At 50.5% G+C, this 69,420-nt stretch overlaps 2 protein-coding genes, 1 long non-coding RNA gene and 2 other non-coding genes across 12 annotated transcripts; 2 read left to right on the top strand and 3 right to left on the bottom strand.

The window, feature by feature from the left end:
- Positions 1-20,078: 20,078 nt before the first annotated feature.
- Positions 20,079-53,955, bottom strand: COA8 (cytochrome c oxidase assembly factor 8). 6 transcript variants are annotated; one of them, XR_012416177.1, is made up of 7 exons: positions 53,818-53,955; positions 43,939-44,136; positions 41,914-41,977; positions 32,435-32,523; positions 24,828-24,885; positions 23,726-23,816; positions 20,464-20,817 (listed from the first exon to the last, which is right to left on the bottom strand). XR_012416177.1 is itself a non-coding variant. In XM_005562293.4 (5 exons), exons 1-4 carry the CDS (start codon positions 53,938-53,940, stop codon positions 23,729-23,731), a joined length of 504 nt encoding a protein of 167 aa, XP_005562350.3. In that variant the 5' UTR covers positions 53,941-53,955; the 3' UTR covers positions 20,079-20,817; positions 23,726-23,728. The 6 variants fall into 6 exon arrangements, 3 of the variants coding, with proteins under 3 accessions (XP_005562350.3, XP_005562349.3, XP_045253012.2); XR_010587860.2 differs by lacking the exon at positions 24,828-24,885 and having other exon boundaries at positions 20,079-20,817; XR_010587859.2 differs by lacking the exon at positions 32,435-32,523 and having other exon boundaries at positions 20,079-20,817.
- Positions 48,161-48,303, bottom strand: LOC123575061 (U4 spliceosomal RNA). The gene has a single exon (XR_006700224.2). It is a non-coding gene; the product is annotated as a U4 spliceosomal RNA (small nuclear RNA).
- A 327-nt stretch (positions 53,956-54,282) lies between the features above and the next one.
- Positions 54,283-60,405, top strand: BAG5 (BAG cochaperone 5). 3 transcript variants are annotated; one of them, XM_005562294.5, is made up of 2 exons: positions 54,283-54,327; positions 55,755-60,405. In XM_005562294.5, the coding sequence occupies exon 2, from the start codon at positions 55,783-55,785 to the stop codon at positions 57,124-57,126; it is 1,344 nt and encodes a 447-aa protein (XP_005562351.2). In that variant the 5' UTR covers positions 54,283-54,327; positions 55,755-55,782; the 3' UTR covers positions 57,127-60,405. The 3 variants fall into 3 exon arrangements, with proteins under 3 accessions (XP_005562351.2, XP_065403601.1, XP_005562352.1); XM_065547529.2 differs by having other exon boundaries at positions 54,283-54,858; XM_005562295.5 differs by having other exon boundaries at positions 54,291-55,045.
- A 3,684-nt stretch (positions 60,406-64,089) lies between these two features.
- Positions 64,090-65,976, top strand: LOC141407337 (uncharacterized). Its single transcript, XR_012416178.1, has 2 exons — positions 64,090-64,805; positions 64,942-65,976. It is a non-coding gene; the product is annotated as an uncharacterized lncRNA (long non-coding RNA).
- On the bottom strand, positions 65,871-65,930 carry LOC123574810 (U7 small nuclear RNA). Its single transcript, XR_006699995.1, has one exon. It is a non-coding gene; the product is annotated as a U7 small nuclear RNA (small nuclear RNA).
- Positions 65,977-69,420: the final 3,444 nt, after the last annotated feature.

The raw sequence follows: 69,420 nt of genomic DNA, 5'->3' as shown, positions 1-69,420 counted from the left end.
GGGAGACACAGCGAGACTCCGTCTCAAAAAAAAAAAAAAAAAAAAAAAAAAAAGAATCACCAGTGGAGCTGTGAGTGAACGTGTCCTTGGAGCACTCCAGACCCCAGCCACTGTGTCACCTCCAGTCTCTGAGACATTGAGGAGCAGAGACAAGCCATCCTTGATGTGCCGTGTCCAAATACTTGACCCACAGAATCTGAGCGTAATGAAATGGTTATTTATTTATTTATTTTGAACAGGGTCTTGCTCTATTGCCCAGGCTGGAATGCAGTGGCACAATCATAGCTCACTGCAGCCTCAACCTCCTGAGCTCAAGCGATCCTCCTGCCTCTGCTGCCTGGGTAACTGGGACTACAGGTGCATGCCACCACGCCAGGCTATTTTTTTTTTTTTTTTTTGAAACAGTCTAACTCTTTCGCCCAGGCTGGAGTGCAATGGCGCGATCTCGGCTCACTGCAACCTCCGACTCCCAGGTTCAAGCGATTCTCCTGCCTCAGCCTCCCGAGTAGCTGGGACTACAGGCACGTGCCACCACGCCCAGCTAATTTTTGTATTTTTAGTAGCGACGGGGTTTCACCATGTTTGCCAGGATGGTCTCGATCTCTTGACCTCGTGATCTCACCAGCTCGGCCTCACAACATGTTGGGATTGAAAATAAAATAGTGTTTTAAATGCCGCTACATCTTGGGGTGGTTCATCACGCTGCAGTGGTGACCTGCGCATCCACTGAGGTCTTCTCAGTTCCCAGCATGATCCTGTTCCTTAGAGCACGTGCACAGCTGGCCACGAGCCCTGCTACCTGGGTGTGGAGAGGTATTGTTCTCTAGAAGCACTAGCACTTCTGCCTCACGTCCCTGCTCGGGTGGGTGTTGCCCCCTCCCACACAGCCGAGGTGAGGCTCATCTCTGTGGCCCCTGTGATGATACACAGGGTGGCTGGCACTAAAGGAAGGAGGGAGGGAAAGGAAGGAACTGAATTCAATCCTGAGTCATGGCCCATGAGGAGCCACACTGGGCTGGGAAACAGGAGCTGAGGATCCCAGTCCGGTTCCCCACTCTGTGGTCTCCGTCTGCTTCAGCCTCCCAAAGTGCTGGGATTACAGGCGTGAGCCACCAGGCCTGGCCGCCTCATAACTTTTAAGAGCTAGAAGGGGCTGACTGGGCACGGTGGCTCACGCCTGTAATCCCAACACTTTGGGAGGCTGAGGTGGGCGGATCACGAGGTCGGGAGATCAAGACCATCCTGGCCAACACGGTGAAACCCTGTCTCTACTAAAAATACAAAAATTAGCCGGGCATGGTGGCGGGCGCCTGTAGTCCCAGCTACTCTGGAGGCTGAGGCAGGAGAATGGCGTGAACCCTGGAGGTGGAGTTTGCAGTGAGCTGAGGTCGCGCCACTGCACTCCAGCCTGGGTGACAGAGCAAGATTCTGTCTCAAAAAAAAAAAAAAAAAAAAAAAAAAGGAGCTAGAAAGGGCCATTATGTTTTGATTGAGCCATTTGGGAATAAGTAGCAAATATAATGACCCTTCACTCCTAAATGCTTCAGCCGACCTCTCCTAAGAACGACAGCGTATCGCCAAACCCAGCAAACACAGCAGTGAGACCACAGTACTGTCTACAGTCAGTCCTTAATTAAATGTCACCAAGTGTTCCAGTAGTGTCTTGGAGAACAATTTTCCTTAAGTCTGGATCCAATGGCATTTAGTTGTCATGTTTTTTTCACTTCTTTTATTCTTGAACAGCAACCCCCGTGTGTCTACCAGGACACTGATGTTCCTGAACAGTAGAGACATGATATATACAGATACAAGATCATGTGTTTTATTAAATGTTTTCCTTTATTTTTTATTTACTTTTTTTTTTTTTTTTTTTCTGAGACAGAGTCTCTGTCGCCCAGGCTGGAGTGCAGTGGCATAATCTCGGCTCTGCAACCTCCACCTCCCATGTTCAAACAATTCTCTTGCCTCAGCCTCCCAAGTACTGGGGACTACAGGCATGTGCCAGCATGCCCAGCTAATGTTTGTATTTTTAGTAGAGACGGGGTTTCACCAGGTTGGTCAGGCAGGTCTTGAACTCCTGACCTCAAGTGCTCTGCTCACCTCAACCTCCCAAAGTGCTGGGATTACAGGCATGAGCCATTGCGCCCAGCCAAGTTTCACTCTTGTCACCCAGGCTGTAGTGCAATGGTGCAGTCTCCACTCACTGCAATCTCTACCTCCCAGGTTCAAGCGATTCTCCTGCCTCAGCCTCCCGAATAGCTGGGATTACAGGCGCCCGGCACCACACCCCACTAATTTTTGTATTTTTTTTTACTTTTTTTTTTTTGAGACGGAGTCTCACTCTGTCGCCCAGGCTGGAGTGCAGTGGCGTGATCTCGGCTCACTGCAAGCTCCACCTCCCGGGTTCACGCCATTCTCCTGCCTCAGCCTCCCGAGTAGCTGGGACTACAGGCGCCCACAACCGCGCCCGGCTAATTTTTTTTTGTATTTTTAGTAGAGACGGGGTTTCACTGTGGTCTCGATCTCCTGACCTTGTGATCCGCCCGCCTCGGCCTCCCAAAGTGCTGGGATTACAGGCGTGAGCCACCGCGCCCGGCAAATTTTTGTATTTTTAATAGAGATGGGGTTTCATCATGTTTGCCAGGCTAGTCTTGAACTCCTGACCTCAAATGATCCACCCGCCTCAGCCTCACATTATAGATGTGAGCCACCGCGCCCAGCTCACATCCCTGCCGCCAACTGTCTTTTTTTTTTTTTTTGAGACAGAGTCTCGCTCTGTCGCCCAGGCTGGAGTGCAGTGGCACATCTCGGCTCACTGCAATCTTTGCTTCCCAGGTTGAAGTAATTCTCCTGTCTTAGCCTCCCGAGTAGCTGGGACTATAGGAGCAAACCACCATGCCCAGCTAATTTTTGTATTTTTTTTTTTTTTTTTTTTTTTTTTTGAGACGGAGTCTCGCTCTGTCGCCCAGGCTGGAGTGCAGTGGCGCTATCTCGGCTCACTGCAAGCTCCGCCTCCCGGGTTTACGCCATTCTCCTGCCTCAGCCTCCCAAGTAGCTGGGACCACAGGCGCCCGCCACCTCGCCCAGCTAATTTTTTTGTATTTTTAGTAGAGATGGGGTTTCTTTTTTTTTTTTCTTTTTTTTTTTTTTTTTGAGACGGAGTCTCGCTCTGTCACCCAGGCTGGAGTGCAGTGGCCGGATCTCAGCTCACTGCAAGCTCCGCCTCCCGGGTTCACGCCATTCTCCTGCCTCAGCCTCCTGAGTAGCTGGGACTATAGGCGCCCGCCACCTCGCCCGGCTAGTTTTTTGTATTTTTTAGTAGAGACGGGGTTTCACCATGTTAGCCAGGATGGTCTCGATCTCCTGACCTCGTGATCCGCCCGTCTCGGCCTCCCAAAGTGCTGGGATTACAGGCGTGAGCCACCGCGCCCGGCGAGACGGGGTTTCATTGTGTTAGCCAGGATGGTCTCGATCTCCTGACCTCGTGATCCGCCCGTCTCGGCCTCCCAAAGTGCTGGGATTACAGGCTTGAGCCACCGCGCCCGGCCAATTTTTGTATTTTTATTAGAGATGGGGTTTCACATATTGGTCACATTGGTCTCGAACTCCTGACCTCAGATGATCCACCCACCTCGGCCTCCCAAAGTGCTGGAATTACAGATGTGAGCCACCGCGCCCGGCCCACATTTCCCCTTTTATAAGGACACCAGTCATGTTGGATTAGGGGCCTGCCCTCCTCTAGTATGACCCCACTTTAATCACATCTGCAAAGACCCTAGTTCCAAATAAGGTCCTCACTGGGGTTAGGACTTCAACATATGAATTTTGGGGGCACACAATTCAATCCCTAACAGGGAAGCCCAGGAGGAAGCCTGGATGGGAGGAGAGAGCAGTCCGCGTATTCAGTCCCTTCCCGTCTCCTCATTTCCAGCCGAAGGGGCATCTGTCCTGACTGCTCTCCTGGTTGCTCCCACCAGGCAGCCCCTGTCAGATGCCATCCCTGCCCCTTGTCCCTTTGGCTTCTCTCTGTTCCTAGTCTCTAGGTGCCCTGACATCCTTGGTTTGTTTCCAAATCCCTATTCACCCATCTTGCCCTTTCATTCAAGTCTCCTTCAGTCCCTCTGGGGGGAATCCTATTTCTTTTTCTTTTCTTTTTTTGACAGAAAGTCTCACTCTGTCACCCAGGCTGGAGTGTAGTGGTACGATCTCGACTCACTGCAACCTCCGCTTCCCAGATTCAAGTGATTCTCCTGCCTCAGCCTCCTGAGTAGCTGGGATTACAGGCACCCATCATTATGCCTGGCTAATTTCTGTATTTTTAGTAGAGATGGGTTTCACCATGTTGGCCAGGCTGGTCTCAAACTCCTGACCTCAGGTGATCCCACCTCCTCAGCCTCCCAAAGTGCTGGGATTATAGGTGTGAGCCACTGCGCCCGGCCTGGGAAGCCTATTTCTTGCTGGAATCCTAGATGATTCAACTGGTTAAACTACATAAGGGCTGTTGGCTCATGTAGGCACCCAGATGAGCAGGCTGTGGTTGCCCTTAAGCTTCCAGACCCTACACTGGGGTCTCCATGTCCCTGCAGGTTTCTTGGCTCTGCCTCCCAGTATCTGCATGGCTGTGTGGCTGGAGGTCAGTCTGGCTCCCTCTGTAGAAGCAGAAATGGCCAGAGCAGTTCCAGATGTTGTATCTGTGGTCCCCACTGTCCAGCAGGGGAAGCTTGTCCCCCCAGACATCAACAATGCCCCAGGCTTCACTTGGATTCCACCTCCCAAGGTTACCAGCCCACCTTGGATCCTTGTCTGTGGCCAGAAGAATGTCGGGCACTGCTTGGCTTAGGCCCACCGCACCCCCCCAGGAACACGCTGCAGCAGGCTGGGGATAGGCGTGCAGGCTGGGGCGCCCCAATCCTCTCTGGTGTTCTTTGAGTCCATAAGCCCTGCTCTTTGGGGTGGCACCTCTACCCCCAGAGGCAGGGGTGGTATATGGGAGATACCTCCATGCTCCCGCCCTCCTCTCCTATTGCTGAACTTCTCCAGGATGAGTTCTCCTCCAGGGACCCCACTTCCCCCACCCCCACCCCGGCCGGCTTCCTTTTTCCCTCCCCCAGCAGCCCTGCCACCTGTCTACTGAGGAAGCACAGCTGTGGGCACTGTTCCCACTGTTTTCTTTCTCTCTCAGCAGATCTCTCTGTCCCTGAGGATTTGCAATGATCTTTGGGAGGAGAGGGTCACTTGCATCCTCCCAACTCAGTTCCATGTTGGCCAACTGGGACCACATGCCTCGGGCAACGTCCAAGGGAAAGGCGATCTGGGGGCAAGAGGCATGGATTCGGGCACCTCCAGCAGAGGCTGACTTCCAGCCACGGCCCCCACCTGTGCAGAGGGAACGTCCAGACCCGTGGAAACAGGAGGAGGGCAGAGCTGGTGGTGGGAGGGTCACATTCAATTGTCCCAACAGAAAGTCCTGATTGTGCTGTTCAGCTCAGCTCTGCAGGGCAGACCCAGACCCTGAGTAAGGAAATGTGCGAATGGAGATATCACTGCAAAGGGCTTAGGTCATATTGAAAAGGAAAAGTGCAGCCTTCAGAGAGAAGGTGGGGTTGGGGGGGGCGGCGAGCTTAACCTGGTGGTCTGGTGGCTCCATCGTTTTCAGCCCCTGTGGTTCCCGTCTTCACAGAACCTCAGCAGTCAGGCCATGCAGCACAGAGCACTGCCCACCATCTCTCGTGAGCAACAGCCAGAGCAGGTGCAACCCATGTCACAGATGGGGAAGCTGAGAGGGGACTTTCACGCGGGGCCTCGGCTCAGATCTCACACTGCCCCACCTCTGTCGCCGCTGCAGTACGTGAGGAGACGAAGGCTTCCACCAGGTTCCAGCTCTGGAGTCTGGCCTCAGGGAGAGGCTGTCAGCAACGTCTGCAGCAGCTTCCATCTATCGATTCCTTCCAGAAGCTGCTGAACACACAGGCTCCTGCCACCAGACATCAATCTCCGTCTCCTTTTCCGGGACTGCACATCAACCCAGTCTCACTTCCAAACGCTGATGAATCCCTGCTGTTCTTGCGGACGCCAGCTGTCATTCTGGAAAGTACGTGTTTCCTGTGGCTGCTGCACCACAGCACCACACACTGGGGGCTCAGGATGAAAGGGATTTATTCTCTCTCTCAGTTCTGCAATGAAGCCCGGAATCAAGGTGTCAGCAGGGCTGGCTCCCTCGCTCCGGTTTCTGTGGTTCCACGGGCCCTGGGTGCTCCTGGACTTGCAGCTACATCCCTCCAGCCTCTGCCTCCACCTCATCTGCTCTTCCCTGCTGTGCGTCTGTGTCTTTGAGGGCCCCAACCCAAATCCAGGAGGCGCTCATCCCGAGACCAGCCTGGGCAACAGAGTGAGACTTTGACTCTAAAACAAATGAAAATTTTAAAATTAGCAAGGTGTGGTGGTACACACCTGTAGTCCCAGCTACTTGGGGAGCCTGAGGCTGTGGTGGTGAGCCAAGATAGTGCCACTGCACTCCAGCTTGGGTGACAGAATGAGGCCCTATCTAAAAAAAAGAAAAAAAGAAAGAAAGAAAAAGAAAGGAAAAGAAGGAAGGAAAGAAAGAAAGAGAAAGAGAAAGAAAAAGAAAGACAGAGAGAGAGAGAAAGAAAGGAAGAAAGAAAGGAAGAAAGAAAGAAAAGAAAGAAAGAAAGAAAGAAAGAAAGAAAGAAAGAAAGAAAGAAAGAAAGAAAGAAAGAAAGAAAGAAAGAGAAAGAAAGAAAGGAAGGTAGGTAAGTGAATAAGTGAATGGTGGGTAGGGGTGGGGAGAGCCTGCCTAATGGGTACAGGGCTTGTCTGGGGAGATGAGAAAGTTCTGGAGATGGACGGTGGTGAGGCTGCCATGAATGTAGTTGGTGCCACTGAACCGCACACTTTATTTATTTTTATTTATTTATTTTGAGACGGAGTTGCATTCTGTTGCCCAGGCTGGAGTACAGTGGTGCGGCTTCGGCTTACTGCAATCTCTGCCTCCTGTCACCCAGGTTGGAGCGCAGCGGTGCGATCAGGGTTCACTGCAGCCTCGACCCCTTAGGTTCAAGTGATCCTCCCACCTCAGCCTCCTGAGTAGCTGGGACCACAGGCACGAGCCACCCTGCCCAGCTAGTTTTTTTATTTTTTGTAGAGATGGGGTCTCCCTGTGTTGCCCAGGCTGGTTTGTTTGTTGTTGTTTTGTTTTGTTTTGTTTTGAGATGGAGTCTTGCTCTGTCGCCCAGGCTGAAGTGCAGTGGCACGATCTCGGCTCACTGCAAACTCCATCTCCCGGGTTCATACCATTCTCCTGCCTCAGCCTCCCAAGTAGCTGGGATTACAGGTGCCTGCCACCATGCCCAGCTAATTTTTTTGTATTTTTAGTAGAGATGGGGTTTCACTGTGTTATCCAGGATGGTCTCCATCTCCAGACCTTGTGATCCGCCTGCCTCGGCCTCCCAAAGTGCTGGGATTAGAGGCGTGAGCCACCACACCCGGCCAATTTTCTAATTTTTGTAGAGATGGGGTCTCCCTGTGTTGCCCACGCTGGGTTTTTGTTTTGTTTTTCCTTTTTTTTTTTTTTTTTTTTTTTTTGAGACGGAGTCTCGCTCTGTTGCCCAGGCTGGAGTGCAGTGGCCGGATCTCAGGTCACTGCAAGCTCCGCCTCCCGGGTTTATGCCATTCTCCTGCCTCAGCCTCCCGAGTAGCTGGGACTACAGGTGCCTGCCACCTCGCCCAGCTAGTTTTTTTGTATTTTTAGTAGAGACGGGGTTTCACCATGTTAGCCAGGATGGTCTCGATCTCCTGACCTTGTGATCCGCCCGTCTCGGCCTCCCAAAGTGCTGGGATTACAGGCTTGAGCCACCGCGCCCGGCCTGTTTTTGCTTTTTTTTTTTTGAGATGGAGTCTCGCTCTATCACCCAGGCGGGAGTGCAATGGTGCGATCTCGGCTCACTGCAACCTCTGCCTCTCGGGTTCAAGCGATTATCCTGTCTCAGCCTCCCAAGTAGCTAGGACTACAGGCATGTGCCATCCCGCCCTGATAGGCATCCTGCCGTGACCCTATCAGAGAGGTTGTGGGGCCAGACCAGGGCTGCACTGGATACCCAGACCACCAGGGACAGGGGAGGAGGCAGTGAAGATACACTGAGACTCTTTTCAGCATCAGATCCTCTGCCCGGAACTGTGCTCCCAGCACACTGACCAGCCGGTTACATGCCAGTCCGTGGCTGCTGGTGCTCCTCAACCCGGGTGTGGCTGGTGGGGAGGGGTCGGGGGAATGAAACAGACAGACAGACGGATCTTCTCTAGGCCTCTCTGCCTACCACTCCAGCTTCTTTCATGTGAATCTTTCCACTCCGAACCAAACCCTGGATTGGCTTTGCTGGCAAACTCAAGTCTTTGGGTCAAATGTGTGCTTGGGTGGAGGTGTGATGTTGTCAGCTGGGGTGGGCCCAGAAGAGCTCATAACTCCTAAATACCTGGACAGAAGGCCCCCTGACCACCTCCTCCTATAGCCTTTCCTGCATTTCTCCACCAAAGGGCCGACTCAGGATAAAGTGAAGACAATTATTCTTCCCAATCAATAGCTGAGGAGCTCAAAATGCAACTTGAAGCACCCTGAACACTTCTGGGATATTGACCAACCCATTTTCAACAGCATCAAAGGAAAGAGATGACCTTCCTGGCAGACCAGTGAGGTGAGCAGAGTGTCTGAGCAGGGGCGCTGCTGGGTGGAAGGAAAGCAGCTGGAGAGGGAGGATGGCAGCCCTCCTCTTCGTGGCTCTATTCCCAGGGGTACAGCAGGGCCTGGCACACAGGAGGTACTTAGGACTATCCACTGAATAAGTCACCAAGGACCCTGCTGTCCTCCCAGGAACCTAAGTGGACCCCTCATGTACCTTTTGTGGTGAAGGGTCACTATTCCCAGTCTACAGCAGCGTCTGAGGCTCAGAGGGCTCAAGTGGCATAGCCAAGACTGGGACTTGGCTTACCTGCCTGCAACAGGTCTCCACCTGCTACACCACGGATGGACCTGGAGGACCTGTGCTGAAACAAGCCAGTCACAAAAAGACAAACACGGCCGGGCGCGGTGGCTCAAGCCTGTAATCCCAGCACTTTGGGAGGCCGAGACGGGTGGATCACAAGGTCAGGAGATCGAGACCATCCTGGCTAACACGGTGAAACCCCGTCTCTACTAAAAAATACAAAAAACTAGCCGGGCGAGGTGGCGGGCGCCTGTGGTCCCAGCTACTCCGGAGGCTGAGGCAGGAGAATGGCGTAAACCCGGGAGGCGGAGCTTGCAGTGAGCTGAGATCCGGCCACTGCACTCCAGCCTGGGCGACAGAGCCAGACTCAGTCTCAAAAAAAAAAAAAAAAAAAAAAAAAGACAAACACTAGACTTGAGGTCCCCAGAGCCGGCAAATTCATAGACACAGGAAGTGGAATGGTGGCTGCCAGGGACTGGGAGTGGGAGATGGGGAGTTGTTTAATGGGGACAGAGTTTCAGTCTGGGCGGATGAAAAAGTTCTGTAGGTGGATGGTGCCTGTACAACAGTGTGACTGTGCTCAATGACACTGGCCTGTGCACTTGAAAGTGGTTAGAATGGGCCGGGCGCGGTGGCTCAAGCCTGTAATCCCAGCACTTTGGGAGGCCGAGACGGGCGGATCACGAGGTCAGCAGATCGAGACCATCCTGGCTAACACGGTGAAACCCCGTCTCTACTAAAAATACAAAAAACTAGCCGGGCGTGGCCATGGGCGCCTGTAGTCCCAGCTACTCGGGAGGCTGAGGCAGGAGAATGGCGTAAACCCGGGAGGCGAGGCCGGGCGCGGTGGCTCAAGCCTGTAATCCCAGCACTTTGGGAGGCCGAGGCGGGCGGATCACAAGGTCAGGAGATCGAGACCACGGTGAAACCCCGTCTCTACTAAAAATACAAAAAACTAGCCGGGCGAGGTGGCGGGCACCTGTAGTCCCAGCTACTCGGGAGGCTGAGGCAGGAGAATGGCGTAAACCCGGGAGGCGGAGCTTGCAGTGAGCTGAGATCCGGCCACTGTACTCCAGCCTGGGCGACAGAGCGAGACTCCGTCTCAAAAAACAAAACAAAACAAAAACAAACAAACAAACAAAAAAAAACCCGGGAGGCGGAGCTTGCAGTGAGCTGAGATCCGGCCACTGCACTCCAGCCTGGGTGACAGAGCGAGACTCCGCCTCAGAAAAAAAAAAAAAAAAAGAAAGTGGTTAGAATGGGCCGGGCGCGGTGGCTCATGCCTGTAATCCCAGCACTTTGGGAGGCCAAGGTGGGCAGATCATGAGGTCAGGAGATCAAGACCATCCTGGCTAACACACTGAAACCCCGTCTCTACTAAAAATACAAAAAATTAGCCAGGCGTGGTGGCGGGCGCCTGTAGTCCCAGCTACTCCAGAGACTGAGGCAGGAGAATGGCATGAACCCGGGAGGCGGAACTTGCAGTGAGCTGAGATCGCGCCACTGCACTCCAGCCTGGGCAACAGGGCAAGGCTCTGTCTCAAAAAAAAAAGAAAAAAAAAAGTGGTTAGAATGGAAAACTATACACACGTACTGTCATGTTTATTTATTTATTTATTATTTTCTGAGACAAACTCTCGCTGTGTCCCCCAGGCTGGATGCAGTGGCTCGATCTCGGCTCACTGCAACCTCCACCTCCTGGACCCAAGCAATTCTTCCACCTCAGCCTCCCAAGTAGCTGGGACGACAGGAGTGTGCCACCATGCCCGGCTGATTTTTCTATTTTTAGTAGAGATGGAGTTTTGCCATGCTGGTCAGGCTGGTCTCGAACTCCTGGCCTCAGGTGATCCACCTGCCTCGGCCTTCCAAAGTGCTGGGATTACAGGCGTGAGTCACCGCGCCCAGCCATTTTTGGGTCATTTTAGTAGAGACAGGGTTTCGCCATGTTTGCCAGGATTGTCTGGAACTCCTGATCTCAAGTGATCCGCTTGCCTGGCCTCCCAAAATGCTGGGATTACAGGCATGAGCCACCGCCCCAGCCTGAGTTCTTTACAATGACACATTCATTGTCAAGTGACAAGGCTCATTCACTAAGAATCCCCGAGGGACAGGCCTCCTGCACAGTGCCAGCATCCCAAGCCCCCAGGCGCTTACCTGGGATGGCCTTTCTTTCTCGCTGTGTGGTGATTATCTCAGTACAGACTCCTGGCACCCGCACTCCCCTCCCAGAGGGTGTCTCAGGCTGTTTGAAATCAACTGGAGATGCCTCTGATGGTCAAGCCCAGAAATGGACTCATGGCCTCTGCCAGCCTGGCTTGGTTTCAGGTGGACCCTGGGACTCAGAGCCTACTGGATGTTGATCGAAATGTACCCAGATCACACCACCCCCTTTATTACCCCTACCCCAAGAACTGAAGCCTCAGAGGCCGCTCTGGGCGTGTGCTGTTTGAGGTAATATGGGTCAGTCAGGCTTCTGGGGTGCAGGTAAAGAAATGTGAATCATTTCAAGCAAATACCTCAAAGTTGGAGGGTGATCTGAGGCCCCAGGTATGGCTGGATCCAGGCACTCCAACCTTCCTATCTGGAATCTTCCTCTTTCCATGTCTCAGCTCTGCTTTGCAGAGTTCACTTCATCTTTGGGCAGGATCACTACCAGACTTACACCCTTGACTTCAAAACCCCCTGAGAAGAAAGTGCTGGATCTTTTTTCCTCATTGCTCTGGGAAGGCCGGGGCTAGCTTTGGCCAGCTATGCTGGCTGGTGTGCCCAGCTCTGTAGAGGAGGTGACTTTGGCCTTTCTGGAGCCACATGGGCACAGAATGGGGAGGCCTGAGCCCCAGAAATGCCAGGCAGACAAAAGCCTATCCTCACTACACTTCTCCTCCCATGAGCCTCTGCATTCATTCATTGAGCAATCTGGGTAAGAGATGAGTATGACTCACCCCCCCTAGGGAGATGCTGGTGTGTGTGGAGAGGCTGACATATCACCAATGACACGACGGCTGAGTGGGTTCTGTAAATCTAGAATTTTTCTTTTTTTTTTTTCTCTTGAGATGGAGTTTTGCTCTTGTTGCCCAGGCTAGAGTGCAGGGGCACGATCTTGGCTCACTGCAACCTCCGCCTCCCAGGTTCAAACAATTCTCCTACCCCAGCCTCTCAGCAGCTAGGATTACAAGCATGCACCACCATGCCCAGCTAATTTTTTGTATTTTTAGTAGAGATGGGGTTTCTCCATGTTGGTCAGGTTAGTCTCGAACTCCTGACCTTAGGTGATCTGACCAACTTGGCCTCCCAAAGTGCTGGGATAACAGGCATCCGTGCCCAAAGTTCTTTTTTTTTTTTTTTTTCTTTTGAGATGGAGTCTCACTCTGTTGCCAGGCTGGAGTGCAGTGGCTCAATCAAGGCTCACTGCAATCTCCATCTCCTGGATTCAAGCGATTCTTCTGCCTCAGCTTCTTGAGTAGCTGTGACTACAGGTGCACGCCACCACACCCAGCTCATTTTTGTATTTTTAGTAGAGACAGGGTTTCACCACGTTGGCCAGGATGGTCTCAATCTCTTGACCTCGTGATCTGCCCACCTCGGCCTCCCAAAGTATTGGGATTACATGCATGAGCCACTACTCCACGCTTTTTTTTTTTTTTTTTTTTGGAGACAGTCTCTCTCTGTTGATCAGGCTGGAGTGCAGTGGCACAATCGTGGCTCACTACCACCTCCAGCTCCCAGGTTCCAGCAATTCTCCTGCCTCAGCCTCCTAAGTAGCTGGGATTACAGGTGCCCGCCACCACACCTGGCTAATTTTTGTATTTTTAGTAGAGATGGGGTTACTCCATGTTGGTCAGGCTTGTCTCGAACTCCCAACCTTAGGTGATCCGACCACCTCGGCCTCCCAAAGTGCTGGGATAACAGGCATGAGACACCATCCCCAAACTCCTTTTTTTTTGAGATGGAGTCTCACTCTGTTGCCAGGCTGGAGTGCAGTGGCTCAATCAAGGCTCACTGCAACCTCCGTCTCCTGGATTCAAGCGATTCTTCTGCCTCAGCTTCTTGAGTAGCTGTGACTACAGGTGCGCGCCACCACACCCAGCTCATTTTTGTATTTTTAGTAGAGACAGGGTTTCACCATGTTGGCCAGGATGGTCTTGATCTCTTGACCTCATGATCTGCCCACCTCAGCCTCCCAAAGCATTGGGATTACATGCATGAGCCATTACGCCAGGCTTTTTTTTTTTTTTTTTTTTTTTTTTTTGAGACAGAATCTCTCTCTGTTGCCCAGGATGGAGTGCAGTGGTGCAATCTCAGCTCACTACCACCTCCAGTTCCCATGTTCAAGTGATTCTCCTGCCTCAGCCTCCCAAGTAGCTGGGATTACAGGTGCCTACCACCGCACCTGGCTAATTTTTGTATTTTTAGCAGAGACGGGGTTTCGCCATGTTGGCCAGGCTGGTCTCGAACTCCTGACCTCAGGTGATCCACCCGCCTTGGTCTCCCAAAGTGCTGGGATGATAGGCATGAGCCACCTCGCCTGGCCAGAGTTCTATAGATCACTGAGGCTTGTCCAGAGCACTGAGGGGCACAGAGCAGGAGCACCTCTCCAGCCAGGGGAGACTCTGGTTTCACAGGGGAGCCATGTCTTTGTGGAGTGGGGAGTGGTTCTGAGGGCTATACCTGAGGCTCCAGATAGATGAGGCCAGGTAGGGAGTATGACAGGTGCCTTGAAGGGCTCATGTTATTGTATGTACATCCCTACTTGAAATTTCATGTCTTGGCCAGGAGCGGTGGCTCATGCCTGTAATCCCAGCATTTTGAGAGGATGAGGCGGGAAGATCGCTTAAGCCCAGGAATTCGAGACCAGCCTGGGCAACATAGTGAAACCCTGTCTCTACAAAAAGGATAAAAATCAGCTTGGTCTGGTAGCCAGTGCCTGTCGTCCCAGTTACTCAGGAGACTGAGGCAGGAGTATTGAGACTGGGAGGCAGAGGTTGCAGTGAGTGGAGAGTGCTCCACTGTACTCCAGCATGGGGGACAGAGTGAGACCTTGTCACAAAAAAAAAGGAAATTTCATGTCTTAAAACTTGGTCATTAATTTCACAGTGCTTTCATTGTGACATAGCAAGAAATCATTTTATTAATGAGCACTCAGATATAATTGCTGTACATTGTGAGTAGAAAGACTTCTGCAATTGAAAGTTAAGAGTATGCCGGGCGTGGTGGCTCACACCTGTAATCCTAGCACTTTGGGAGGCCGAGGCAGGCGGATCATGAGGTCAGGAGTTTGAGACCAGCCTGGCTCATATAGTGAAACAGTGTCTCTACTAAAAATACAAAACTTAGCTGGTGGTGGTAGTGCGTGCATGTAGTCTCAGCTACTCGGGAGGCTGAGGCAGAAGAATCGCTTGAACCCGGTGGGTGGAGGTTGCAGTGAGCCAAGATCACATCACTGCACTCCAGCCTGGGCGACAGAGCGAGACTCCATCTTAAAAAAAAAAAGAAAGAAAGAAAGAAAAAGAAAATTAAGAATATAATTAAAATCTGCTGGGTGTGGGCATGGTGGCTCACGCCTGTAATCTCGGCACTTTGGGAGGCCAAGGTGGGTGGATCACAAGGTCAAGAGATTGAGACCATCCTGGCCAACATGGTGAAACCCTGTTTCTACTAAAAAACACAAAAATCATCTGGGTGTGGTGGCAGGCGCCTGTACTCCCAGCTACTAGGGAGGCTGAGGCAGGAGAATCTCTTGAGCCCCGGAGGCGGAGATCGCGCCAATGCACTCCAGCCTGGTGACAGAGCGAGACTCCATCTCAAAAAAATAATAATAATAATTAAAATCTATGATTAACAGGGAATGTAAACATGAGTCAGATCAGCTGATTCTGTAAAACATTCTGGTGGGGTCTACATTATGTGACTGGCTTTTTTCTCTTACTTTAAATCCTGCTGGTCTGTGCAGGGGGAGCAACAATGAACTGCCCAGCAGAGCAGGTGCTCAGTATTTCTTGGCTGAATACATGTTGGCAGATTTTAACCATTCCCCACATCTCCTCCCTTCAAATGCTTGCAGCCTATCGAGGGAGCAGCCAGAGCAGCTGGTGGAAGGGCGCGGCCCACATCCACCAGGAGGCACGGGTGGCTCCGCCTCGCCCTCAGCCATCCACAACAAAGGCTGAGCCACTGCAGAGCATGCACCACAAGCGGAAAACACTCTGGAAAGGAATGAAGGCGCTGAAGCACACAGTTCAGAAAGGATCTGTGTTAAAAGACAAAAAATAATGCAAGCATGGGGGAGTCTGAGAGGGAATCTAGTAAGACTCCGGGAAGGCGAACCCAGTGGGCCACGGGGAGGAAAATGCCAGCAGCACCCAGACCCCAAACTCTACCGGCCACCTCCCAATTAGGGGGCTTTCGGAGCAGGAACCTCCAGCCTCACCTTCAGGACAATGAATTATGGATTTAGAAAGGAAGCCTATTCCTTTGTCATTTACTCCTTCCTATGCTGCTCCGATTTCCTAACCAGACACACTGTTACAATTTTAACTGTAAAAATGTCAGCAGAATAGAGCTATTTTTGTTTCTGTTTTTGTTTGTTTGTTTGTGTTTTCAGATGGAGTCTTGCTCTGTTGCCCAGGCTGGAGTGCAGTGGTGCGATCTTGGCTCATGGAAACCTCTGCCTCCTGGGGTCAAGCCATTCTCCTACCTCAGTCTCCTTAGTAGATGGGGTTACAGGTATGCGCCACCATGGCCCAGCTAATTTTTGTATTTTTAGTAGAGACGGGGTTTCACCATGCTGGCCAGGCTATTCTTGAACTCCTGACCTCGTGATCCACCCGCCTTGACCTCCCAAAGTGCTGGGATTACAGGGGTGAGCCACTGCACCCAGCCTTGTTTCTGTTTTTTTTTTTTTTTTAAAGAAAAAACAATGCCGGTAGCAAAAATATGAATAAAAATAAATCAGCAAACAGAAAACTGTCATACAATCTGCCAGGAGTTGCTTGGTTTCCCTGTTAATCAGAAGTGTAAAATACTCCTTGCAAATGTACAGAACAAAGGGCCTTCTGTGGCTCACTCCTCTGCTGGGGGTGGAAGCCTCAGCGTGTGCCTGAGGCACAAAGGCTTGGAAGCAGCCACTTCCTCCCGCTGGAAGCGGACTAAAGGGTTTGTCAGAAAACAGCTCTCAAGCTTTGTCCTCTTAGCAGCAAAAGATCGAAGCAGGGTAGCACTGCTGCCCCAAGGCAAGGCTTCTCTGCAGCCCTGATGTAATTCTGCTTCTTTAAAGAGCAGCATGAGTGTGGGCAGGCCTGGGTCCTCCACCTGCAGTTCCCAAAGATGCTCCCCACATGGCGGCCTTCCGCCGGGGAGGTTTTTTTTGAAGACGTTCCTATTAATCATTATAAATCCAGCATTTGTGCAGAGCAAATGCTGTACCTGACGCCAATTGGAGCCCTGCTGGGGGCTCTGCCAGAGCTACAGGATGGCATCAAGGGAGCTGCGGCTTGCAGGCAGGTGCAGCTTCCTGTACATTATTAGGATTAAATAAAAACAAGGAAGGCCAGGAGCGGTGGCTCACGCCTGTAATCCCAGCACTTTGGGAGGCTGAGGTGGGCAGATCACCTGACGTCAGGAGTTCAAGACCAGCCTGGCCAACATGGTGACACCCCGTCTCTACTAAAAATACAAAAATTAGCCGAGCGTGGTGGTGCGTGCCTGTAATCCCACTATTCTGGAGGTTGAGGCAGGAGAATCGCTTGAACCCGGGAGGTGAAGGCTGCAGTGAGCAGAGATCATGCCACTGCACTCCAGCCTGGGCGACAGAGCGAGAGTCCGTGTCAAAACAAAACAAAAAGAAGAAAAGGCATTAGATGTCCTGTTTTCACTGACCTGAGATAGCCCTTGTGAGTCCTGCTGAACTTCTGATAGCCACATCTGGTTCCTTTTTTTGGGTGAATATGAGCAGGTGAAAAATCAGTGCCTACTAAACACCACTCAACACAAAAAGTGGGGGAAAAAGACTCAATTTTATTCTGCTTTTAAACTTCAAATTAACATATTTAAAATATTTGGAATTTTAACAAACATGCATTTTGTGGGAAAAGTGGTATAAAACACATCACTGGGCCGGTCACGCCTGTAATCACAACACTTTGGGAGGCCGAGGCGGGCAGATCGTGAGGTCAAGAGATCAAGACCATCCTGGTCAACATGGTGAAACTCTGTCACTACTAAAAATACAAAAATTAGCTGGGTGTGTTGGTGCATGCCTGTAATCCCAGGCACTTGGGAGGCTGAGACAGGAGAATCGCTTGCATCTGGGAGGCAGAGGTTGCAGTGAGCCGAGATAGTGCCACTGCACTCCAGCCTGGGCGAACGAGGAAGACACCATCTCAAAAAACAAAAACAAAAACAAAAAACAAACAAAAAACCCACATCACTGAGATAAGCTTTATTTTGTAAATTTTTTTTTTTTTTTTTTTTTTTGAGACAGAATCTTGCTCTGTCGCCCAGGCTGGGGTGCAGTGGCCGGATCTCAGCTCACTGCAAGCTCCGCCTCCCGGGTTTAGACCATTCTCCTGCCTCAGCCTCCCGAGTAGCTGGGACTACAGGCGCCCGCCACCTCGCCCGGCTAGTTTTTTTTTGTATTTTTTAGTAGAGACGGGGTTTCACCGTGTTAGCCAGGATGGTCTCGATCTCCTGACCTCGTGATCCGCCCGTCTCGGCCTCCCAAAGTGCTGGGATTACAGGCTTGAGCCACCGCGCCCGGCCTATTTTGTAAATATTTAAAAGCCTACAGAAATACCGTATTTGAATATGGCTGTTACAATTATATTTAACCTAATTAAAAAAAAAAACTTGAGCATACAAATTTTGGGGTTAATCTTTTTTTTTTTTTTTTTTTTTTGGAGAGAGAGTGTCGCTTGTCACCAGGCTGGAGTGCAGTGGCACAATCTCGGCTCACTGCAACCTCCACCTCCCGGGTTCAAGCAATTCTCCTGCCTCAGCCTCATGAGTAGCTGGGATTACAGGCGCCTGCCACAATACCTGGCTAATTTTTGTATTTTTAGTAGAGACGGGGTTTCACCATATTGGCCAGGCTGGTCTCGAACTCCTGACCTCAGGTGATCTGCCTGCCTTGGCCTCCCAAAGTGCTGGGATTACAGGCATGAGCCACCACACCTGGCTGGATAATCGTTTTATTTATTTATTTATTTATTTTTTGAGACAGAGTCTCGCTCTGTCACCCCGGATGGTGTGCAGTGGTGCGATCTCGGCTCACTGCAAGCTTTGCCTCCCGGGTTTACGCCATTCTCCTGCCTCAGCCTCCCGAGTAGTTGAGACTACAGGCACCCACCACCACGCCTGGCTAATTTTTTTGCATTTTTAGTAGAGATGGGGTTTCACCATGTTAGCCAGGATGGTCTTGATCTCCTGACCTCATGATCTGCCTTGGCCTCCCAAAGTGCTGGGTTTACAGGCGTGAGCCACTGCACCTGGCAGGCTTGCTTTTTTTTTTTTTTTTTTTTTTTTTTTTTAAGATGGAGTCTTGCTCTATCGCCAAGACTGGAGTGCAGTGGTGTGATCTCAGCTCCCTGCAACCTCTGCCTCCCAGGTTCAAGCGATTCTCCTGGCTCAGCCTCCCGAGTAGCTGAGACTACAGGCGTACGCCAACATGCCCAGCTAATTTTTGTATTTTTAGTAGAGATGGGGTTTCACCGTGTTGGCCAGGATGGTCTTAATCTCTTGACCTCGTGATCCACCAGCCAGTGCCGAGATTACAGGCATGAGCCACTGCGCCAGGCCAGTCTTTTTTTTTTTTTTTTTTGGGGATGGAGACTTGCTCTGTCACTCAGGCTGGAGTATAGTGGTGCTATCTCAGCTCACTGCAACCTCCGCCTCCTGGGTTCAAGCAATTCTGCCTCAGCCTCTGAAGTAGCTGGGACCTACACGCATGTGCCACGCCTGGCTAATTTTTATATTTTTAGTAGAGACGAAGTTTCACCATGTTGACCAGGCTGGTCTCGAACTCCTGACCTCAAGTGATCCACCCACTCGGCCTCCCAAAGTGCTAGGATTACAGGTGTGAGCCACCATGCCAGGCCTAGAATAATCTTTTTCTTTTTTGAGACAGTCTCAAAAAAAAAAAAAAAAAAAGACAGTGGCGCGATCTCGGCTCACTGCAACCTCCGCCTGCTGGGTTCAAGTGAGTCTCATGCTTCAGCCTCTCGAGTAGCTGGGATCACAGGCACGCACCACCACACCCAGCTAATTTTTGCATTTTTAGTAGAGGCGGGGTTTCACCATGTTGGGCAGGATGGTCTTGTTCTCCTGACCTCGTGATCTGCCCACCTTGGCCTCCCAAAGTGCTGGGATTACAGGCGTGAGCCAGCGCGCCCGGGCTTTTAAATTTTTTTTTAATTTTTATTTGAGATATGGTCTGGCTCTGTCGCCTAGTGGTGGGATTTTGGCTCACTACAGCCTGGACCTCACTGGCTCAGTCCTTGAAGCTCAGCCTCTAAAGTAGCTGGGACTACAGGCACGTGCTACCACACCCAGCTAATTTTTGCATTTTTTGTACAGGCAGGGTTTCGCCATGTTGCCCAAATTGGTTTGAACTCCTGAGCTCAAGTGATTTGCTTGCTTTGGCCTCCCAAATTGTTGGGATTCCGGGTATGAGCCACCACGCTTGGCCATTTAACCTTCGTGTTTAAGAAAAGACGAAAACAGTGCTGCTGTTTCTTGTTAGTTTGCTTACAGCATTGAAGAATCTACTAACATAGTTAACACCAACAATCAAGTTAAATGTTTTGGCATGCAATAAAATTGCATTTGCTTTCATGTCCTCACACCGCACCGCATCCAGGATGAGCCTGTGAGGACCCACCAGCTGCTGAATTTGCTTTCACGTCCTCACACTGCACCGCATCCAGGATGAGCCCGTGAGAACCCACCAGCCGCTGACTCACACCGCACCGCATCCAGGATGAGCCCGTGAGAACCCACCAGCCGACTCCCAGCCAGGGTGGTGCCGACCCCATGGCCAGCACACCGACGGCTTGGCAGTCAGCTTCCACATCATTCCCGTCAGCAGACTTTTTTTTCCAGTAAAACTTTATTAGTATTTTTATTTATTTATTTATTTATTATCATTATTTTTGGATACAGAGTCTCCCTCGGTCTTTTAGGCTGGAGTGCAGTGGTGCGATCTTGGATCACTGCAACCTCCGCCTCCTGGGTTCAAGCCTCTCGTGCCTCAGCCTCCAGAGCAGCTGGGATTACAGGTGCGTGCCAGCATGCCCAGCTAATTTTTTGTATTTGCCATGTTGTCCAGGCTGATCTCGAACTCCTGACCTTAAGTGATCCGCCCGCCTTCGCCTCCCAAAGTGCTGGGATTACAGGTGTGAGCCACTGTGCCGGGCCAGTATTTTTAAATCGTTCTGTTTTGAATGGGTATAATTTGAAACAGAGAAAGCGGGCACCCAGTGCTTGGGCTTTATTTGACACCGTGTCCGTGACAACAAGCTGGCCTAGAGCCCACATCGGCAGGCAGGCGGCCCACAGTGCCCCAGGACCCACCCTGCCCCCAAACAAGCCATGGGGCCCCTTAGGGAGATGTGGGGCTTCTTGAGATCAGTTCCAGTTTTTCTCAGAGCTCCTGTAAAAGGAGCTCCTCTAACCATCTGCTTCCTGTGGAAACCTGGACTCTGGCTGGGTCAGAGTAGACTCCTAGTTGTTGCTCTTCTTTTGTTTCTGTTTAAGCTTGTTCCAAATCCTTTCCAGGGCCACTTTTCCCATGAAGAAGGTGATGGCAAAATTGCGCTTGTACCAGTCTCTGTAGAGAAACAGAGGATGCACAGGTGACACGGTGGCAGGGACTGAGGCTTGGTGCCCTGGCCCAGAAGCGGCTCTCGGCTGAGGGTGAGTTCAGCTGACCAGGCCTCAACTGCTTTGCCCTTTCCCCGCCCTTGTTAAAGCTGAACTAGCCGCAGAGGCCTGCCTCTCCTCAGGCTGAGTGAGGCCCACTGGCGACCCCTGGAGCCCTCCCCAACCTTGTTTCTGGAGGCCGCCACCATCCTCCTTTGGTGTTTTTTTTGTTGTTGTTCTGTTTTTTCGTCTTGCTTAGTTGTCCAGGCTGGAGTACAGTGGCACAATCTTGGCTCATTGCAAACTCTGCCTCCCAGGTTCAAGTAATTCTCCTGCCTCAGCCTCTTAAGTACTACTTCGATTTTTGCTAAAAGATCCGAGAGCCCTCGGAAACCCCAGGCCTAGCGAGCTGGCAGCATTCAAGGGGTGTGATGGGCCACGACCACTCTGGAGGCTTTGCATGGCAGGACAGAAAGTTCCTCTCCCCCTGCAAACCACCTTTACATCTCTACCTACTTAAGCGATGCTGTCATGAGGAGCAGTGCCCGGAGTAAATAAGCACTTCCAGGAGAGGAAAACCGGTAGCCCGTGGGGATTACAGTTCTCCAAGGAAAAGCCATATTCCATTTCACTAATACAGACAACCTGACTCTATGACATGTAAAAGCAAGCTACGCTTCTGCTGTTGCCACAGGGAAGGCAGGGGCCGGAGGTGGTGGTGGGGGCCAGGTGCCTCTAAGGCCTCATCTTGGGTAAGGCTGGTCCTCTTCACCCAAGTGCCACAGAGAAAACATGAAGCCTGTCAGAGATTGTGCCCAGTGCAAACAAGCTACAAGTCCAAAGACCAGGAAAAGATTATACTTGCTTGTTTGAATGACTTAACTAATTCAGAGTAATGCATGACAACCTTAGAAACGGAATCCAGCGGCCGGGCGCGGTGGCTCAAGCCTGTAATCCCAGCACTTTGGGAGGCCGAGGCGGGCGGATCACGAGGTCAGGAGATCGAGACCATCCTGGCTAACACGGTGAAACCCCGTCTCTACTAAAAATACAAAAAGAAATTAGCCGGGCGTGGTGGCGGGCACCTGTAGTCCCAGCTACTCCGGAGGCTGAGGCAGGAGAATGGCGTGAACCCGGGAGGCGGAGCTTGCAGTGAGCTGAGATCGCGCCACTGCACTCCAGTCTGGGCGACAGAGCGAGACTCCGTCTCAAAAAAAAAAAAAAAAGAAACGGAATCCAGATATTTCAGGACTCATCTTTAGGTCAGACTGACCCTCACTGAGTCCATCCAGCCTTTGACTATATCTACATTCTCTTTTATTTATTAGACAAGGTCTCACTCTGTAGCCCAGGCTGGAGTGCCGTAGCGGGATCTCAGCTCACTGCAACCTCCACCTCCTGGGCTCAAGGGATCCTCCTGCCTCAGCCTCCTGCAACTGGGATTACAGGCGCACACTACCATACCCAGCTAATTTTTGTATTTTTTGTAGAGACAGGGTTTTGTCATGTTGTCCAGGCTGGTCTCAAACTCCTCGGCTCAAGCAATCCTTGGCCTCCCAAAGTGCTGGGATTACAGGTGTGAGCTACTGTGCCTGGCCCATGTTGACATTCTTGAGGTCTGGCTTCACCTGCCCATCAGGCTTTGTAACTCTGAAACTGTTGTTTTTATATATATATATATATATATAATTTTTTATTTTTATTACTTATTTATTTATTTATTGAGACAGAGTCTTACTCTGTCTGTCATTCAGGCTGGGATGCAGTGGCTGGATCTCGGCTCACTGTAGCCTTAACCTACTGGGTTCAAGTGGTCCTCCTAGTTCAGCCTTACAAGTAGCTCGGACTATAGGCACACGCCGCCATGCCTGGCTAATTCTGTAGAGATGGGGTTTCACTAAGTTGCCCAGGCTGGTCTTGAACTCCTGGACTCAAGTGATCTACCCACCTTGGCCTCCCAAAGTCATAGGATTACAGGTGTGAGGCACTGGATCCAACCTACAAATATTTTAAAGCAAATCTCAGCTATCATGTCCTATTAATTTCACCTGCAAACACAGGTCATTATTTATCTGTAACCAGCTAAAACCCTTTTTTTTTTTTTTTTTTTGAGACGGAGTTTTGTTCTCATTGCCCAGGCTGGAGTGCAATGGCACGATCTCAGCTCACTGCAGCCTCCACTTTCCAGGTTCAAGCGATTCTCCTGCCTCAGCCTCCTGAGCAGCTGGGATTACAGGCATGCGCCACCACACCTGGGTAATTTTGTATTTTTAGTAGAGACAGTTTCTCCATGTTGGTCAGGCTGGTCTTGAACTCCTGACCTCAGGTGATCCGCCCACCTTGGCCTCCCAAAGTGCTGGGATTACAGGTGTGAACCACCACGCCCGGCCTAAAAAAATTGGTATCTTTGTAAGCCACTGCAGTCACTTAAAAAATAAAGTTGATAGGCCGGGCGCGGTGGCTCCCGCCTGTAATCCCAGCACTTTGGAAGGCTGAGGCGGGCGGATCACGAGGTCAGGAGATGGAGACCATCCTGGCTAACACGGTGAAACCCCGTCTCTACTAAAAATACAAAAAATTAGCTGGGCGTGGTGGCATGTGTCTGTAGTCCCAGCTACTCGGGAGGCTAGGGCAGGAGAATGGCGTGAACTCAGGAGACAGAGCTTGCAGTGAGTGGAGACCGTGCCACTGTACTCCAGCCTGGGTGAGAGCGAGACTCTGTCTCAAAAAAAAAAAAAAGAAAAAAAAAAAGTTGATAAAGGCTTGCAACTTCTACCTCTGGTATTAACATGAATGTTGTTAAATTCAGATAAGAAAACACTCCTACCTAATCTGGATGTGCTATTCAAATTTTCAGGAAAAGAATAAACACCTACCTGTTATAATACATGTGCTTCTGAAAATTTTTGCTTAAAAATTCCTTGTAAAAGTCTGCCATTTCTTCTGCATTCAATGTTGCCTTCTGACCTGGAAGTTAATTTCAGCTTAAACATTAAGACTTAAGGAGAAAGGATAAACAAAAAAAACTATTAGAGCTAATAAGTGAGTTCAGCAAGCTTGCAGGATATATACAAGACCAATATACAAACATCAATTGTATTTCTATACACTAGCAATGAACAGTCTGAAAATGAAATTAATAAAACAATTTTACTTATGATAGCATCGAAAATAATAAAAGACTTAGGAATAAATCTGAGAGGAGACGTGTAAGATGTGTATAATGAAAAATACAAAATAGGCTAGGTGCAGTGGCTCTTGCCTACAATCCCAGCATTTTGGGAGGCTGAGGTGGGAGGATCACTTGAGGTCAGGAGTTTGTGACCAGTGTGGCCAAAGTGGTGAAACCCTGTCTCTACTAAAAATACAAAAATTAGCCAAATGTGACTCACGCCTGTAATCCTAGCACTCTGGGAGGCTGAGGCGGGTGGATCACCTGAGGTCAGGAGTTTGAGACCAGCCAGGCCAACATGGTGAAACCCCGTCACTACTAAAAATATGGGGGTAGAGGGGGTTGGTGGCAGAGGTTGCAATGAACCGAGATCACGCCACTTCACTCCAACCTGGGCAAAAGAGTAAAACTCCAGCTCAAAAAAAAAAAAAAAGAAAAGAAAAAAAAAAAGTCCAGGTGCGGTAGCTCACGCCTGTAATCCCAGCACTTTGGGAGGCTAGGCTGATCACGAGATCAAGAGATTGAGACCATCCTGGCCAACATGGTAAAACCTCGTCTCTACTAAAAATACAAAAATTAGCTGGGCGTGGTGGTGTAGACCTGTGGTCCCAGCTACTCAAGAGGCTGAGCTGGGATGACTGCTTGAGCCTGGGGCGGGGGGTTAAAGGTTGCAGTGGGCCAAAATCCCGCCACTGCACTCCAGCCTGGGTGACAGAGCAAGACCCTGACTCAAAAACGAAACAAAAGATAAAACAAAATATAGTGGAAATAAATGAAAGAAGATCTCAATAAATGGGAAGGCATACCATGTTCATGAATTGGAAGACTTAATACTGTTAAGATGGCAATACTCCCCAAATTGACCTGCAGATTCAGAACAATCTGTATCAAAATCCCAGCTGGATTTTTTTTTTTTTTTTTTTTGCAGAAACTCACAAACTTAATCTCAAATTCATATGGAAATGTAAAGAACCCCAACAGCTAGAACGATCTCGACCAAAGATGAACAAAGTTGGAAGACTCACAGTTCTCAATTTCAAAACTTACTACAAAACAACAGTAATCAAGGCAGTATGGTACTGGCATAAGGACAGGCATACAGATCAATGCAACAGAACTCTTAATCTAGAAATAAACCCAAACATTTATGGGCAAGTGATTTTCACTGAGGGTGCCAGGACAATTCAACGAGGGAAGGAACAGGGTTTTTTTTTTTTTTTTTTTTTTTTTTTTTTGAGACGGAGTCTTGCTCTGTCACCCAGGCTGGAGTGCAGTGGCCGGATCTCAGCTCGCTGCAAGCTCCGCCTCCCGGGTTTACGCCATTCTCCTGCCTCAGCCTCCCGAGTAGCTGGGACTACAGGCGCCCGCCACCGCGCCCGGCTAGTTTTTTTTTTTTGTATTTTTAGTAGAGACGGGGTTTCACCGTGTTAGCCAGGATGGTCTCGATCTCCTGACCTCGTGATCCGCCCGCCTTGGCCTCCCAAAGTGCTGGGATTACAGGCTTGAGCCACCGCGCCCGGCTTTTTTTTTTTTTCTTTTTTAAATTTATTTTTTATTATTATACTTTAAGTTCTAGGGTACATGTGCATAACGTGCAGGTTTGTTACATATGTATACTTGTGCCATGTTGCTGTGCTGCACCCATCAACTCGTCAGCACCCATCAACTCGTCATTTACATCAGGTATAACTCCCAATGCAATTCCTCCCCCCTCCCCCCTCCCCATGATAGGCCCCGGTGTGTGATGTTCCCCTTCCCGAGTCCAAGTGATCTCATTGTTCAGTTCCCACCTATGAGTGAGAACATGCGGTGTTTGGTTTTCTGTTCTTGTGATAGTTTGCTAAGAATGATGGTTTCCAGCTGCATCCATGTCCCTACAAAGGACACGAACTCATCCTTTTTTATGGCTGCATAGTATTCCATGGTGTATATGTGCCACATTTTCTTTTTTTTTTTTTTTTTTTTTTTTTGAGACAGAGTCTCGCTTAGTCGCCCAGGCTGGAGTGCAATGGCGCGATCTCGGCTCACTGCAAGCTCCGCCTCCCGGGTTCACGCCATTCTCCTGCCTCAACCTCCCGAGTAGCTGGGACTACAGGCGCCCGCCGCCTCGCCCGGCTAATTTTTTGCATTTTTAGTAGAGACGGGGTTTCACCGTGTTAGCCAGGATGGTCTCGATCTCCTGACCTCGTGATCCACCCGCCTCGGCCTCCCAAAGTGCTGGGATTACAGGCGTGAGCCACCGCGCCCGGCCATGTGCCACATTTTCTTAATCCAGTCTGTCACTGATGGACATTTGGGTTGATTCCAAGTCTTTGCTATTGTGAATAGTGCCGCAATAAACATACGTGTGCATGTGTCTTTATAGCAGCATGATTTATAATCCTTTGGGTATATACCAAGTAATGGGATCGCTGGGTCATATGGTACATCTAGTTCTAGATCCTTGAGGAATCGCCATACTGTTTTCCATAATGGTTGAACTAGTTTACAATCACCAACAGCGTAAAAGTGAGGAACAGTGTTTTTAACAAATAGTGCTGGGACAACTGGATGACCACATGCAAAAGAATAAGTTGAACCTCTACCGCACACCATAAACAAAAATTAACTCAGTAGATAAAAAAAATAAAAATCTAAACATAGGAGCTAAAACTATAAAAGAAAAACTCTTAAGACAGATGCAACTCTTCATCACCTCAAATTAAGTAATATTTGTTAGACATGACACCTAAAACACAAGCAAAGAAAGATAGATAAACTGGATTTCATCAAAATTAAAAACTTTTGTCTTCAAAGGACACTATCAAGAAAATGAAAAGGATTAGCCAGGCGTGGTGGTGCATGCCTATAATCTCAGCTACTTGGGAGGCTGAGGCAGGACGATCACTTGGGACCAGGAGTTCAGGACCAGGATTTCAAGACCAGCCTAGGCAACAAAATAAGACCTCATCTCTCCAAAAAATAAAAAAATTAGCCAGGTATGGTGGTGCATGCCTGTAGTCCTAGCTACTCAGGAGGCTGGGGAAGGAGGCTCACCTGAGCCCAGGAGTTCAAGGTTGCAGTGAGGCATGATCATACCACGGCCCCTCCAGCCTGGGCAAGAGCCAGACCCTGTCTCGTTAAAAAAAAAAAAAAAAAAAAAAATGCTGGGCATGGTGGCTCACGTCTATAATCCCAGCACTTTGGGAGGCCGAGGCGGGCAGATCACCTGAGGTCGGCAGTTCGAGACCAGCCTGACCAACATGGAGAAACCCCATCTCTACTAAAAATACAAAATTAGCCAAGTGTGGTGGCACATGCCTGTAATCCCAGCTACTAGGGAGGTTGAGGCAGGAGAATCGCTTGAACCTGGGAGGCGGAGGTTGCGGTGAGCCGAGATCGCGCCATTGCACTCCGGCCTGGGCAACAGTGAAATTCCGTCTAAAAAAAAAAAAAAAAAAAAAAAAAAAAAAAGGCTGGGCGCAGTGGTTCACGCCTATAATCTCAGCACTTTTGGGCGGATCACCTGAGGTCAGGAGTTCGAGACCAGCCTGACCAACGTGCTGAAACCCCATCTCTACTAAAAATACAAAAATCAGCCGGGCATGGTAGCAGGCACCTGTAATCCCAGCTACTCAGGAGGCTGAGGTAGGAGAATTGCTTGAATTCAGGAGGTGGAGGTTGCAGTGAGCTGAGATCGTGCCATTGCACTCCAGCCTGGGCAATAAGAGTGAAACTCCATCTCCAAAAAAAAAAAAAAAAACCAGGCCGGGCATGGTGGCTCATGCCTGTAATCCCAGCACTTTGGGAGGCTGAGGCAGGTGGATCACAAGGTCAAGAGATCAAGGCCATCCTGGCCAACATGGTGAAACCCTGTCTCTACTAAAAGTACAAAAATTAGCTGAGTGTAGTGGTGCGTGTCTATAGTCCCAGCTACTTGGGAGGCTGAGGCAGGAGAACTGCTTGAACCTGGGAGGTGGAGGTTGCAGTGAGCTGAGATCACGCCACTGCACTCCAGCCTGGTGACAGAGCAAGACTCTGTTTCAAAAAAAAAAAAAAGAGAAAAAACCTACAGAATGGGAGAAAAACATTCGCTTATCATCCATCTAATAAGGGTCTAGTATTGAGAATATGTAAATAACTTTTTTTTTTTTTTTTTTTTGAGACGGAGTTTCACTTTGTTGCCCAGGCTGGAATGCAATGGCACGATCTTGGCCCACCACAACCTCCACCTCCTGGGTTCAAGCAATTCTCCTGCTCAGCCTCCCAAGTAGCTGGGATTGCAGGCATGCACCACCACGCCCAGTTAATTTTTTGTATTTTTAGTAGAGACGGGTTTCTCCATGTTGGTCAGGCTGGTCTTGAACTCCCAACTTCAGGTGACCTACCCGCGTTGGCCTCCCAAAGTGCTGGGATTAGAGGCGTGAGCCACCTCGCCCAGCCAAGAGCTCTTTTATCTCAAAAACAAAAAGACAAATCATCCAATTTTATTTCGTATTTATTTATTATTTATTTGAAGACAGAGTCTTGCTCTGTCACCCAGGCTGGAGTGCAGTGGTGCGATCTCAGCTCACTGCAACCTCTGCCTCCTGGGGTTCGAGCGATTCTCCTGCCTCAGCCTCCTGAGTAGCTGGGATTACAGGTATGCACCACCACAACTGGCTAATTTTTGTATTTCTAGTAGAGACAGGGTTTCACCACATTGGTCAGACTGGTCTTGAACTCCTGACTTCATGATCTGCCCATCTCAGCCTCCCAAAGTGCTGGGATTACAGGCGTGAGCCACCGCACCTGGCCAAATCATCCACTTTTAAAATGGGCAAAGGATTTAAACAGGAATTTCTCCAAAGATGATACACAAGTAACCAATAAGCACATGACGAGATGCTCAACACCATCGGAAAATCAGAAAGACAATGGCATGCCACGCCACGCCCACTGGGATAGCTGTTATTGAACACACAGACAATAACAAGTGTTGACAAGGATGTAGAGAAATTAGAACCCTCATACATTGCTGGTGGAAGTGAAAACATAGGTCAGGCCAGGCCACTCTGAAAAACAGCTTGGTAATTCCTGAGAAAGTTAAACATAGAGTTCATTATCATAAGACCCATGTGGCATTATAGAGAGATATTTGGTCTTTGTCCCCTGTTCCTGACACAGAGCTCCTGAAACCTCAGAATCTCCTGAGTGATTAAGGGTGACAGGAGCTGCTCCTGTTCCAGTGGGGCAGCTCTGGTGAGCTCCTGCACAGCTTCGGGACGGGGGCCGGAAAGACCAAACCTTGACTGGAAGCTCAAAACTTTCCGTTTTGGGGAAAGGAGAGGGGATGGAGATTGAGCTAATTACCAATGGACAATGATTTAATCAATCATGCCTACCTAATGAGACCTCCATAAAAATCCCTAAACCATGGGGTTCAGAGAGCTTCCGGGCTACTGAACATATTGAGGTGCTGGGAAGAGGCCAGGCACGGTGGCTCATGCCTGTTATCCCAGTGCTTTGTGGGGCCGAGGGACGGTTGCTTGAGCCCAGGAGGCTGACCCTGCAGTGAGCCATGATCATGCCACTGCACTCAGCCTGGGCAAGAGAGTGAGACCCTGCTCAAACAAACAAACAAAGGTGCTGGGAGGATGGCATGCCCAGAGAGGGCACTGTGCATCTCTGCTATCTGGCTGTCCCTGAGTTGTATCCTTTATAAAAAACTGCTAAAAGTAAAGCACCTTTCTGAATGTTGTGATCCATTCTAGCAAATTATCAATCCTGTGGAGGGGGTCATAGTCTGATTTATAGCCTGTCAGTCAGAGGAACAAGTGGCCCAGGACTGGCAACTGGCAAAGGATTTAAACAGGAATTTCTCCAAAGAGAAAGACTGCCTCGGTGGAGGCAATCTTGTGGGACGGAATCTTTAACCTGTGGCATCAGACGTGAACTCCAAGTAGACAGTGTCAGAATGGAACTGAATTGCTGGACACCTATAGCTGGTGTTGAAGAGTTGGAGAAGTAGAATTAGAGAAGACACCAGGTATTTGGCCTCAGGAGGAAAAAAGACTCTTTGTCTTTTTTTTGAGATGGAGTCTCGCTCTGTCTTCCAGGCTGGAGTGCACTGGCTCAATTTTGGCTCACTGCAACCTCCACCTCCCAGGTTCCAGCAATTCTCCTGCCTCAGCCTCCTGTGTAGCTGGGATTACAGGCGCCCCCCACCATGCCTGACTAATTTTTGTATTTTTAGTAGAGACGGGGTTTCATCATGCTGATCAGACTGGTCTCGAACTCCTGACCTCAGGTGATCCGCCTGCCTCAGCCTCCCAAAGTGTTGGGATTACAGGCATGAGCCACTGCGCCTGGCAACTTTTTTTTTGAGACAGAGTCTCACTCTGTCTTCCAGGCTGGAGTGCACTGGCTCAATTTTGGCTCACTGCAACCTCCACCTCCCAGGTTCCAGCAATTCTCCTGCTTCAGCCTCCTGAGTAGCTGGGATTGCAGGTGCCCACCATCACGCCCAGCTACTTTTTTGTATTTTTAGTAGAGATGGGGTTTCACCCTGTTGGCCAGGCTGGTCTTGAACTCCTGACCTCAACTGATCTGCCCACCTCGGCCACCCAAAGAGCTAGGATTACAGGCATGAGCCACTGCGCCAGGCCAAAAAGACTTAACTCAGCAATTCACCTGTAGCTATATACAGGATTATTCACAGTGGCATAATTCCTAATAGCCAAAGGGGAGAAATAATCCAAATGTTCATCAACTAATAAGTGGATAAACAAAACATGGTATAGAATATTATACAGTCATAAAAAAATCTCCAAAGTACTAATACATGATACAACATATATAAATCTTGAAAACATGAACTTAATTGAAAAAAGGCAGACACAAAAGACCACATATTGTATGTTTCCATTTATCTGGAAATGTTCACAATAGGGAAATCCAGAGATAGAAAGTGGGTTGCTGGGGTTAGGTGAGGCAGGAACTGAGACTGGCTGCTAATAGGTATGGGGTTTCTTTTTGAGGTGATGAAAATGTTCAGAATTAGTGATGTAGTTGTACAATCTTGTGACTACTAAAAGCCACGGAATTACACTTCAAAAGGGTGAATTTAGGCAGGGGACTAAAAGCCATGGAATTACAGTTCAAAAGGGTGAATTTAGACAAGGAGACTCCATCTCAAAAAAAAAAAAAAAGAAAAAGGCAGGGTGAATTTTATGGTATGTGAATTGTATATAAAGGTCAGTCACAGCCATAACTTGTTTCTTCACAAGTGATTAAGACCCAGGCAGGTATCTATACCATACACAATGAGTGATGTGTTTCGTCACGGCCACTCCAGTACTTCCTGCAGATTCTACGGAGGAACTGTGAGTCACTGCTACATGGGAATGAAATGTATCCTACTGTGAGCCACCGCTGCATGGGAATGAAACGTACCCTACTGTGAGCCACTGCTGCACGGGAATGAAATGTATCCTACTGTGAGTCACTGCAACTGGAATGAAATGTATCCTATTGTGAGCCACCGCTACACGGGAATGAAATGTATCCTAACTTGAATGCATCCTGGGTTAACAGCCTGCCCATTCCTGGGACAGGTCCTGGCCTGACTACTCCATTCCCGCGTGCTGGTGGGGCTGTTAACACATGAGGACCAGTGCAGCTTGCCTCTGTGGCACTCCCAGGGCGGTGGCCACGCTCAGGCTCACCCACATGCAAGAGAGGTAGAAAGGCCACAGGGCAGGACCCACAGCCCTATGAGTGGGCAGGGAGTGGCAGGGCTGACCTGAAGTAGGGTCCCCAGAGCAGCCCAGGGGCCAGTCTCATGCCCCCCAGCTATGGCTCAGGGACCAGGGAATGAAACCACATCCAGAGTGGCAGGTGCAGGAGGGGCACTCTGGCTTAGAAGCCCCAGTTCCCGAACAGGAAATGAGATCTCTTATAAGAGCGCTGGGCTCCGGCTCAGGGGCTCCTGCATCTCCAGCACTTCCCGTGCAGAGGCACAGGGACCACGCTCGGCTTCCATACGGGGTGCTCTCTAGCCTCCCTGGCAGCTGCTTCCCCTGAAGGTGCCACCTCCAGCAGAGTGCACACCATCCTGTGGCACAGCTGATGCTGACGCTCCGGCCCACGGGGGAGCAGGCAAGAGGGCCAAGGGCATGATTCCACCCTCCCTCCCATGGAGCGGGGAAGGTGTCCGGCAACCCCTCGATTCACACAGACAAAAACACTCAGACGGCACAAGCATGGCCCCTAGCCACACAGCAGACAGAGGACAAGAGCCACGTCTCCTCTGGCCACTCGGACAGGTCTAGTGCCACCGGAATGAAGAGCAGTTTAAATCTACGGCCCTCTGCTCTGCTTTTCACCTCAATGCCGCCATTTTCTATGTAATCTGGGGCTACTTCATTTTCTTCTGTGCCTCAGTTTACTCAACTGTGTAAGGGAGATGGCGGTAGCACAGCAGTCCCCTCCATCCATGGTTTTGCCTTCCATGGTTTCAGTTACCATGAGGTCAAGTGGGGTCTGAAAATATTAAATGGAAAATTCCAGAAATGAACAATTCATAAGTTTCGAACTGCATGCTGTTCTGAGCAGTGTGATGAAACCTCCCAATGTCCTGCTCCGACCCGCCCAGGAGGTGACTCCTCCTTCTGTCCAGCACACTCACGGTGTAGACACTCCCCACTCTAAGTGAGTCACTCAGCAGCCGTCTTGGTGATCAGATCCACTGTCACCATACAGCAGTGCTTGTGTCCGAATAACCCTTATTTACTTGGTAATTGTTGCAAAGCACAAGATTTGAGATACTGGCATATTGTTATACTTGTTTTATTAGTTATCATTCCTAGTCTCTCGTTGTGCCTAATTTATAAATTAAACTTTATCATAGCTATAAATGAAAACTTGTCCCTTGGTATCGATAGGAGATTGGTTCCAGAACTACTACAGATACCAACATTTCAGGATGCACTAATCTTTTATATAAAATGGTATAATAGGTTGGGTGCGGGCCGGGCGCGGTGGCTCAAGCCTGTAATCCCAGCACTTTGGGAGGCCAAGGCAGGAGGATCACAAGGTCAGGAGATCAAGACCATCCCAGCTAACATGGTGAAACCCCGTCTCTACTAAAAATACAAAAAATTATCCAGGCTTGATGGCGGGCACCTGTAGTCCCAGCTACTTGGGAGGCTGAAGCAGGAGAATGGTGTTAACCCGGGAGGGGGAGCTTGCAGTGAGCCAAGATCATGCCACTGCACTCCAGCCTGGGTGACAGAGCAAGATTCTGTCTCAGGAAAAAAAAAAAAAAATTAGCTAGGCGGGGTGGCACTTGCCTGTAATCCCAGCTACTCAGGAGGCTGAGGCAGGAGAATCCCTTGAACCCAGGCAGCGGAGGTTGCGGTGAGCTGAGATCGCGTTACTGCACTCCAGCCTGGGCAACAAGAATGTAACTCCGTCTCAAAAAAACAAAAAACAAAACGGGCCGGGTGTAGTGGCTCACACCTGTAATCCCAGTACTCTGCTGAGGTGGGTGGACCCAAGGTCAAGAGATTGAGACCATCCTGGCCAACAAGAGAAACCTCATCTCTACTAAAAATACAAAAAAAATTAGGTTGGTGTGGTAGCACACACGTGTAGTCCCAGCTACTCGGGAGGCTGAGGCAGGAGGACTGCTTGAACCCAGGAGGCGGAGGTTGCAGTGAGAAATAGGGCCACTGCACTCCACTCTGGCAACAGAACGAAACTCCACTTCAAAAAACAACAAAAAAACAAAAAAACAAAAATTAGCTGGGTGCGGTGGTGGACATCTGTAGTCCTCGCTATTTGGGAGGCTGAGGCAGGAGAATTGCTTGAACCCAGAGGTGGAGCTTATAGCGAGCCGAGATTGCACCACTGCACCCCAGTCTGGGTGACAGATCGATACTCCGTCTCGAATAGAATAAAATAAAATAAAATAAAATAAAATAAAATAAAATATTATAATGGTGTGATAAACCTGGGCAACACAGTGAGAAAAAAATTCTACAAAAAAATTTTTTTTTAATTAGCAAGGCATGGTGGCGTGTGCCTGCAGTCCCAGCTACTTGGGAGGCTGAGGCAGGAGGATGGCTTGAACCTGGGAGGTTGAAGCTCCAGCAAGCCATGATTGCGCCACTGCACTCCAGCCTGAGTGGCAGAGCAAGGCCTTGTCTCCAAATATTTGCAAAAAACCTACTTGCATTCTCCTATATCCTTTGAGTCATCTCTAGATTACTTATGATACCTAATACAACGTAAATGCTGTATGAACAGCTGTCATACTGTACTTTTTTTTTTGTTTTTGAGACATAATCTTGCTCTGTTGCCCAGGCTAGAGTGCAGTGGCACGACCTTGGCTCACTGTAGCCTCCACCTCCTAGGTTCAAATGATTCTCCTGCCTCAACCTCCCAAGTAGCTGGGATTACAGGCATGCACCACGATGCCCAGCTAATTTTTGTATCTTTAGTATAGACAGGGTTTCACCATGTTGGCCAGGCTGGTCTCGAACTCCTGACCTCACGTGATCTGCCTGCCTCAGCCTCCCAAAGTGCTAGGATTACAGGCGTGAGCCACCGCACCTGGCCATTATGCTGTACTTCTAAATTTTTCTATTTTTGGCCGTGCATGGTGGCTCACGCCTGTAATCCCAGAACTTTGGGAGGCTGAGGCGGGCGGATCATCTGAGGTCAGGGGTTTGAGACCAGCCTGGCCAACATGGTGAAACCTCATCTCTACTAAAAATACAAAAGTTAGTCACGCGTGGTGGTGTGCGCCTGTAGTCCCAGCTACTCAGAAGGCTGAGGCAAGAGAATCGCTTGAACCGGGAGGCAGAGTTTATAGGGAGCCGAGATCTTGCCACTGCACTCCGGCCTGGGCGACACAGTGAGACTCCGTCTAAAAAAAAAAAGGTATTTTTTATTTTCAATATTTTATTGTTTATGTTTATTGTTTTCAATATTTTCTTTTTTTTTTTTTTTTTTTTTTTTTTTGAGACGGAGTCTCGCTGTGTCGCCCAGGCTGGAGTGCAGTGGCCGGATCTCAGCTCACTGCAAGCTCTGCCTCCCGGGTTTTTACGCCATTCTCCTGCCTCAGCCTCCCGAGTAGCCGGGACTACAGGCGCCCGCCACCTCGCCCGGCTAGTTTTTTGTATTTTTTTAGTAGAGACGGGGTTTCACTGTGTTAGCCAGGATGGTCTCGAACTCCTGACCTCGTGATCCGCCCGTCTCGGCCTCCCAAAGTGCTGGGATTACAGGCTTGAGCCACCGCGCCCGGCCTGTTTTCAATATTTTCAATCCATGGTTGGTTGAACTGAGGATGTAGGGGAGGGACAACTGTGTAGGGAAAAACACAGTGTACACACAGGGCTTGGTACTAGCCCCAGTCTCAGGCATTCACTGGGGGTCTTGGAATGTATCCCTCGGATAAAGAGGGCCTACTCTGTCTCATATGTTACTGCTAATACACATACAGGGCACTCAAAACTGTCCGTACTCAGAGGTTGAGGCAGGAATACTGCTTGAGGCCAGCCTGGGCAACACAGCGAGACCTCATCTGGGATGGACAGAGGCCAAGACCATCCCCACCTGGCTGTGTGGCCCCAGAGCTGTAACTTACCTCCATCTCAGCATCTTCCTCTCCAGTGTGTGACGGCAACCGCACACCTCATGAGGCTGCACTCCATCAGTGTGGCAGGAGGGGCGGGGCTGGCACAGAAGTGCTTGCTGGTGGTCGCTGCTGTTAGGGTGACCACGGGACTACCCCGCAGGCAGGGGTACCAGCTGCTGCCACCTGACTCCATTGACACAGGTTCCTTGCACTTGGCTCAAACACCCCTAGGCCAAGGCTCAGCAGGCAGCAGAAGCGCTGTAATGTCTGCTAAGCAGGGCATGGTCCACACTGCAGCACTGCAGCTTGTTACCAAACATACCACTAAGTCCAGGGAAAGAGGCAGAACACCAAATTCACCACACTTACCGAAAACCGAGTGGGTGTTTCATAAATACTCAGGAGACTGACTTAAACTAAACCCATTTTGATGGTACACTTCCTGCCACTGCATAAACACTCTGAGAATTAAATACATTAGAGAAATTCTCCCACAATACTGCCTGCCTTACAAATGAGATTTAATTTTGAGACCGGCAGAACTGAAATCACAGTATTCTGTTGCTTGCACTTTAAATTCAATCACTCGTTTTTCTGCACCGCTGCAGAATATTCCAGTGAAGGCCAGTGAGCGGGTAGGCCACCACAGCCTTATCCGTTCTGCTAGTACTGGACATTTCCATTCTTCCCATTCTTGTGCAATGAAAGATCCTGCTGCAAAGAACACACAGCTGAACTCTTCCCATGTTTCCCCACATGAATTTTTGTTGTTGCTGTTGGAGACGGTCTGGCTCTGCCACTCAGGCTGGAGTGCAGTGACACAATCTTGGCTCACTGCAGCCTCCACCTCCTGGGCTCAAGCAATCCTCCCACCTCAGCTTTCCGAGTAGCTGGGACTACAGACACATACTGCCAAACTTGCAAACTTGGCTGTTTTTTATTTTTATTTTTTTTTTGAGATGGAGTTTCACTCTTGTTGCCCAGGCTGGCGTGCAATGGTGCGATCTCGGCTCACTACAACCTCTGCCTCCAGGGTTCAAGTGATTCTTTTGCCTCAGCCTCCTGAGTAGCTGGGATTACAGGCGTGCACCACCACGCCTGGCTAATTTTCTTTCTTTTTTTTTTTTTTTAAGACGGAGTCTCACTCTGTAGCCCAGGCTGGAGTGCAGTGGCGTGACCTCAGCTCACTGCAAGCTCCGCCTCCCGGGTTCATGCCATTCTCCTGCCTCAGCCTCCAGAGTAGCTGGGACTACAGGCGCCCGCCACCGTGCCTGGCTAATTTTTTGTATTTTTAGTAGAGATGGGGTTTCACCATGCTGATCAGGCTGGTCTCGAACTCCTGACCTCGTGATCCACCCACCTTGGCCTCCCAAAGCGCTGGGATTACAGACATGAGCCACCGCGCCCGGCCTAATTTTATATTTTCAGTAGAGAGGGGATTTCTTCATGTTAGTCAGGCTGTTCTCGAACTCCCAACCTCAGGCGATCCACCCGCCTCGGCCTCCCAAAGTGCTGGGATTACAGGCGTGAGCCACTGCGCCTGGCCTTAATTATTTTTATTTTTAAATTTTTTGTAGACACAGGGTTTCACCATGTTGCCCAGGCTGGTCTCAAACTCCTGGGCTCAAGTGATCCACCCACCTCAGCCTCCCAAAGTGGTGAGATTACAGGTGTGAGTTACCAAGCCTGGCTCTCCACATGAATTCTTACAGAAGATTCATGAGCATCATTTTCCTGCTTCCTGGGATATGTGTAGTATGTTTAGCTAAATCCTTCTGGAAAACGGACTGAGGATTTGCTACTGCCATCCACCTTTGATGTAACTCCACCAGCACTGAGTCTCAAGACTGAAAACATTCCCCCATGAATTGAGTAAGCATGAAATGATGACTTCTTGTTGAATATGCACTGTAGGCTGGGTGCAATGGCTCATGCCTATAATCCCACCACTTTGGGAGGCTGAGATGAGTGGATCACTTGAGGTCAGGAGTTCGAGTCCAGCCTGGTCAACATCGTGAAACCCTGCTCTACAAAACACACACATGAAAAAATTAGCCAGGTGTGGTGGTGGGTGCCTGTAATCCCAGCTACTTGGGAGGCTGAGGCAGGAGAATCACTGAAACCCAGGAGGCGGAGACTGCAGTGAGCCGAGATCATGCCACTGCACTCCAGCCTGGTGACAGAGCGAGACTCCATCTCAAAAAAATAAACCAATATGCCTTGTAAAATTTAGAGTTCGAGCAATTTTTTCTTCTTGTAGTCACGTTACTTGTCTATAAATGTGTGTTATTTCTGCAAATTTGTGGCACATTTTCCTGAAGTCCAAATTGCCCACGTCATCTTTGCTGCCAGCACTTGCCCTTCCTCACATTTCCGGGACACTGATCCCTGTGTCTGCCCAGCCCTCTGATCCTTTGCCAGCAGGCCTGCTCTTTTGCCTGCTTCCTCCTGTCTCCATGGCAGCAGCCAGGCTCTCTGCACAAGCCCCACCTCCGCCTCAGCTAATCCGGCACCTCCCAACTGGGCTGGTGCCAGCCTGGGGAAAGGCAGCCTCCTCAGCTGACTGCTTCCTTGAACTCAGGAGGGATAAACAAGGAGGCAGAGAAAGCCAGTTTATAGCATGAGAAAGGTAAAGCAGTGGCCTAGGAGAAAAGTTTAAACACGAGGAAGAAATTGCTCTGGTCTTAGCGTCTGAGCACAGGCCATGACTGGGGCCAGCTCCATCCTCCCGTGGGTACTGAGCCACCCCCACATCTGCTCAGCAAACTCTCCTGTCCAGAAAGGTGGATCAAAAGGAGTCTTAACACAGATGTTTTCAGCTTTTATGTTCTTGAATATCTCTATCTTGACCCTCAAGCTCAGGAGGGTATCATTCCTCCAGATAATAGAGAGTCTGTTATCTCCTATTAGATGCTCTACAGCTAGGAACTATGTATCTAACTCTTTAATCCATAAATAATCGACTTACATTTTTTTTTATTTTTTTGAGATAGAGACTCGCTCTGTCACCCAGGCTGGAGTACAGCGGCGCGATCTTGGCTCACTACAACCTCTGCCTCCTGGGTTCAAGTGATTCTCCTGCCTCAGTCTCTTGAGTAGCTGGGATTACAGGCGCCTGCCACCACAACCGGCTAATTTTTGTATTTTTAGTAGAGACGGGGTTTCACCATGTTGATCAGGCTGGTCTCGAACTCCTGACCTTGCGATCCACCCGCCTTGGCCTCCCCAAGTGCTGGGATTACAGGCGTGAACCACCGCGCCTGGCCTGACTTTTAATAATTAACTTTTTGGCCGGGCACGGTGGCTCATGCTTGTAATTCCAGCACTTTGGGAGGCCGAGGTGGGTGGACTACTTGAGCTCAGGAATTTGAGACCACCCTGGGCAAAATGGCAAAACTCCGTCCCTACAAAAAACATAAAAATTAGCCAGGTGTGGTGCTGGCGTGCACCTGTAGTCCTAGGTACTTGGGAGGCTGAAGTGGGAGGATCACTTGAGTCTACGAGGTCAAGGCTGTAGTGAGCCCAGATGGTGCCACTGCATTCCAGCCTGGGAGACAGGGTGAGACCCTGTCTCAAAAAAAAGAAAAAAGGCCGGGCGCGGTGGCTCAAGCCTGTAATTCCAGCACTTTGGGAGGCCGAGATGGGCGGATCACGAGGTCAGGAGATCGAGAGACGATCCCGGCTAACACGGTGAAACCCCGTCTCTACTAAAAAATACAAAAAAATAGGCCGGGTGCGGTGGCTCAAGCCTGTAATCCCAGCACTTTGGGAGGCCGAGACAGGCGGATCACGAGGTCAGGAGATCCAGACCATCCTGGCTAACACGGTGAAACCCCGTCTCTACTAAAAAATACAAAAAAAAAACTAGCCGGGCGAGGTGGCGGGCGCCTGTAGTCCCAGCTACTCGGGAGGCTGAGGCAGGAGAATGGCGTAAACCCGGGAGGCGGAGCTTGCAGTGAGCCGAGATCACGCCACTGCACTCCAGCCTGGGTGACAGAGCCAGACTCCATCTCAAAAAAAAAAAAAAAAAGAAAAGAAAAAAAAAAATACAAAAAAATAGCCGGGCGAGGTGGCGGGCGCCTGTAGTCCCAGCTACTCGGGAGGCTGAGGCAGGAGAATGGCGTAAACCCGGGAGGCGGAGCTTGCAGTGAGCTGAGATCCGGCCACTGCACTCCAGCCTGGGTGACAGAGCAAGACTCCGTCTCAAAAAAAAAAAAAAAAAAAATTAATAATAATTAACATTTTGACCCACTGGAACATATTTGTATTGCAGGGAGAACGAATCTAAATTTGTTCTTTTGGGCCAAAGGTTTCTCCAACATCATGTATTCAACAAAGCTCCCCCTCTCTTGGCTCTTGGGGACCTATATCCTCACGCATTGGTGCAACTGTGTACAAGACGTTCTCTGGCCCAAGGTGACACGCCTGCTGCCCCACTCCCACTGCAGGCACTGCGGCCTGCTAACTTTCAACAGCTGCCAGAGCAGGCAGCTCCCTGCATGCTTCCCTTCCTTAACACATCCTGTCCTATTACCAAATTCATTTTCAAACCTAATTTAAGGCCAGCCTTTCAATACTCAGCAGAGCCATCAACAGGATTCTGGGACCTTAGTAAGAATCAAAACAACAACTCCCGTCTGTCAGGACAGTGGTTGTCTCCAAAGCACTTCCAAGGTATGAGCCGACCTAGTCCTACCTGATATGATGACAGACCTACGGACATGGCACGGCACATGTGGTGCGCACATGCACACACGCACGCACACACACACGCGCACACACACACGCGCGCACACACATGCACACACGCACGGACACACACGTCCACACACGCACGCACACGTGCACGCACACATGCACGCACACACACGCACACACACACGCGCACACACACGCACACACACCTGCACACACGCACGCACACACGCACGCACACACGCACACACACACGCGCACACACACGCACACACATGCACACACGCGCACGCACACACGTGCACACACACATGCGCGCGCACACGCACACCAGGTCAGCATGGAATTCGTTGACAGCCATGGAGCGCGGTGAGGCCCAGGAGGCTTTGCAATCCGACTCCCGAGGTGAGAATCCAGGCCACACCACATTCTCACTGTGTAATTTTGGGGAAGCCTCAGGTTGCTCTTCTATAAAATGGTAAAGATAACAGTATCGGCCTGGCGCGGTGGCTCAAGCCTGTAATCCCAGCACTTTGGGAGGCCGAGACGGGTGGATCACGAGGTCAGGAGATCGAGACCATCCTGGCTAACCCGGTGAAACCCCGTCTCTACTAAAAAATACAAAAAACTAGCCGGACGTGGTGGCGGGCAGCTGTAATCCCAGCTACTGGGGAGGCTGAGGCAGGAGAATGGCGTAAACCCGGGAGGCGGAGCTTGCAGTGAGCTGAGATCCGGCCACTGCACTCTAGCCTGGGCGACAGAGCGAGACTCCGTCTCAAAAAAAAAAAAAAACAGTATCTACTTCACTGGGTCACTGTGGGAAATGCAACAGGTGATATATGCACAGGACTTGCACAGTGTCCAGCACAGGACCTGAAACTGTGAGTGCTCATTCTCATGCTTACTGTTGGATGCAGCATCTGCTCCAACTCTGCCCTGCAAGGCCCCACCTCTCCAGGGCCTGCAAGGCCCCACCTCTCCAGCAGCCAGCAAACAGCAACAGAGGTCCTGGCACAGGGGAGACTCAAGCCCCCAGCCCTTTACTCTAAATGAATCAGGTGAGGTAAAGGATTAGTAGGAATGGCACTTTAGCCCAATGACAGACTTGGCTTTTGGGGTCGATGATTTTGGATTTTCTATCAGAACAACATTCTGGCAGCAGACATCTGTTTAACAAACGGCATGAGATGTCACTCAGGCCTAACATCAACATCAAGAGAAAATAAGGAAAGGCTATTTTGAGCACTGAACTGAGATCAGGGATCAGAAGAGAAGCTGGTTTGGAGAGGGAGAAGTTGCAAAGGCTGAGACCTCAGGATGGAAATCAAAGGTCAGAAGGTGGTCATCCATCATAACCACCTAAACTCCTGAGAGAGAAGAGGGAGCTAGAGATTGGAGAGCCATGCTTGGGAACTGGGTGTGCAAAAGAACCTGGACAGAGGTGTGCTGAGCACTGCCCCAAAGCAGGCCAAGAACTGCCCTGAACTTCCCCACTTCTCTCACCGCCCTTGCTTTACCTTCTCATGGACTTGTTCAAACCCAAACAAAGAAAGCAAAACAAAACAAAACAAAAAAACCCAAACAAATGCACTAACCTGATTCAGTTCTCAGGCCCAGGCCTTTAGTTTTTAGTCTCGAGTGAATAAATTCTTCTTTTTCCTAAAAAAAAAAAAAAAAAAAAGGCTCTCAGAACTCTTTTCTTTGGCAAGAGCACAGCTCACAGCATCCTGGAGAAGCACAGATGTGGACTTTCTGAGAAGCAGGTGACCCATCTCAAAGCTCATTTAAAATCCTCTGAATGTGGTTAAAAGTTTTGTGTTTGTAACAGGATTTGAAAAGATGTTCGATAAACTTGGGAGACACTGTTTATAAATCCACAGAATAGGTCAGGCGCAGTGGCTCACACGTGTAACGCCAGCACTTTGGGAGGACAAGGTGGGTGGATCACCTGAGATTAGCAGTTCCAGACCAGCCTGGCCAACATGGAGAAACCCCATCTCTACTAAAAGTACAAAAATTAGCCAGGTATGATGGTGGGCACCTGTAATCCCAGCTACTCAGGAGGCTGAGGCAGGAGAACTGCTTGAACCTGGGAGGCAGAGGTTGCAGTGAGCCGATACCATGCCACTGCACTCCAGCCTGGACAACAGAGTGAGACTCTGTCTCAAAAAAAAAAAAAATCCACAGAATAGGATAAATACACCCCACCTGACACAGCCCACTCAAATGGCAAATCAAAGTTTAAATGTGGCCGGGCGCGGTGGCTCACGCCTGGAATCCCAGCACTTTGAGAGGCCAAGGCAGGCGGATCACCTGAAGGTCAGGAGTTCAAGACCAGCCTGGCCAACGTGGTGAAACCCCATCTCTACTAAAAATACAAAAATTAGCCGGGTGTGGTGGCGAGCGTGTAATCCCAGCTACTTGGAAAGCTGAGGCAGGAGAATCATTTGAACCAGGGAGGTGGAGGTTGCGGTGAGCCGAGATCACACCATTGCACTCCAGCCTGGGCAACAGGAGTGAAACTCCATCTCAGGGAAAAAAAAAGAAAAAAGTTTAAATGTTTTTCTTCTGGTTTAGACTATTTATGCTTTTTTCATACTTTTTTCTTACACAGTTTATTTATAAGTATCTTGTTAAGAATTTTGAATTCTCGGCTGGGCACGGTGGCTCACGCCTGTAATCCCAACACTTTTGGAGGCTGAGGTGGGTGGATCACGAGGTCAGGAGATCAAGACCATCCTGGCCAACATGGTGAAACCCGGTCTCCACTAAAAATACAAAAATTAGCTGGGCATGGTGGCGTGTGCCTGTAATCCTAGCTATTTGGGAGGCTGAGGCAGGAGAATCGCCTGAATCTGGGAGATAGAGAGTGCAGTAAGCTGAGATCATATCACTGCATTCCAGCCTGGTGACAGAGTGAAACTTCGTCTCAAAAAAAAAAAACAAAAAAACCCAACAACAACAAAAAAATGTTTTTGAATTCTCAGGAAGAATTCAACACATCACAAAAACTGGGTTTCTTTTTTTTCGAGTCAGGGTTTCACTCCTGTCACCCAGACTGGAGTGTAACGGTGCGATCTCGGCTCATTGCAACCTCCGCCTCCCAGGTTCAAGCAATTCTTGTGCCTCAGCCTCCCAAGTCACAGGGATCACACGCATGTGCCACCACACCTGGCTCATTTTTATATTTTTAGTAGAGATTAGGTTTCGCTACGTTGGCCAGCCTGCTCTCAAACTCCTGGCTTCAAGTGATCCGCCCATCTCAGCCTCCCAAAGTGCTGGGACTGCAGAGCCACCATGCCCCACCTAAAAAAAACCGGTATTCTCATAAAGATAAACACACACACGTATGTGTGTAAAACACGTACTTCCCGTTCTGGCTCTGCTGGTCACACATTGCTTCCTTCAAAGTCTCAAGATCTGTGGTTCTACGAATGAGCGTCTCTTATATACGGTTACATATTAGTTTTTAAAATTATATGCGTATATATACACACATCCACACATACATACACTGTGGGGGAGGGACTGAGACAAAACGCAAAGCAAATACTAAATATCTAGCACCCTCAAGTGGCCAACTGTGTTGTTTCTCATTCTGATCTAAAACTGAAACTTACCTTACTAAAAGTCAAATTCTGGTTTGCCCAGAACTGTTGATTCCATTCTTGTGTTTCTTGTCTTAATTTTCTAAGCTTTTGTTCCGATGGCGATTCATTTTCAGGTATGTAAAAGTGAACAGGTCGAAGGTTTGAATATTTGTCTGGGGGTCCTATCCAGTCATGGCAAGACTTTCTTGGAGGGCAGAATCTTGATACCTTTAATGAAGTAAATTGGATTAACATATGACAAAACGAGCATCTAGTATTATAAAATGCACAATCTGGATTTATTTATTTATTTAGAGACGAGTCTTGCTCTGTCGCCAGGCTGGAGTGCAGTGGCGTGATCTCGGCCACTCCCAATCTTCCCAAAGTGGTGGATTACAACTGGGATCCACCACACAGGGCCTAGTTTCTGGTTTAAATAGTAACAGCCCTTTCCCGAAATTCAACCACCTTTGCTAAGCTTTCTGAAGCTAATGTGAGACCCTACCAGGCTAGGAAGAGGTGAGGAGTCTGAATTCGGGTAAGGTGCCAGCCGTCATTCCAGAGGTCACAAGACCTGCAACTTCTCCAATTACTCCTGCATCTCTATTGCAGAACCTAAGACTGGTCTTTTGAGGTATCTTTTCAGGTGTTTTGCAAGTCCAAAGTGATGGCTCCTCCTGGACCCGCCCAGAAGCCACTCAGCAGGCAGGAGGATGATTCTCACACCCCTGTGATTGCGCCCTGACCAATCGGCAGCAAGCACCCACTGCCCAGCCACCGCCACCCCTTACTCCAAACTATTTTAGAAAAACTCTAGCCCCCAAATGCGTGGAGAGACTGGTTGGAGTAGTAACTCTTCCATGTAGCATGGCCGGCCTCACATCAATTAAACTCTTTCTTTTTTTTTTTTTTTGAGACGGAGTCTTGCTCTGTCACCCAGGCTGGAGTGCAGTGGTGTGATCTCGGCTCACTGCAACCTCCACCTCCCGGGTTCAAGCGATTCTCTTGCCTCAGCCTCCCGAGTAGCTGGGATTCCAGGCACGCGCCACCAGGCCCAGCTAATTTTTGTATTTTTAGTAGAGATGGGGTTTCATCATGTTGACCAGGCTGGTCTTGAACTCCTGACCTCAGGTGATCTGCCCGCCTTGGCCTCCCGAAGTGTTGGGATTACAGGCATGAGCCACCGTGCCCGGTCCTAAACTCTTTCTTTACTGCAATGCCATGGTCTCCGTGAACTGATTTTGTTTGTGCAATGGGCAGGAAGAACGGTCAGGGAGTGACAGTGGGAGAACCCGCTATTCAAGACCTGAAACTATACTGCTCATCGTCAGGGTTAAAATATACTGATTTGATGCTGGATCAATTTAGGAATCCTTTTTAGAAAGTAAAGGCAGGATTGCAATACAGACCTTCAACATTTTACCCATCAGTCTAAAAACTATATACAGGCTGGGCACAGTGGCTCACGCCTGTAATCCCAGCACTTTGGGAGGCCAAGGCAGGCGGATCAAGAGGTCAGGAGATCAAGACCATCCTGGCTAACACAGTGAAACCCCAAACCCTGTCTCCAACAAAAAAAATTAGCAGGGCATGGTGGCAGGTGACTGTAGTCCCAGCTACTTGGGAGGCTGAGGCAGGAGAATCGCTTGAACCTGGGAAGCGGAGGTTGCAGTGAACCGAGATGGTGCCACCGTACTCCAGCCTGGGTTATAGAGACTTCATCTCAAAAACAAAAACAAAAAAACCAAAACTGTATACAATCACCAAATTTCCCATTAAAACAATAAAGCCTACATTTCCACAAAAGATTATTTTTTCTTTTTTTTCTTTACCATACATTCAGACAATGTTCATGGGCTTCTCCCCCACATCTTTGCATTTGTGGTATTTGGCTGTTGGTAGAAACTAACGTGAGTCTCACAAAAGGGATGGCACCAGGGTCCACCCCCTAGACTGTGGCCCAGGACAGCGACTCCTTCCCTCCTCCACGCTGACCGGGGTGTCTGCAGCTCAGCGGGTTTCATGCTAACGGTGCCTGACCACTGTCCAGGCCTGTGCCCGCTCTTTTCTGCTCACAGGCTCCCCATCAGGAAGTGTTTACAGGAGCCACCTAACAATTAGCTGCTTTTTCTAGCTGCCCACATATCACAAAGCAAGCTCAGAGAGGTGTCAGCAGCGTTCAGTTACTTTTCCATATTTATCTTCTAGTTATCACTCACATAAACTGCTTTACAATAAAGCTGGGGTACCAATATTTTCAAATCATTGTTTGCTATTATGTGAGAGATGTTATCTTCCTTTGTACTTCCCTATAACCACATGTTTCTGCCTTTATTCACTGAGGAGCTGCTATTTAAAGGGAGGAGAAGCAGCTTGGGGGAGGAAAATGTCCTTTGGTAAGAGGAAGAGCCTTTTGCAGTGCGAGTAATTACCATAATTGCTAGTTTCCACAGTACAAGCCTATGATTCATGGTGTCCCATTGGCTATGCTGGGAGGCTCTTCTATCCGGCCCTTGTGTCTGCGGGTGGGGGTGGGGGGGCACGCTAGACCCCCACAGTTTCCTGAGAAGCAGCCTCAGTTCTGCCCTCCTCACAGTGAGGCACATGTGCATTCCTGCTGGTCAGGCTGAATCTGCATCTTTGGGTCTGGGAGGGGAGTTAACCTTCCAGTTCTTGTGAAAATCTTTTTTCTGCCAGGCACAGTGGCTCAGGCCGTAATCCCAGCATTTTGGGAAGCAGAGGCAGGTGGATCATTTGAGGTCAGGAGTTCGAGACCAGCCTGGCCAACAGGGTGAAACCCCGTCTCTACTAAAAACACCAAAAAATAAGCCGGGCGTGGTGGTGTGCACCTGTAATCCCAGCTACTTGGGAGGCTGAGGCACAAGAATTGCTTGAACCTGGGAGGTGGAGGTTGCAGTGAACCAAGACCATGTCACTGCACTTCAGCCTGGGTGACAGAGTGAGACCCTGTCACACACACACACACACTATACATCTATATATACACACACACATATATCCTTTCTTCTTAACTGTATATTGGCAGGCTGGACAGCCCCACACCAGGCTTCTCTGTGCCAGCTCTGCAGGCCAGACCTTGCTCTCCAGCTCCCTCTGCTTTTATTAAGCTCCTGAGTACCCAAGGAGCACTCCCACCCCAGCCTCTCTCCCTCCAGAAGCCATGATTTGGAAGGGGAGACACTGAGATGGTTCCCCTGCACCCTATTCCTGGAAGTGCCCGTACATGACACAAAGCTACCATGGGGAAACCGCCAGGGAATAATGAAGAGAAAATGTTAGCAAGTTCCTAGCATTCTTGCTTCCCGTTCTAATTCTCAGTTCTATAAAGGCTTTGAGTTCCCATCTGAGAAGCAGTCAGGAACTTCCATATTTACTGAGGGTTAGGGTCCCCACTCTCCTGTTCTACACAGATGCTAGACAAATCCACAAACCCGATCCAGCAGTATAGAAGGATAATCCACCAGAATGGCAAACACTAGAAAGTCAATGAAAACGGTCTCCTAATTTCAGGAATGCCAATGACACGGGAGAGCTATCCAGGCTGGAACACTTTCACCCTACACTGGAGTGACCACAGCAGGAAGCCACCCCTGCTGCAAACACACGTTAATTATTTTTATTATCTTTAAGGCCCTACTCAACCATCTCTTTCCCACCACCAACAGACACAAGGCCTGCACCTCAGTATTGTCTAAAAATGATGAGACAATTTGTCTAAAGATTGTCTTTAGGCCGGGCGCGGTGGCTCAAGCCTGTAATCCCAGCACTTTGGGAGGCCGAGACGGGCGGATCACGAGGTCAGGAGATCGAGACCATCCTGGCTAACATGGTGAAACCCCGTCTCTACTAAAAAAATACAAAAAACTAGCCGGGCGAGGTGGCGGGCGCCTGTAGTCCCAGCTACACAGGAGGCTGAGGCAGGAGAATGGCGTAAACCCGGGAGGCGGAGCTTGCAGTGAGCTGAGATCCGGCCACTGCGCTCCAGCCCCCGCGACAGAGCGAGACTCCGTCTCAAAAAAAAAAAAAAAAAAAAAAGATTGTCTTTAGACATTCTTTATGTCTTTAGACATTGTCTAAGGATGATTATTTGTGGGCTGGGCTTGATGGTTTACACTTGTAATCCCAGCACCTTGGGAAGCTGAGGCAGGTGGATTGTTTGAGCTCAGGAGTTCAAGGCCAGCCTGGGCAACAAAGTGAGACCCCATCTCTATAAAAAAAATTTTTTTTTCGGTCTCTGTACAGAGACTGTCAAACATTGCCAATGCCGACTATATTGCAAGTCATCATGGCAGGGTATTGGGAAAAGTTTTCAATTAGCAACAATCACACCTCGGATAAATCTCATTGGCTACAACACTGCTGCTGTGCAAAGCTACAAAATTTTTTTTTTTTTTTTTTTTTGAGACGGAGTCTCGCACTGTTGGCCAGGCTGGAGTGCAGTGGTGTGTTCTCAGCTCACTGCAGCCTCTGCCTCCCGGGTTCAAGCGATTCTCCTGCCTCAGCCTCCCGAGTAGCTGGGATTACAGGCATGTGCCACCACGCCCAGCTAATTTTTATATTTTTAGTAGAGATGGGGTTTCACCATGTTGGCCAGGCTGGTCGTGAATTCCTGACCTCAGATGATCCACCCTCCTTGGCCTCCCAAAGTGCTGAGATTACAGGCATGAGCCACCGTGCCCTGCCAAAAAATTTTTTTTTTTTTTTTTTTGAGACGGAGTCTCGCTCTGTCGCCCAGGCTGGAGTGCAGTGGCCGGATCTCAGCTCACTGCAAGCTCCGCCTCCCGGGTTCCCGCCATTCTCCTGCCTCAGCCTCCCGAGTAGCTGGGACTACAGGCGCCCGCCACCTCGCCCGGCTAGTTTTTTGTATTTTTTTAGTAGAGACGGGGTTTCACTGTGTTAGCCAGGATGGTCTTGATCTCCTGACCTCGTGATCCGCCCGTCTCGGCCTCCCAAAGTGCTGGGATTACAGGCGTGAGCCACCGCGCCCGGCCAAAAAATTTTTTAAAAATCAGCCAGGCGTGGTGGCACCTGCCTGTAGCCCCAGCTACTAAAGAGGCTGAGGCAGGAAGATTACTTGAGCCAGTGAGGTTGAGGCTGTGGTAAGCTGTGTTTGTGCCACTGCTCACTCCAGCCTGGGCAACAGAGCAAGACCTTATCTCCAAAAAAGGGAAAAAGATCATTATCTGTGGGCTTGTTCCAGCCCTCCTCCTCTCAGAAGTTATGTGCCCAGCAGGCAGGCCCAGGGTGGTGCTCCCCTGGGAACCACCCTGCCTGGAGCTGCAAACAATTAACTTCCAACAGATTCCCAAAATGGGCATAGCGGATTCAGCCTTTCTCCATAAGCATCAACCTGTCTGTACCTGCGCCACCATGCAAAGGACAAGCACCGCTCTAGGCACCAGGGAGGCATGTGTTAGCATGCAGAGCTCCTGCCTGGAGAGCCATCTGTGCATGTGTGAAAAGAGGCACACGCATTCATTTCTGTATCACTGGCACCTCATGAAGAACCTGTGCAGGAAATACGAACCACCCTGAGACAAATGTTTCCATTGGTGTTTCAAGCACCATAACACAGGACATGGTTTTCAAAAATACATAAGAGACTTTATCAGATGTCTTGCTTAAATCAATATGCAATGGATCACTCTTTTTTTTTTTTTTATTTTTGAGAAGGAGTCTTGGTCCATCGCCCAGGCTAGAGTGCAATGGCGCGATCTCAGCTCACTGCAACCTCCGCCTCCTGTGTTCAAGCATTTCTCCTGCCTCAGCCTCCCAAGTAGCTGGGATTACAGGTACCGCCATCATGCCCGGCTAATTTTTGTATTTTTGTAGAGACAGGATTTCACCATGTTGGCCAGGCTGGTCTTGAACTCCTGACCTCAGGTGATCTGCCTGCCTCAGCCTCCCAAAGTGCTGGCAAGGTGTGAGCCACGATGCCTGGCCGGATCACTCTTATTTACCAGTTTAGTAACTCTAACCAAAAAGAAGATGGGGTTAAAATGACCTGTTCTTATGAAAACTCTGGTTCAAATGACTTGTAGGTTCTACCAGTCACAGAAAAATTCAAACCTTAGTAAACAATCCACAGAAACAGAAAAAGAAGGTATACCCTACAGCTCATTTTTGAAGCTAAAAGTGACTTTGGGCCAGGCACAGTGGCTCATACCTGTAATCCCAGCACTTTGGGAGGCTGAGATGAGCAGATCACCTGAGGTCAGGAGTTCAAGACCAGCCTGGCCAACATGATGAAACTCTGTCTCTACAAAAAATATAAAAATTAGCCGGGCGTGGTGGTAGGCATGTGTAATCTCAGCTACTCGGGAGGCTGAGGCAGAACTGCTTGGACCTGGGAGGTGAAGGTTGCAGTGAGCTGAGATCACGCCACTGCACTCCAGCCTGGGTGACAGAGTGAGACTTTGTCTCAAAAAACAAAAAAAAAAAATCTGGATGTGGTCAAAGTTCTAGAATATAGCTGTCAATTTACAAGAAAGAAGTCAGAGGAACATGCTAAATTACACCATGGAGACACAATCAGCAAAATCCAGACTGTAGGAAGTTTTAAAGGACATGTGATCCCCTCTTCAAATAAATTGCTTTAAAAAAAAAAAAAAAGGCCGGGCGCGGTGGCTCAAGCCTGTAATCCCAGCACTTTGGGAGGCCAAGACGGGCGGATCACGAGGTCAGGAGATCGAGACCATCCTGGCTGACACGGTGAAACCCCGTCTCTACTTTAAAAAATACAAAAAACTAGCCGGGCGAGGTGGCGGCGCCTGTAGTCCCAGCTACTCGGGAGGCTGAGGCAGGAGAATGGCGTGAACCCGGGAGGCGGAGCTTGCAGTGAGCTGAGATCCGGCCACTGCACTCCAGCCTGGGCAGCAGAGCGAGACTCCGTCTCAAAAAAAAAAAAAAAAAGGTGAGGAGGTGCTACTCGAGAGGCTGAGGCAGGAGAATAGCTTGAACTCAGGAGGTGGAGATTGCAGTGAGCTGAGATCGTGCCACTGCATTCCAGCCTGGGTGACAGAGTGAGACTCCATCTCAAAAAAAAAAAAAAAAAAGGTGGAGAGGTGATGGAGGCAGAACCTATGGATTAAAAAAGAACTAAAAGGGAGTATGTCTGAACCAATTCTGGTTTGGGAACTTCCAGATTAAAGAAAAAAAAGAACTAAAAGAGTCAGACTAATTCTTATGTGCAAACAAGTTTAGGAACCAGTGATGCAAACTACATAGGTAAGACATAAGCAGGCATGAAGTGGCTAGGGAACAGAATTTAAAAGTCTAATTTTTTTTTCTTTACCAAAAGCAGTTATATTTCTGAAAAGCTGAGTTTTAAAGATGGATTTGGAAGGAAGAATGGTGCCTGACTCTTACGTTCTATAATGTTTTTCTTTTTTTTTCTTTTTTTTTTTTTTTGAGACGGAGTCTCGCTCTGTCACCCAGGCTGGAGTGCAGTGGCCGGATCTCAGCTCACTGCAAGCTCCGCCTCCCGGGTTTACGCCATTCTCCGGCCTCAGCCTCCCGAGTAGCTGGGACTACAGGCGCCCGCCACCTCGCCCGGCTAGTTTTTTGTATTTCTTAATAGAGACGGGGTTTCACCGTGTTAGCCAGGATGGTCTCGATCTCCTGACCTCGTGATCCGCCCGTCTCGGCCTCCCAAAGTGCTGGGATTACAGGCTTGAGCCACCGCGCCCAGCCTCTATAATGTTTTTCAATTAAAAGCTGGTGCTGGCTGGGCACGGTGGCTCACACTTGTAATCTCAGCACTTTGGGAGGCCGCGGCGGGTGGATCACCTGAAGTCAGGAGTTCGAGACCAGCCTGGCCAACATAGTGAAACCCCATCTCTACTAAAAAAAGAAAAAAAAAATTAACCAGGTGTGGCGGCATGCGCCTGTGATCCCAGCTACTCGGGAGGCTGCGGCAGGAGAACTGCTTGAACCCAGTAGGCGAAGGTTGCAGTGAGCCGAGACTGTGCCATTGCACTCCTGTCTGGGCAACAGAGCAAAAATTCCATCTCGAAAAAAGAAAAAACAAAGAAGGCAGAGAGGTCTCTCATCTTGAGAACAGACCCATGGTAAGACTTATTTTACTTTAACAAGAAGTCTAAGGCCGAGAATGGTGGCTCACACTTGTAATCCTAGCACTTTGGGAGGCCCAGGCAGGCGGATCACTTGAGGTCAGGAGTTCGAAACCAGCCTGGCCAACAGGTAAAACCCTGTCTCTACTAAAAACAAACAAAAAAAATTAGCCGGGCATGGCGGTGGGCGCCTGTAATCCCAGCTACTCAGAAGGTTGAGGCACGAGAATCCTTTGAGCCCAGGAGGCAGAGGTTGCAGTGAGCTGAGATCACGCCACTGTACTCCCGCGTAGGCAACAGGGGGAGACTCCGCCTCAAAAAACAAAAAACAAACAAACAAAAAAGAAGTCTATATGAGAATGGAGAAATCCTTATTTGGGTGCTGTTGTTTCTTTCCAGCACAAGTTCACAAAATAAGCTAGGGAAAATCCTCCCCCTGGGAAATGTCTGGGTTGATTTCCAGTTGGCTCTCTTAGAGCATTTTTAGACACCTGCTGTATCTCTCTGCCCAAAGACGGAGATGCTGGGTGGGTTTCTATGTTCTAGGAATAGAAGGCAAGGGCTTGGCCACTGTAACACAGAACTGAGTCAGCCACTTGGGTGTCTGGTTGACAAGTTGCCCTGGTAACTTGTTTAAATTGCAAACTAAACAGACCTTCAAAGCTACAATTATAAAAGTGTGCTAACAGCCACAGCCCAACAGAAATGAAAATGTACAAGCAAGTACATTTGCAATTTTTAATTAGCTTTTTTTTTTTTTTTTTAGATGAAGTCTCCCTCTGTCGCCAGGCTGGAGTGCAGCGGTGCGATCTCCACTCACTGCAACCTCCGCCTCCCGGGTTCAAGCGATTTTCCTGCCTCATCCTCCCGAGTAGCTAGCTGGGTCTATAGAGGCGCGTGCCACTACGCCCAGCTAATTTCTGTATTTTTAGCAGAGACGGGGTTTCACCATGTTGGGCAGGATGGTCTCACCTCTTGATTTCGTGATCTGCTCGCCTCGGCCTCCCAAAGTGCTAGGATTACAAGTGTGAGCCAGGGAGCCCGAACAATTTTTAATTAGCTCTTTTTTACACTTCTTTAATTATTGTTTAAACCAAGTTTTCCAGCCTCCTTCATTAGCCTGTTTGGTATTTGCATGCTTTGCTTGAATATTTTATCTCCAGCCCATTCCACACCGTTAGCCAACATTTTCATCTGACAGATGGAATCAAGGCCTAGGCCTCCTTTAAACAAAACATCCCTCCCAAAAGTATGACTTAGAAAAATTGCTTGCCACTCTTTCTTGCTACAGACATTCTTTGCGGATCTTTGGCCAGTAACATGCATATACCCACACATAGTTTGCAAATAAGAACAACTATTGAACGTGAAGTGCTACAAAAGTACGATGATAAAGTATAAAGTGTTCACCGCTTGAATAAAAGCTCTAATAATTTTAACAAAGCCAAAACACACACACACACACACACACACACACACACACACACACACACACAGACCACGAAAAAAAAATGCACGCTAAGCCAAGAGCTCTTTAAATATAAAAAATAATCATTCTCGGGAACAAATAAGACTCTTATGCTTAAAGGTTCTGGCTGTCAACAGTCTCCGGCGTGGCGGCGGCACCCTCAGTCCCATCCGACCGAGAGCCCTGACGCGGAAGCCTTGGGGCTGCGGGACTGTTCGGGATCGGACGCGAGCGCACCTGCAGAAAGGCCTGAGGCGGCTGTGCATGGCAGGCAGCTGCCCCGAGGCCCCGGTTTGTCTTTCCTTCCGGTCACCCCTCCCGGCCCAATATCCCCAGGCGCTTGCTTACGCCGCTGGGCGCCGTATCCCTGCGCTCGGCGCCGCGCTCCGGAGCGAGTTGACAGCCGCGGCAGACGAAGGAGCGGCTGAGAGCGCGGAGAAGACTCTTCTTCCCCGCCCGCAAGGCCACCATGGCCCCACGCCCCCTGGCTCCCGCGGCGCACGGCAGCATTGCGACGGCGCGAGAGGCCGCTTTACGGCAGGGTCGCGAAGCCCGAGGGAGGGCGGCGGTGCGGCCGACCGTGCGCTTTCCCCGCGGTACGACGGCCTACGGGAGCGGCGGGCGGCGCGGGCTGACCCGGGCGGCCGCTCCTTGGTCGCTGTCACTCCAAGTTGCCTTGCTGCGCCGCTGGCGGTGGGCTTGGCGCTGTCGGCGGCTAGGCGCGGACGCCGGAGGAGGTGTCCCCGGGTTTAGGGGTGTTCGGCCAGGGGCGTGGGCTGGCTGGCCCGGGCGACGGCCGGAGCTGCGGAAGTCGTGGAAGCGTCGGCGACGCATCGCGCGATGGCGCGGGCGGGACAGGTGAGCGAAGCGCGGCGTGTGGCCTTTTCCCTCCGTCGGGGGGACGAGTGGGGCCCCCCGTCCGCGCGGGGCTCCCCGCTGGACCACCTTTCTGCCAGCGCCCACCCCAGCGCGGCCTGTCGGCACAGGCCGAGCAGAGTTGGTCTCGGCGCCGTCCCCGTCCCTGGCTCGGACGCTGTCCAGGGGTGGTCGGGCCTGGTCTCTGGTGTCTCCGGCGGGGCCTTGGCTCCCCTCCTTCCCCGGCTTCCCCCGGCCGGGCCGAGGGCCCCTCGCGCGCCCATTGTGAGGTCAGGGCCTGCGGGCGCGCCCTGGCACCTAGGCCGAGACGCCCGGAGCGGCTGCTGCAGCCAGTAGCAGCCCCTTCACCGCCGGCCCCTTCACCGGCTGCCCCGCTCAGACCTAGTCGGGAGGGGCGCGAGGGATGCAGCTGGGGGCCCAGCTCCGGTGCCGCACCCCGTAAAGGGCTGATCTTCCACCTCGCCACCTCAGCCACGGGACGCCAAGATCGCAGCCAGCTCAGACCTCTTCTGGGTAAAGAGCCAAGAGGGAAGGGCGAGGCGGGGAGGAAGGAACTCGGGCCGCCTGCCCTCCGTGGCCTCCAGAACATCCACAGGGGATGGATGATGCGTTTCCATTGGTTACCCACCTTGAGCGAGCCGTTTGATAGAAACCAAGAGCTTGAAACGTGCATTAGGCGATTGTGGACTCTCAGTGGGAGGCGAGTGAATGAATTATTCAGTTACCACATTTTCGCAGGTTGTAGTTTTTTGAGACAGTGGAGCATGTTGGGGGCTGAGGAGGTGCTGGGCCTCGAAAGCCCAAGGTGGTGCCCTTCAGCGCAATCCCCGTCCCTCTTCTTTACCTGTGGGGTTTTTATCTCTTCGGGGAGACATCTGGGAGGGAAGATGTGTGAGGAGCTAAAAGGGTGGGGAGGGGAAGTGCACAAAGGGAAGAAGCGGGAACTTGGGGATATCTGAGAGCCACTGGTTTTTGTTCTACTGGTTCAGTTTATTTTGCTTAGAGTTTCTGGAAACTAGGCATAGCTGTGTGGCGGGGCGGGGTACTGTTAGTGTTCGGAAGGTTACAAGAGCTACTGTTTCACCTTGCATAAAGGTGCCCTGCCGGTTCCAAATAGTTTGTGCGGCGTACGGTGACTCACACCTTAATCCCAGCACTTTGAGAGGCGGGGGCGGGCGGATCGTCTGAGACTAGCCTGGGCAATATAGTGAGACTTGTCTCTACTAAAAATAATAACATTAGCTGGGCGTGGTGGTGTACGCCTGTAGTCCCAGCTACTGGGGAGGCTGAGGTGGGATGACTGCTCGAAAGTATGCCTTTTTAAAATGAGAATTTTAGAATGACTTAGTATACCATTAGTGTTCTGCAGAAGCCTTGTGCTGTAATAAGTTATTCTTGTCATCTTTTAGTGCTTGTGAAACTGAACACAACAAAAGTATGGATATGGGAAACCAACATCCTTCTATTAGTAGGCTTCAGGAAATCCAAAAGGAAGTAAAAAGTGTAGAACAGCAAGTTGTCGGCTTCAGTGGTCTGTCAGATGACAAGAATTACAAGAAACTGGAGAGGATTCTAACAAAACAACTTTTTGAAATAGACTCTGTAGATACTGAAGGAAAAGGAGATATTCAGCAAGCTAGGAAGAGGGCAGCACAGGAGACAGAACGTCTTCTCAAAGAGTTGGAGCAGAATGCAAACCACCCACACCGGATTGAAATACAGAACATTTTTGAGGAAGCCCAGTCCCTCGTTAGAGAGAAAATTGTGCCATTTTATAATGGAGGCAACTGCGTAACTGACGAGTTTGAAGAAGGCATCCAGGATATCATTCTGAGGCTGACACATGTTAAAACTGGAGGAAAAATCTCCTTGCGGAAAGCAAGGTATCACACTTTAACCAAAATCTGTGCGGTGCAAGAGATTATCGAAGACTGCATGAAAAAGCAGCCTTCCCTGCCGCTTTCCGAGGATGCACATCCTTCCGTGGCCAAAATCAACTTTGTGATGTGTGAGGTGAACAAGGCCCGAGGGGTCCTGATTGCACTTCTGATGGGCGTGAACAACAGTGAGACCTGCAGGCACTTATCCTGTGTGCTCTCAGGGCTGATCGCTGACCTAGATGCTCTAGATGTGTGCGGCCGGACAGAAATCAGAAATTATCGGAGGGAGGTAGTAGAAGATATCAACAAATTATTGAAGTATCTGGATTTGGAAGAGGAAGCAGACACGACTAAAGCATTTGACCTGAGACAGAATCATTCCATTTTAAAAATAGAAAAGGTCCTCACGAGAATGAGAGAAATAAAAAATGAACTTCTCCAAGCACAAAACCCTCCTGAATTGTACCTGAGCTCCAAAACAGAATTGCAGGGTTTAATTGGACAGTTGGATGAGGTAAGTCTTGAAAAAAACCCCTGCATCCGGGAAGCCAGGAGAAGAGCAGTGATCGAGGTGCAAACTCTGATCACGTATATTGACTTGAAGGAGGCCCTTGAGAAAAGAAAGCTGTTTGCTTGTGAGGAGCACCCATCCCATAAAGCCGTCTGGAACGTCCTTGGAAACTTGTCCGAGATCCAAGGAGAAGTTCTTTCATTTGATGGAAATCGAACCGATAAGAACTACATCCGGCTGGAAGAGCTGCTCACCAAGCAGCTGCTAGCCCTGGATGCTGTTGATCCGCAGGGAGAAGAGAAGTGTAAGGCTGCCAGGAAACAGGCTGTGAAGCTTGCCCAGAATATTCTCAGCTATCTCGACCTGAAATCCGATGAATGGGAGTACTAAAATACCAGAGGTCTCACTTTTGATATTGTTTTGCACTTCATATGTGCTTCTATGTATAGAGAGCTTTCAGTTCATTGATTTATACGTGCATATTTCAGTCTCAGTATTTATGATTGAAGCAAATTCTATTCAGTATCTGCTGCTTGTGATGTTGCAAGACAAATATCATTACAGCACATTAACTTTTCCATTCGGATCATTCTCTCTATGATGTGGTGTGGTTTGTTTGGTTTGTCCTTTTTTTGTGTGTTTTCAATCAGAAAATGAAATAGAGGCAGCTTTTGTAAATTTAAAATGGGTTGTGCAAGCATTAAAATGCAGGTATTTCAGAATCTAGAACTAGGCATAACCTTACATAATAATAGGAAAATTATGAGAAAGGGGAAATTTTTGGTTAAATAGGAGTAAGGTTCAAACACAAGAAGTACATGTTCTGTTTTATTATGCTCGATAGAAGACATTTTTTTTCACTTATTGGTCCTACCCAGCTTAATGGGGTGGGGTTTTTTTGTTTGTTGAGACAATCTGTTCTTTGTAAACATTTTTAGTTGGAAAAACAGCATCTGTGTTTTCCCCATACTCTACATTTTAGAGAGAGGAATCTTGTTTTTGTGTGCAACATAAGAAAATTGTGAAAACTAATAGCCAAAAAACCTTTGAGATTGCATTAAAGAGAAGGGATAAAGGACCAGCAATAATATCTTGTAAATTGCTTTTTCTAAAATCTGAGATTATAGTTTTCCTTAGTGAGTAATTTATAAGGATGGGAACCTTTAAATGAAGTTAATGGGCCTTTAAAAAAAAGAAAAGGAAACACCCATACCTGTAGTTGGAGGATGAAGACCGGAGATGGGTTTCCAGTGTCAGGTTATACTAAAACTAAGCCAAAAAGTCTGAATGTAGCATGTAATGGTTCTCTTCTGTGGTCCAAGGCTGTAAAATGGACAACCTTGTCACACCTCCCCAGTGCTGTGTTACAACGTGAGGGTGGATGCTGTCAGTAACCCAGAGGGACCAGGCCTTCCTAGGTTTTCCTAGGCAGTCAGCTGTTAACCACTCACATGGTAAATATCAAAACCACACCTGCTCCAGGACTAATTAGTGAAACCTGCTTGGAATTAAAGGCTTCCTCTGGGTGCCTGCTGAACAACTGAGCTCATGTTATGAGCATGTGGTGGTTTCTCTGTTGCCTGAAAGAGCCATTAAAGTCAATCCTGCATGAAGCGTCTTTCTTCTGCTAAAGGATGTGTATTTCCGTCAGTACTTTCTGAGGATCCAGTATGAAGTAATTCCCCGAAGTTCTGAAGTGCCTTGAGAACATGTTGGTCCGGGTGTTATAACAGACTCCTCCCCCGGGTCACTTTTTGCCTGGTCATCCTATTAGAGTGCATCTTTGGAAATCCAGGGTAATATTATTCTCTTTCAGAGATGCTAATTTGGTAACTTTGTGTAGGGAAATTGTCACTCTAAACAGCTGAAAGTATGCTGGCTAAAGAAGTAGCCTTAAATACCTAAACGATGACAAAAGCATAGCCCTTAACAGATCTTCAGTTTGTCTCAGTATTTCCCGATCATGAAAATCCCTTGCTGTGTCTTTCCTACTAGAAATGTTCTAGAATCACTGGATGGTGGGGTCAGAGGGCAGTCGCTATTGAGGCTGTGAGCTCCCACACTACTGCAGGTCCAGCTCCTGGCAACTGCGGGCTCAAGGCAGGTCATTCGAATCCACATTTTGGCCAGAGTAGTTTTAGGATTGCTTTTCTGTATCATAATTTTAGAATGCTCTTAAAATCTTGCGGAAGAGTTTTTATTTTTTATTTATTTATTTTTGAGATGGAGTCTCACTCTGTTGCCCAGGCTGAAGTGCAGTGCTGCCATCTCAGCTCACTACACTACAAGCTCCACCTCCCGGGTTCAGGTGATTCTCCTGCCTCAGCCTCCTGAGCAGCTGGGATTACAGGCGTGAGCCACCACACCTGGCTAATTTTTGTATTTTTAGTAGAGACGGGGTTTCACCATGTTGGTCAGGCTGGTCTCGAACTCCTAACCTCGTGATCCGCCTGCCTCGGCCTCCCAAAGTGCTGGGATTATAGGTCTGAGCCACGGCGCCCAGCCCAGGAAGAGTTTTTAAATTAGAGCTCTGTTTAATTATACCGCCGGGAAATCCTGATTACATTTCAGGCACATTCTTCATCAGAGTACTACTTACATTTTTAATTTCATTTTGTAAAGTTAAACGTCAGCATTCCCTTTAAAAGTATCCATTGTTCTTTGAAAGTAGATGTCTCTGTTATTCTTTTCAAACAAAAGTGTTTACCTTTTGCCAAGCTGTGGGCATCGTGTGTGAGTACAGGGTGCTCAGCTCTTCCATGGTCATTTTGAATTGTTCACATGGGTTATTTTGGTCATGAAAATGATCAGACTGACCTTGAGTGACCATCAGGCATGGCTTTGTTTCTGGTTTCAATCTGTTCTAGATCCTTGTACCGGATTATTCTCCTCCTGCAGTGAACCCTAGTGACACCGGATTTAGCTCTTCTCGGCCCTCATGGGGAGCTGTTTGTGTTAATATGAGCTACTGCATGTAATTCTTCAACGGGGCTTGTCACATTGTGTTGTTTTTTTGTGATCTTACATGAAAGGAATCTGTACTGCAAGTAAAACCTACTCCCCAAAAATGTGTGGCCTTGGGTCTGCATTAAACACTATAATCCATATTCATGCCAAAAATGACTGGGAACATTTGCTTGATTTACATTCAGTCAGCGCTGCTTTCAGATCACACTTTATCCAAACAGGAAAGCCAGTCAGCCTATAATGAAGTAGTTATTAAAATAAATGTAATGAATATGTCTACGAAGTATAGTTTAGTGGTTTATTTTGCTAAATGTACATATATTTGATATGATTGAGAAGCTCAACCAGTTTTTCTCATTTGTTTGGCTTTGTCCATTTCTATCTGGTTTCTAAGGGTCTGAGCTTAGCTTGTACATGCAAGGTTTTGGGTTTTTTTTTTTTTTTTTTTTAGCACAGCTTTTCAGCTTTTAATTTGTTGGGTATTTTAATACCTAGGGAGATATTGGCCATCAATTTTGATGTATAATGCAAGTGTGTTTTTCCAGTATATCGGTTCCTGTCCCCTCTCTGTCAACTCTGTGACTATTGGAATAGTGTGTCTTCAATAATTCAGTGTTACTTTGAGATACATGTATTAGTATACCCTTAGTTATTCTTGAAATAAAACCAGTCTCTTAGCTTATGCTTGCAGTGGTGAAGGGCTGTGAGTCCGATGTGTGTGTTCTTTATATAGTCATATATTATCACCTTCATGGACTGTCTGACTTGCGTAAGGAGTCCTTTTTTTTTTTTTTTTTTGAAACGGAGTCTTGCTCTGTCGACCAGGCTGGAGTGCAGTGGCATGATCTCGGCTCACTGCAAGCTCCACCTCCCAGGTTCATGCCATTCTCCTGCCTCAGCCTCTCGAGTAGCTGGGACTAGAGGTGCCCGCCACCATGCCTGGCTAATTTTTTGTATTTTTAGTAGAGATGGGGTTTCACCGTGGTCTCGATATCCTGACCTCGTGATCCACCTGCCTCAGCCTCTCAAAGTGCTGGGATTACAGGTGTGAGCCACCGCGCCTGGCCTTCTATTGTATTTTTGTTGTCTTCTCTGCCTGCTTTTATCTTTCAGGTGATCCAAACAGAAGCAGCCTTTGCAAGCCTCGCAAACACATGATAGGCCCAGAGCCAAGAGAAATGACGTGTACAGTTAAAGAGAAACACTCTGGGGGAAATGTGAGCTTTTGAATAAATCCTCTACCACACGTGAGGATTCTTATCAGTTACACTGGAAGCAGCGTTAACCAGGCTCCTAGCGTATCCTCGTGTTGCGCTGAGGATTGAAGAGTCCATTGTGCCACCAGTGGCCATGGAGAAATTCCAGTCTAGTCAGAGAAGGGACGAGGGGAGTCAGCCACTCCTGGTCTGTCTCAGGTGTGAATGTCTGGTGTCAGGGCAGGTGTCAAGCGCAAGCCGGAGAAAGACCAGTGGCTTAGGAAGGGGTCTCACTGGGCTTTTCAAGGCTGGTTAGAAATAGGACAGGAGAGGGTGGGTGTGGTGGCTTACACCAGTAATCTTGGCACTTTGGGAGGCTAAGGTGGGAGGACTGCTTGAGCCTAGTAGTTCAAGACCATCCTGGGCAACACAGACCCCATCTCTATTTTTTTGAAAAGAAGAAACCCTGGAGTGGGCTGTGGGCTGAGCTGGAACGAGGTTGCAGGGGCTGAGGGGCCATGCCCTGGCAAGCTTGGCTCTTGATTGTGGGTACAAGCTGGGCCCTAATTGAGGGCCTTTTATATGCAGGTCTGGGGTCACCCCTGCTGGTCAGGACATGTCTGAGGGCATCTTACAAAATATTTTGGGTTCTTTTGTTTTTTACTGAAACAGGGTCTTAACTCTTAAGGGTCTCGAACTCCTGGGCTCAAGCGATCCTCCTACCTCAACCTCCCAAAGTGCTGGGATGACAGACATGAGCTACCACGCTTGGCCTTGCTTTTCCATTTTGTGTAGTTATCATTGCACAGATTTTGGGGTCGGGGGGGTCACCAGGGAGCCTTAGGACTCTGTGTCCCTAGTTCTGGGTCTCCAGTTTGTGCCCTTTTTTATGCCAGTCACTAGCAGGCTATTTCAGGTCCTCGTTCACATATTTGCCCTCTTGGTCTTTCTAAAAGCACGGCTCTGATCATATGGCTTTTCTGAATGAAAACCTTGAGTGACCTCCACTATTTCACCTGGCCACATCCCTGTGAGGCCCTGAGCAGTGTGGTCCAGAATGTCCCAGCAGCCCCAGCTCCACTGCCCGGCCATCTGTGCAAAATGTTCTATGCACGTTTTAAGCTCTCAGCACCCCTTGAGGCAGGTTTTTCATACTATCTGTTTCATAGATGATTCTGAGATTCAGGTGGTCCCTTGCCCAGGGAACTGCCCAGAGTCACCTGGCAAAGGAGGGAAGGACAATTTGGTTGCAGTTCAAGACTCAGCTGCCTGTTGGACTTACCTGGAGAGTTGAAGAAATGGCTGGTGCTTGGGGCCCACCCCAGGGATTCTAGCTTCATCAGGATGGCATACAGTCTGGACATCAGGATTTCTAAAAGCTCCCACTTCAAGGAGTGCTGGCCAAGTAGCTAAAGCAGGCTGGGGCTCAGACTGCTAGGTTCACATCTCAGCTGTGCCATTTTCTCTTTCTCTCTCTCTTTTTTTTTTTTTTTTTTCCCTGTCGCCCAGGCTGGAGTGCAATGGCACAATCTTGGCTCACTGCAACCTCTGCCTCTTGGGTTCAAGTGATTCTCCTGCCTCAGCCTCCCAAGTAGCTGGGATTACAGCTGTGCGCCACCACGCCCAGCTAATTTTTGTATTTTTGTTGTTGTTGTTGTTGTTGTTGTTGTTGTTGAGATGGAGTCTCGCTCTGTCGCCCAGGCTGGAGTGCAGTGGCCGGATCTCAGCTCACTGCAAGCTCCGCCTCCCGGGTTTACGCCATTCTCCTGCCTCAGCCTCCCAGATTTTTGTATTTTTAGTAGACACGAGGTTTCACCATGTTGGCCGGGATGGTCTCCATCTCTTGACCTCGTGATCTGCCTGCCTCAGCCTCCTAAAGTGCCGGGATTACAGGTGTGAGCCACTGTGCCCAGCGAGCTGTGCCACTTTCAAAGCTGAGCCCCTGAGCTTCAGTTTCTTCTGAAAGGTGGGCAGTACTTAGTGCTTAGGCTTGAAGGATTCAGCTGGTTAACGTGAAGCATTCAGCTCCAGCATTATGTCTCAAAGCCACTGTGTCAGTGAACCGGCATCCCTCATCGTGGAAAGACTGTCTTAAACCAGTGCTTCCTTCTGTGCACACGTCTTCCACTGGCGAATTACAGCTGCGAAAATGTATCTTTCTGGAGTAAGGGTGAAGTGAAGTGAAGCTGTTTCCCCACTTAGGGTTCTCTGGTCTTTGCGGAGCTGCCAGGGGTCTGTGACCCCATTTGGTAAGGACTCGGGGCCGCACGCTGCCTCTCCATCTCTGGTCCCCGCTGCCGTCGCGGCGACTGGCAGGTTTTCAGTGTGTTAGAACCCTTCCAGTTCTCGAACTGTGTCCCTGCGGCCGCGTTTTCAGATGAATGTTGCCAGTTCCCCACCTTCTGTCTCCGTCTCCCACTGGTGTCTGCCCCACCTCAGTCCTCTGTGGGTGTTGGGACATGGAGCTGGGTGGTTCTGAGTGCCGAGCGGAGCAAGGTCATCAGATGACTTTGCTGTTCATGGCCCTGGGTTCTGGTGCTCTCATCCGAAGCCCTCCCTGCCCATCCCTTGGGCTGTGGAGCGTATCTTCTGTTCCCGTACCCTATTAATAGCTCTTGAACACACTGGCTCACCTGTCTCTCCCACGCCAGGCCACAGTGCCTTTCAAGGCAAGATCTGTCTCTTCATCCATGCAGCCTCAGGTCCTGGCAGTAATGGGCACTCACATGCCTTTTGGGTGAGCTGTTCTTTGGAAATAGTGTCCTTAGCTCCTGGCATGTAGTAGGCATTCAGTGAATACTTGCTGAATAAATGAGTGGAAAAATCTCAGATCTTCAGATAGCTTCAGAGAGTTTCAAATCCTTCTGCTTGTCGGATCCAAAGGACCTTCCCTCTGCTGAACCTTCCACCAGGGCTCTGGGGGGCCAGTCAGGATCTCTCACCTGAAGCCACCTCATCCCCCTGAGAGCCCGGGTGGAATCAGAAGTGCCTCCCACTCTGTCCCCAGGGCAGGGGGGCCAGCAGGGCAGACTGGGTCACACCCTGCCTTGGAGCAGCAAGGCCGCTCCAATTCCAGAGGCCTTGGCTGACCACCGAGCCACGGGGGCCAGGCTGGCTGGAGCCTCTAAAGATCAGGGGTGGCGATGTTGGCTTCTGTCTCTGAAATTCGTCTGCTCGTGCTTGTGACGCCGAAATGAGCAGTTAGCTCTGTGATTCCTGAGCCTGGGCCGACCTCCATGTCTTCGGTGCTGTTGGAGAGGACCAGGGAGGGGCAGTGTCGGGGCCAGCGCGTGCCTAGTGCGCCTTTCAGACCGATTTGAGATGACGAGGAATCTTCCTGGTTGCTGGGTGAAGTACTTGAAGGAAACCTACTAACCTGTGGGGGTGAGGAGGACTGAGGGAGCGTCGCTGAGCCTTGGGGTGGACTCTCCATTTAACCAGCATCTGCCGAGTGCCTGTGAGGTGCTGGGGGCAAAGGCATGGAACTGGGGCAAGGGCCCCTGTAGAGGCCACGTGGCTTTCTGAGGGATCCGTCGCAAGGAGCTTTGGCCGGATGTGATGGGGTGGTTGAGAAGCCCAGGGAGGCTTCCTGGCAGAGGTGGAGAGGTTAGTTGGTCACAGACAAGCAGTGGAACGTGATGGGAAGTGCAGGAGCTCGTCTTCTTCCCAGGCACGACCGTAGTCATGAACACTGTTCCAGTCGGTAAGCTGAGCGCTTCATCAGAGTGAGAGTGCCACCTGCCTGGGAGGCGGTAGTGCTGGCAGCTTGGCTGTGCTGACAGCTGCCACTGCTGCTGGAGCCTGGAGAGCCTGGCAGGGCCAGCTAAGCTGGACCACAAGCTGCTGGGACAGGGCTGGGGCCTGAGAGTCCTCCGAGGGACAGGAGGCAGCTCCACTCTCCACAGGGTGAGGGAGAGAAGGGGACCTGAGGGCGTTGGGTGGGGCCTAGGAGCTGCGCTTCAGCCATGAGGAGGGGCAGCCGTGGATGGTTTTTAGCCTGGGGAGTGACGGGCCATGCTTCTCTTTGGGATGGCCCCAGCAGGACAGTGCTCCGCCAGTCCATGTGAGCCAGCGGCCGCTCTGCCATGCCTGCTCTTCCAGACCGCCTCCACCCACACAGCCGCGCCCCTGACTGTCGTTCCGAGTGGACATCGGCCCTTCTGGTGGCTTGTGTGTGCCCCGTGGTGCCCCCCATCCCCACCTAGCACTGTTCCAGGTGGGCAGGCATCCACTCAGCCTCTCCCCGCTGCTCACCCAACTCCCTCCCAGACAGAAATGAGACCAGCAGAGACGCTCCCTGGGAGGCTGTCCATGAGCCTCAGAGCCCCAGGAGGGCCCTCCAGGCTGGTCCCGCCAGCCCAGGGTGCAGTACTGCCTGGGGTGAGGTGGGGGCTGCAGGTGGCTGGCAGTTCAGGTACTGGAGCTCCCAGTGGGAGGGACGGCTAGCCACTCACCCAGAACCTTCCCGGAATGGGGGAGGAGAGAGCCCACTTGTGGCAGCATCAACAGGATTTTGAGGACACAGTTCTGGAACTGAAGGCCTGCAGAGAGCCTGGTGCGGGATGAGATGTCAGACCTGGGCCCCTCCCAGGCCCCTGGGCTCCAGCGCTCCCGCCAGGCCCCCTGTGCCCACCAAGCCCCACCTGGTCATAAGCGGCCCAGGGCAGGTTTTCTTTTCAGACTGAGAACTGGGCCTCTGGGCCTGGTGAGGGGCAGTGGCCCAGCGGTGGCCACCTCCCAAGGCTTCTCTGTGGGGTAGGACACCCCTGCCAGGAAGGGCCAGTGTCCCAGCCCAGCCCTGGGGTGGGGAGCAGAGCTGCTGTGGCCCTGAAGCTGGATCAGAGCCTTTCCCTAGGAGCCTGGGCTTCGGGCCCTCCCTCCCCACCCAGCCAGCCTGGTTGGGGAAGGAACCACCTCAGATTTGATTGAGGAAGACTTTTTTTTTGCTTTTTCTTTTCTTGTATTTATTTAAAGGGCTTTCCACTAAAGACCGGAAAACCTGCTAGTCAAATTCTAGAAGAGCAAACACTGGAAAAGACATTTTTGTAGCTAGTTCATAAACAAATTCACACGCGCCACACTGCCGCCTTCTCAGCCTCCCTTTCCCCAGCCCACTTCCATCACCTGCCCCTGCCCTCAAAGCACCGAGTCCCCCAGGGCCTGTGCCTCAGGGCAGCTGCCAGGACTGCCAGGCCCCACCGGGGACTGTCTCCCTCCCGTGGGGACATGCTCAGAGCTGCACTGGCTGGGGAGGCTCTGGGCGGAAGGGTGGAGGGACAAAGAGGTCTTTGTCTCCCTGTGGCTGGACGAGAGGACAGACAGGTCAGCCAAGGCTGTGTGACTGGGGAGGCCCACCTGAGGGCCCAGCCTCCTGCAGCCACCTACCTGGGGCCCTGACACGTGCAGGACATCTCCGTGTGCCTGTTTCCTGGCTGCGAGGTGGGGTCAGGCCACACACCATCCTGCCTCCCCGCCTGGCTTCCCGCCCGGCATCACCAGCCCTCACAGCTTCATGTTCCTGCTGTTTGCCACTTTGGTGTCTTTGCTGGCCCCTTCCCCACGGGCACAGGAACTCACCGCATCCCCAGTGCTTTCACAGGCTGGCGAGGGCTGGGAAGGGCAGACTGATAGAGGGCCATAACTGTGCAGGGCGGGGGCACCCAGGACTGCTGCGTGGACCAGGAGGGAGGAAGGAGACAAGAAGCCATGTCCTGGCAGCTCGGAGGTCCTGTGCCTGCAGAGGCCGCTGCGGGGCAAGGGCCAGGATCTGGCTCTGGCCTAGGTGAGGGGCGGCCAGGTAAGAAGCAGAAGGAGCTCCCCAGGGCCGCCTCTGTCACCTCATCTTCCTGCCAGGCCTGGGGCAGGGAAGGTACCCAGCAAGCGTCTGCAGGCTGACAGAAGGGCATGGTGCCCTAGGCTCAGTGTGGCTGGGAGCCAGGATGGAGCCATCTGCCCACCCCGGGTCCCACGCCAGCCCTTCCTAGGTTGGGCAGGCTGGGCCTAGAGGGGCACCGGGGCCCTGCTCACACGGACAGAAACGGATGTGGAGGGCTGGCTGGGTTCCTCGAGGTCCCTCTCCCCTCTGCTGTCTCTGGGTGTACCAGTCACCCAGAGAGGGTGAGAGTGGAACGGCTGCTGTCTGGTGCTGGGTCATAGGCAGAAACAGCCTCATGACCAGGCCACCTGATGGCCATTCCCACAGAAAGAACCGGCTTCTGTGCTGTGTCCCAGCTCTGGCATGACCAAGCCATCCTCTGACCACCAGCAGCCAAAGAGCCCAGTGGGCCACGTGGACCCCAGCGGGCAGCACGTGCCAGATGTCAGCTGCAGTCAGTCTCCAACCACAATGCCTGCGCTCTGCCCCTTCCTGCCCCATCGCCCTCAGAGGACCTAGCCCGATGCCAGGGGCCCCGTACCTGAGACCCTGAGGACATGAAACTTGTTCCGTTCCTGCTTGTATCCCCAGTACCTAGAGCAGCACCTGGCTCAACACGCTGACACCTGTGGGTGCCCTCTGCAGGTGGCATAGGCTCCAGGAGCGGCAGGAGCGGAGCTGAGGGGGCGGTTTTGCCTCCTGAGTCGGGGAACATGCTGCAAAGCTCCGTGGGCACCCGTCTCGTGGGGTACGGGGGGTCAGCAGGAACCGGTGCCCTCAGGTGTGGCTGAGGTACATGAGTCCTGTGCGTGTGCCACCAGGATCACCCATGATGGGGTAGTCTGGGCCCCACTGGGTGCACCCTTTACACAGAGCCTGGCACAGAGGCAGGGCCTTGCTGATGGCCAGAGATGAAAGGCCCAGAAAGAGATCGGGAAACTGGGACGCTCAGATCCTCCTGGGGCTCCCCCAACTCCGCTCCTCCAGCGCAGCTGGCGTTTCTCTGCACGTGGGAAAGGAAAGGAAAATGATGACTTTTCAAAAGCAGAGCCTAGAGCCAGGGCTGGGCATACTGGAGGCCCTGGAAGAACTTCAGGCAGCGGGTAGGGGACAGTGCCAGGACTGCCAGGGCTTTCTGGGCCCCACGAGCCAAGGGAGATTTGGAGGCTTTGCTGAGTGCCCCTGGGGGCAGCAGTGGGGTGGGGCGAGGGGGTCAGGGAAAGGATTTGGGGGCGGTGAGGACAGCACCAGGGGATGGGGGTGCCCAGGGATCCAGCCTGGCTGGCAGGAGGAGGGGTCAGCCATGGGGCGGAGTTGTAGAGGCCTGGGCAGCGGAACCCACTGGGCCTCGCTGAGAGCAGAGGGCGCTGCTTCTTAAAGGTTCCGGGCGTGGTGGCGGGTGCCTGTGGCCCCAGCTACTCGGGAGGCTGAAGCATGAGAATTGCTTGAACTCAGAAGGCAGAGGTTGCAGTGAGCCGAGATCACGCCACTGTACTCCAGCCCCGGCGACAGAGCGAGACCATCACACACACACACAAATTTAAAAACGTACTGGGGATGTCAGGGTGCAGGTGTGGGGCAGCGAGGCACCCAGCTGCCTTCTTGGGCTGCGGTCTGGTCTGGGCACTGCCTGTAGATGGCCACAGCAAGCCCAGGGTGCTCTTGGAAGCCTGGGGCTCCTGGGTGTGTGTGCCCCTTCCTCTGTGCATCCAGGTTTCATCTCCCAGGAAAGGGCATCTTCTAGCCCTTAATCCTGACCCAGCCCCTCAAAGGGAAAGCAGGCATCCCAGCACCAACGTGGCTATGCAGGTGGTCCTGTGGAGCAGGCCATGTGGGCCTGGGGAAGAGTGTGCAGGCTGGACCGCTGGAGCAAGGACCCCCAGGTTGGAGCCAGGCAGGCAGGTGAGAGTCTGGAGGGCCAGATCCCACAAGGCCTTGGGGCAGCAGGCCCCAACAAGGGCAGGACTGCATCCTGGATCAGTGGCTCCCACAGAGCACAGCACTAGTCCCAGGCTGCCCCTGCGCTGGGTTCTCCCAGGCCTGGCCGAGTGACTGCCATGGACGCCCACACCGGCAGTAGGTCTGTGCCAGGGCAGACCCGAGAGCACGCCCCAGGGGGTGCCTCTAGCTGAATGTGCGAGGCCTGTCCCTGCCGGGGTGGGGACCATGGCCTGGGCTGTTCTGGCCCATTCCCTCACCCAGTGCCAGTGCACATGGGCCCTGCACAGCTCAGCATCGGCGCTGGCCAGGCTGGGTGGAGGGAGGACCCCAGACAGACCCTTGCTACCCACCGCCCTCCCTACAGCCCCTGGCTTGCAGGGTGGCTCACCTGCACAGCATGCGGCTCCCTGACCTTGGAGGTCCCCCAAACGCCAAGCGTCTGCCCCTCCAGGCCCCCACCTGCCTGCTTGGTTCTCCCACGTCTGGTCACCAGGCGGCGCCCAAGGTCAGGTTTTGCAGAGCCCAGAACACCGGAAGTGGTTTGGGGCCAGCCGGCTGGCGCAGCTATCCTGCCTGGGCCACGCCGGGTGCACCTGCCCTGGCCAATGGTGGACAGGTGGCCATGGCCTCGCCTGAGCTGCGCTTCTGTTCTGGGGGTGGATGGCGCTTGCGCGGGGCATCCAGTGACCGCCTGCCAACATCTGT

This window comes from Macaca fascicularis, chromosome 7 (assembly GCF_037993035.2).
Source record: "Macaca fascicularis isolate 582-1 chromosome 7, T2T-MFA8v1.1".
Lineage (NCBI taxonomy): Eukaryota > Metazoa > Chordata > Mammalia > Primates > Cercopithecidae > Macaca > Macaca fascicularis.
Note: the sequence above shows the minus strand (reverse complement) of the source record. Positions and strands in the feature narration are given on the sequence as shown.

Excerpts from the sequence above, each read along its gene's own strand:
- COA8 (XM_005562292.4), bottom strand. The coding sequence starts at position 53,940 with ATGGTGGCCTTGCGGGCGGGGAAGAAGAGTCTTCTCCGCGCTCTCAGC. Across the intron at positions 44,137-53,817 it reads GGGATACGGCGCCCAGCGGC|GTATCAAGATTCTGCCCTCC; the intron begins GTAAGCAAGCGC and ends ACTTCATTAAAG. Across the intron at positions 23,817-41,913 it reads GGGCCTGAGAACTGAATCAG|GTCAGAAGGCAACATTGAAT; the intron begins GTTAGTGCATTT and ends ATTAACTTCCAG.
- BAG5 (XM_005562295.5), top strand. The coding sequence starts at position 54,948 with ATGATGCGTTTCCATTGGTTACCCACCTTGAGCGAGCCGTTTGATAGA. Across the intron at positions 55,046-55,754 it reads TTGTGGACTCTCAGTGGGAG|TGCTTGTGAAACTGAACACA; the intron begins GCGAGTGAATGA and ends GTCATCTTTTAG.